The sequence below is a fragment of the Chenopodium album genome, chromosome 10 (assembly GCF_948465745.1).
Source record: "Chenopodium album chromosome 10, dcCheAlbu1.1, whole genome shotgun sequence".
Taxonomy (NCBI): Eukaryota; Viridiplantae; Streptophyta; class Magnoliopsida; order Caryophyllales; family Amaranthaceae; genus Chenopodium; species Chenopodium album.
Genome location: NC_137843.1, coordinates 60953144 through 61025232, shown reverse-complemented (window position 1 = coordinate 61025232; position 72089 = coordinate 60953144). Strand labels below are relative to the sequence as shown.

The 72089-nt window shown below is 34.9% G+C and overlaps 4 protein-coding genes across 5 annotated transcripts; 3 read left to right on the top strand and 1 right to left on the bottom strand.

Annotated features, from left to right (window-relative positions):
• Nucleotides 1-8717: 8717 nt before the first annotated feature.
• On the bottom strand, nucleotides 8718-15033 carry LOC145562815 (uncharacterized). 2 transcript variants are annotated; one of them, XM_081623217.1, is made up of 8 exons: nucleotides 14819-15033; nucleotides 13206-13604; nucleotides 12826-13060; nucleotides 11212-11258; nucleotides 11076-11120; nucleotides 10593-10717; nucleotides 10119-10227; nucleotides 8718-9089 (listed from the first exon to the last, which is right to left on the bottom strand). In XM_081623217.1, exons 2-8 carry the CDS (start codon nucleotides 13308-13310, stop codon nucleotides 9051-9053), a joined length of 705 nt encoding a protein of 234 aa, XP_081479343.1. In that variant the 5' UTR covers nucleotides 13311-13604; nucleotides 14819-15033; the 3' UTR covers nucleotides 8718-9050. The 2 variants fall into 2 exon arrangements, with proteins under 2 accessions (XP_081479343.1, XP_081479344.1); XM_081623218.1 differs by lacking the exon at nucleotides 14819-15033 and adding an exon at nucleotides 13903-14756.
• A 16020-nt stretch (nucleotides 15034-31053) lies between these two features.
• Nucleotides 31054-37178, top strand: LOC145562814 (oxygen-dependent coproporphyrinogen-III oxidase, chloroplastic-like). The gene is made up of 8 exons (XM_081623216.1): nucleotides 31054-31708; nucleotides 31814-31889; nucleotides 33148-33242; nucleotides 33848-33931; nucleotides 35808-35895; nucleotides 36266-36390; nucleotides 36476-36574; nucleotides 36850-37178. The coding sequence occupies exons 1-8, from the start codon at nucleotides 31178-31180 to the stop codon at nucleotides 36916-36918; spliced, it is 1167 nt and encodes a 388-aa protein (XP_081479342.1). The 5' UTR covers nucleotides 31054-31177; the 3' UTR covers nucleotides 36919-37178.
• Nucleotides 37179-48197: 11019 nt separating this feature from the next.
• Nucleotides 48198-53697, top strand: LOC145562813 (putative methyltransferase PMT15). The gene is made up of 6 exons (XM_081623215.1): nucleotides 48198-49004; nucleotides 51514-51724; nucleotides 51887-52184; nucleotides 52549-52941; nucleotides 53033-53110; nucleotides 53347-53697. Exons 1-6 carry the CDS (start codon nucleotides 48303-48305, stop codon nucleotides 53570-53572), a joined length of 1908 nt encoding a protein of 635 aa, XP_081479341.1. The 5' UTR covers nucleotides 48198-48302; the 3' UTR covers nucleotides 53573-53697.
• Nucleotides 53698-57006: 3309 nt separating this feature from the next.
• Nucleotides 57007-61602, top strand: LOC145564450 (putative methyltransferase PMT16). Its single transcript, XM_081624752.1, has 7 exons — nucleotides 57007-57750; nucleotides 58259-58469; nucleotides 58571-58868; nucleotides 59287-59466; nucleotides 60805-61017; nucleotides 61116-61193; nucleotides 61359-61602. Exons 1-7 carry the CDS (start codon nucleotides 57085-57087, stop codon nucleotides 61600-61602), a joined length of 1890 nt encoding a protein of 629 aa, XP_081480878.1. The 5' UTR covers nucleotides 57007-57084.
• The last annotated feature ends 10487 nt before the right edge of the window (nucleotides 61603-72089 follow it).

Genomic DNA, 72089 nt, shown 5'->3' with positions numbered 1-72089 from the left:
CTATTTATTTCTTCATTAACGATTTTATACGATAATTAATACAGCAATTGTTTGACAGACTGACTCATTTATGACATTCACATTATCTATACAATCTTTTTCATTCATTGTCACTAATATTGTGCACATACATAAATAATTACTCTCTCCGTCTCCAAAACTTCGACCCTTTTGGGTTGATTTCGCAGTTATTAAAAAACTTAAATAAAAAGAAATAAAAACATATTGGAAAGATAGGGTTTGTAAAAAAGTAGAGAGATAAAGTATTAAAAATACATGAAAAAACAAAATTTTATATGGAGAATCTAATTTTGCACAAATATTATTGTAAATTGGTGGGTATTTTAATGCAAATGGGTCGATCGTTTTGAGAATAAAATTAGGCCAAAAGGGTCGATATTTTGGGGATGGAGATAGTAGCAATTATCCTAGCCTAACCCACATTTGTTTAAATTTCTATCATAGTACTCAAGATGGTCAACATACAAGGCAACATGTTGATTTTATACTATTTGTGTTTTTTTTTTTACATTTTCATACTTGATTTCATACCATAATTATTATAGCAATTTTTTCACTAATTGACTTATTTATGACACTTACGTTGCCCATACAAATTCTTATGAGTTGAAAGAGAGAGAAAGTGGGTAGAGAGAGAATGAGGAAATCAATTTTTTCTCTTTGTTGATAGTGCTCTAAAATAACATCACAATATTTAAGATAGTCAACAAGTCTAAATGTGTATTATATGCAATGTTTGTCTATTTACTTGTCCTTTATTGATTCATAGGACAATTATTATAGCAACTTTTTGCCTGATTCACTCATTTGTAACACTTACATTATCCATACAGCCTATTTCATTTATTGTCACACGAGTATAGCGCACATACATAATTAAATGAGTAATAATTAGCTCATCTAAACTCATATTCGTTTAAATTTTATTACCGTATTCAAGAGGGTCAACAACGCAACACATTGATTTTATACCATTTATATTTATTTACTTTTTCACAGTTGATTTCATATGATAATTATCATAGCAACTTTTTGACTGAATGACTCATTCATGACACTTACATTATCTATACAACCTTTTTCATTTACTGTCACATGAGTATTGTGCACATACACAATTAATTTACAATTAGACCAACCCAACCCATTACTGTATAAAGTTCTATCAGTATTCAAGAGGGTTAACAAGGAAACATGTTGATTGTATACCAATTTTTTTTATTTACCTCTACATAATGTAAGAGATATGAATTGTAGATGTATTTTATTAAGAGTTACACCATATATATCCTAGGGGCATTAATAAGTTGCCGTAGATAGTCCTAAGAAGATATATACTTCTTTAATTTAAGCTATACAGTAGGAAACTAACTAAATTAGAGTTGACTAATTCAAAAATAAAGCTAGTGACTAGAAACAAGACTAAATACATTTATACATTATTAGGATAAATTGTTACACAATTTATTCCCTTACACACCCTCGCAAGATGGACGGTCTCGCGACTAGACCAATCTTGGAGTATAAAGTAGTAAAGCGCGCCTAAGCAAGTGGTTTAGAGAGGTGTAGACACCCATTTGTGTCTCCCCAAAACCAAGCCCAGTGATGAATACATTTTGCGTCGAATGATAATCGAACGAGGTGAAAGTGTGAAAGGTCAGGTGTTGCGGTTGGTTTTTATTAAAAATTCTTTCTTTCTGTTTTCGAAAACAACTCTATTTTATGAAAACAGTCAATCCAGTTTGGTTTGGCCATGACAAGGGTCCAATAATAGTGTAGTTGGATGGGGCTTGCAAAGAGCTTTCCAGCGATATATTATAAGCCCAATTCCGATGAATAATGAGGAAGTTATGGCCAAAGTACTAAATTGGGCCCAGTTTGATCTTTACATGCGGCCCAATGATCCAGGGGAGGGCCCAATGTTAATTATTATTCCTAAAGTTATTGGAATTAATTATGGTCTTCTAGAATTCTCTAGAAGGTTCTCTTAAGTCCTAATAAAATTAGAATTAACAATTATATTTTGATAAGTTTTATTTGGAATGAAATATTATTTTATGGAAAATACAATTTCAGTTTTCATACGGACTTTACAAATCAATTTTGATTAATAAGTGGACTCTGTGTTTGAAAGCGCGTAGAAATCCAGGATGTCGCCAAACAACAGGCCTGTCGCCACGCGACAAGACTTGTCGCCAAGCGACAGACCCTGTCGCCAAGAGACAAGGTCGGTTTTGCGGCGACAGAGTTGAGTTTTATTCCTTATCAAATTCTACCTATTTTCGGACTGTTTTCTTATAAACAGGGTCCTGAACCTCCGTTTTTAATCATCAAAAAAAATCAACAATCTACAATCATCAATAATCATCAACAATCAATTTTCTTCTCTATGCTCTCATCTCTCTAGCTTTTTCACAAACAAAATTCCGCATACACGAGATCTAGAAACACCTAGCCAAGTTCGAAGCTGCCTTCGCCCTAGACGTGAAAGGTTATAATTTCTGAGGGTTTGGTCCCTAATCTTTATTTCAATTATTTAATTTGATTGTTTGATTTTATATTTTCCTTGAAGTTACTAACGCGTGTATTTTGTTATTAGAAAGAGATACGAGGCATCAAAGTATGCAATCTTATTGCTCTATTCTTGTAGAAAACATGTTTAAATTTGTTTAATTCCTAGCATCATGTTAAGATGTTATTATTGCTTTCTAGTATCATGTTTAGGATGCTTCCTATTTTCTTTCCTAATATCATGTTAGGGCTAAAGCTTTGATCTTTATTGCTTAGTGACATGCTAGGGTTTGTTATTAATCTTGTTAGTATCATGCCTAGGATCTTGCTATTATATTTAAGCTTTATTATTAACATGATTATTATTGTTATGATTATTATGATGATTATTATGTTTCTTGATGCCTATTATTGTTATTGCTTGATCACGCCCTCTCTTGCATGTTTAAAGGGAATTTGTACTTGTAATCACGCTTAATAAGATAATTAATAATCTTGTTTAGGGTTAATATGATTATAATTCAAGTGATCGCCAATAATAGATTTATTTGTGCATTAAATTCAACCAACATAGATAAACAGGTTTAAGGTTAATCTGTTGATTGCATGTTAGTCAGAAAGCGCACATGAATACGAGAAGAATGAAGTAGAGGCCTATTTTTAGGGCAGGTTCAATCTCTTTTAGGTTGGATTTGTACCATCATCCCCGAACCCTATTTGGTTCAAGACCTTTTGGAGTTGACGATCTCCTGGATCGTTAAGGGGTGTAATCTTCACCTTGTGAACGGTTTACACGTTCCTAAAACTTGTTGGCGACTCTTTTGCTCTAGCTTCCTTCCCTTTGGACGCCACCATGTTTAAGTGTATGATCACAGTAGGGTTCAAGCTTGGGGTTAATGCTTGAAATATTCCCTACAAGAGGGTATCTGCCAGTTGGTCATCTCCAGGAATGTGTTGGACCCTTAGAGCCCCAAGCTGCACTTGTTCTCGTACAAAATGAAAAGCAAGAGCTAGGTGCTTCATCCGAGAATGAAAAACAGGATTTTGAGTAGTTTGTGACACTAAAATTGTCACAATAGATGCTTGGTATTGTACCCAACTTAACATTTAGCTCAGACAATAATGATTGCAGTCATAATACCTCAGCAGTGGTCGACGCAACGGCTTTAAATTCAGCTTCAGTGGAGGAGCGAGCTATACCTTGCTGCTTCTTTGAGCTCCATGATAATGGGTTTCGACCCAAGTAAACAATGTAGCCTGTAGTTGAGATAAAATTATCCCTATCACCTGCCCAATCTGCATCGATATAAGCATGTAGTCTCAAAGGTGAGTCATGGTGAAGTGTGAGGCCATGATCAATAGTCCCATTTAAGTAGCGAAGTAGGCGACGTAGTGCTGCCCAATGTAAGTCTGTTGGCCTATGCATAAACTGAGATAAACGATTGACGGCAAAAGCAACATCCATACGCGTCAGAGATAGATATTGCAAACCACCAACAAGAGCTCGGTACTCAGTGGGATTTGGAAGTGGTGATCCAGCATCCAAAGTAAGAGGTGGATGAGCCACCATGGGTGTTGAGACCGGTTTAGCATTAGACATATTTGCACGAGCCAATAAATCACCGACATATTTCTTTAGACTAAGAAACAAACCACGATCATGAGAAAGTGCTTCAACATCAAGAAAGTAAGACAAGGGACCCAAGTCTTTTAATGAGAATCTTGTAGCAAGTGAATTCATAAATTGTTGTAGAGCATTAGGAGAGGGCCCAGTAACAATAATATCATCAACATAGACTAGGAGATAGAAAGTGATACCATGGTGATGATAAATAAGTAAGTTCGTAATTCATTGTACCATGCGCGTGGTGCTTGCTTGAGGCCGTAGATGGCTTTACGAAGCTTACAAACATGAGTTGGATGATCCTTGTCAAGAAATCCAGGAGGTTGAGGCATGTAGACATCTTCTTTGAGAGAACCTTGAAGGAAGGCGTTGTTTATATCCAATTGTCTAACTGACCAACCACGAGTTACCGCAAGAGAGAGCATCAATCGAACCGTTGTTGGCTTAATTATGGGACTAAAAGTTTCAGAATAATCAATGCCAGGACGTTGATGAAATCCCTTGGCTACCAAACAAGCCTTATAACGCTCAACATCAACATTTGATTTATATTTAATGCGGTAAACCCATTTCAACCAACCAGATTTTGTGTAGAGTGTTGTGGCACAAGATCCCAAGTACGATTGCGAGTAAGAGCATTATACTCATCAGTCATGGCAGCGCGCCATTGTGGGTCTTTCAATGCTTGAGTGATAGTAGTAGGTTCAGTTGGGGTTGAAGTAATGGTGGTAGAGTGGGCATATTTTTTGTTAGGCTTGATGATGTTATTTTGAAATCTAGTCACCATAGTCCGCGAGGGATGACTAGGGGGTGGAGGAGGTGGAGGTGAAGGTGGAGGTAGAGGTGGGGAGGGTGCTGCTGAAGACGATAACAATGATGATTGTTGAGGTTGCACTGTAGATGGTATCACAGAGGGTACGATAGGCAAATTAATCACACTCCACTCATCCACAGAAGATGGTTTTCAAGGTGAGTAGTCCCTGCACAAATCAGGAAAGGGAAAAACATCTTCTACAAATGTCACATGTCTTGATGTATAAATGCGATTAGTAGGCGGATGCAAACAATAATACGCACTTTGACTCGAAGAATAACCAACAAAGACACACGACAAGGACTTTGAATCCAACTTATGAGAGCTATAAGGTTTTAACCATGGATAACAAAGACACCCAAAGTTCCTAAGCTTATTATAATTTGGAGGGGATCCAAAAAGCTTGAAGTAAGGGGAGTTTTTGTCAAGAGTTGGTGTTGGAAGCCTATTGATGAGGTATGTGGCAGTAGCAAGAGCATGGGGCCACAATGTTAGAGGCAAATTGGCATGAGTCAACAAAGATAAACCAGTCTCGACAATATGTTTGTGACGACGCTCCGCATATCCATTATGTTCCGGAGTATGAGGAGGGGAAGTGAGATGGGAAATACCATTTAGAGACAAATATGGTGTTAATTTCTCAAACTCACCACCATTATCAGAAAAGATACCATTTAGAGACAAATATGGTGTTAATTTTTCAAACTCACCACCATTGTCAGAAAAGAGTTTAATAATTTTTCGATTAAAATTTTTTTCCACTAGTGCTCTAAATCTTAAGAAAACATCAAAGGTGTCAGATTTCTTTTCCAATGGATAGAACCATATGTTCTTTGAAAAATGATCCACAAAAATAATATAGTACTTAAATTTGTCATGAGATAAAATTGGAGAGGTCCAAACATATGAGAAAATAAGCTTTAATAGAGCACTAGAGGACAGGGAAGATAGATGAAATGGCAACTTGTGACTTTTATTCATATTGCATGAATTACAATGAGACATCGAAAAATCAGAAATTGATAAATTGAAACTATTATTCAAAGTCCTAATGACTTTAAGAGATGGGTGACCAAGACGATGATGCCAATCATGCTTTGGTAGTTTAATGGACGTGAAGACTTGTGGTGGACTCGGACTCCGTTCATAAACACCAGCAAGTTGGACCTTGGAGTAGGGTTGTACCCTTCGAAAGCTCCTTGACACGAAAAAAAGAAGGTAAGAACTCAATATTGGTATTATTTTCCCTACAAAATTGCGATATGGAAAGAATATTTCGAGAGATAGATGGAACATGCAAGACATTAGAAAAGTGAAATTTTGTAGAAGAAGACGAGAGTGAGAAATAACCAATGTTTTGGATGGGGAAAGTGGAACCATCACCAATCACAAGTTCTTCGGTACTGTCATATAGAGCATGAAGAGACAAATTTGCAAGATCATTAGTCACATGATGAGATGCACCACTGTCAAGTAGCCAAGTATTAGAGGACGGTGCGCTTGCAGTTGCAACATGGGCTTGAGGGGCTTGCGGTTGTTGGTAGTAGCCTTTCTTACTAGCACGAGCAGAGGTAGCAGTGGGAACATTAATAGTAGGGAACTGACTCTTGAAAACAGGACAACCACTAAGAAAGTGTCCTTGCTCACGGCACCATTGGCACTTGCCAAGGTATGGACGTTGTTGGCGAGGAGCTTGAGAGGAGTTGGAGGAAGAAGCATTCCAAGATTGAGCAGGCTGGTTCCCATGAAAATTTCGAGCTTTGGCACGGTGTTGAACAGCATTCACCGTGGCAGGGAACAAAGATGGGGCAACTTTGACGGATGCCATGAGTTCCTTGGTAATTAACTTCTCATGAAGTTCTTTAAAGGAAATTGGAGTATCACGTGCATTCACTGCATCAATAACAGATTTATATTGCTCATAATCAAGGCCAAGCAATACCTTATCAATGATATCCTCATGGTCCATCGTCTTCCCCATTGAAGCAAGGCGATCAGTACATTGTTTTATGGACTGCATATATTCTGTAATAGATTGAGTAGAATGAGTTATCTGACTCAAATTGTTCTTGATTTTCTTGAGGTGACCTCGTGAGGGATTAGCATAGGTTGAAGCAAGAACATTCCATGCCTCTTGAGCGGTACCGGTTTGAGAGACAAGAGGGACTAGGTCTTGGGATAAGGTGCCAACAATAGCACCAAAGACCAAACGATCTTGGCGAAACCAGGTTAGGGCTTCGGGATTAGCCACAGATACACCATCGGTAGTAATAGAAGTGGGAGGAGATGGATGGCTGCTATCAATAAATTTCCATAAATCATAGCCTAGAAGGGTTGCTTGTAATTGTGTTTTCCAAGTAACATAGTTCACAGAGGTTAATTTGATGGAGTTGTGGACTTGAATGAGGGTAAAGGGTTTGGTAGGATCAACTTGGTTGGGAATAAGAGCATCGTTCACCATTGTTGCGGAAAAGAGGAAATGATTCCCTTACACATAATTGATTTCATATGTTAATTATTGTAGCAACTTTTTTATTGGCTCACTCATTCCATCATGACACTTACATTGGTCTATAAAGCTTTTTTCATTTAATGTCACATGAGTATCAGCACATGTACAATTAATTTACAATTATCCCAGCTCAACTGCTCAATCCATAGTTGTTTAAAATATTGTCACATTACTAAAGAAGGTCAACAACACAACACATTCATTTTATACTCTCTTCGTCCCCTATTGATAGTCTCTTATGGGCATTTTTCACGGGAATTAATAAACACAAATAAGAATAATAAAAGTACATTGAAAAAGTAAATTGACATTGGATATGCAAAAAAGTAGAGAGAGAAAGTAATAAAAATACATGGAAAATTAAAATTCACATGGGAAATTATTAGAGGGAATTTTGGTAAAAAAAATTAATATTAATGGTTGTTGGAAAAAGCAAATGGGGTGAACATTTTGAGACTAAAATTTGCCCATAAAAAACTATCATTTAGGAACGGAAGGAGTATTATTTTTTTAAAAAAATTTACCTCTTCATAATTGATTTCATACCATAATTGTGTTTTCTAAACAACCTTTTTCATTCATTGTCACGCGAGTATTGCCAACATACAGAACTAATTCACAATTAGCCCAATTTATTTAACTGTGAAGTTCTATTACAATACTCTAGAGGGTCAACAAGGAACACATTGACTTTATACCGCATTAGGTACCATAATTATGTTAGCAACTTTTTATCTAGCTCGCTCATTCATGTTGTACACTTGCATTGTCCATACAACCTTTTTCATCGATTGATATACAACTCGTATTATCCACATACACAATACTACCCTCATTTTAATAAACAAATACTACGCAATTGAAGAAAATTCAATGTAATATTATAGTAGTAACAACTAAATTAAACAACTTTGTCAACAAAAAACACACACACACAAAAAAAAAAAAAAAAAAAAAAAAAAAAAAAAAAAAAAAAACTAAATTAAACAAATTCTCGTATAGTCGTAATTAATATATATTATCTATATTATATAATTTACAGTGCCTCACAATAAAATAGTGTAAGGCAGTGTCATACAAAACTCAGTCTCAAGGAGCTTCAACTATGAGTTAATGGGTTGGAGGAGAAAGCACCACCACATAACTTAAAGCTCAGAAAAACGTCGGTACCTTACAAGTTACAACCTTCATATATACTAAATACTACATATAACTCGATTTTTCATACAAATGGATGCAACCACATCAATCTTAAATTGCAGAAGAGAAATATTTATACATTCCACCTTAATGAAAGAAACAAACAAACAATAGAAGTAACCAAATTTTACACAACTAGGTGCTTCTTATACTTTTTTTTTTTTTTTTTTTTTTTTTTTTTTTTTTTTTTTTTTTTTTTGTGGTGTTTAGAGAGCCACAAGGACGGGGGTGAGAATCGATCCCAGGATCTCCTGAAACCGGGAAGAAAGCCCTAAACACTTGAGCTATCCCTCACTCTCTTCTTATACTATAGAACTTGCAGCAATATGGTGGTTGGATGTACTGCACAATGCATGGCTAGGTCAATCTCATGACAACTTAACTTCCTTTTTGCAGAGCGGGCAAATCTGAATGAAAAACAAAACGTTTGCATCAAGTCATCAACACAAAAGCATGCTCGACTAAAAAAGATAGGAATCAAACTATTTACAAACACATGCATTCTAAATTTGCAAGCAAGCATTCTAAATTTGCAAGCAAGCATTCCAAATTTGCAAGTTATCAACTAGGAGCTCCCACGTTATACTAAAGGTAAGCAACTTAATTATCATAATGACATCCCTTACACCATCAAGTATAATCCCAAAATTGCAAGCAAACATTCCAAGTTAAGATCAATTAAAAACACTAAGGGAATGTTATAAAGTTAAGCAACTTAATTAGCAATATAAACACTCTGTATCCCATTAGGCCACTACGCCTTTTGTATTTTGGGGGTAAGGGATGGAGAAAGAGCTGGCCGGCTAGGTTGCTGGATGGGGACACAAACGATCAGAATTAGCCTGTTTGACCAATATAATCCAGCCTACTACGCCTCTATTACCAAGGAAGATATAAAAAATTGTACAATTTGCTGACAGTAGCTTGTGTAATGCTAACAGCCAGGAAATCTCAGAATCTGATCCACAGAGTTGGCAAACAATGTCAGTCTGTCAGATAACACAAGTGGAACAACCCTCAAACGGATGTCATTAGTCCTTTTCCAATCTCAACAGTACTTGAGCTAAGCTTTCAAAGTGACAAGGGACAAACTGAAATAAGCAGAAACACATGCAATTGCAAGGCAAAAATTTTTCAATGTTGATCGGTGATGACGCTAAAGTAGCTGGCAAAGATGTACCTACTATACCTTCACTACTTGGATATCAGAGATGAGACCCCCAAAAAAATTTTCAAATTGTTCAGAAATGAAAGAGGAATATTAGATTAGGGCTGATTCTATTTGTGAACCAACATTAAGCGTTTGCACAACCTTTCACCACATACAAGTCACCAAGAGTCCAAGACCATGATTAAATGAGAAGCAACAGTCAAGTAAAATTAACACATCGAATAATATAGAGGAAAATAAAATACTACGTAGATAAGTAGCTTACCCTTTTCTTCACTAGCCAAGGCTCTATACAATCTTTATGATATTGATGTAAACATGGCAGACTGATAATAGAATCCCTGTTTTTATATGCTGTAAAACAGATCACGCAGCTGAAAAATGCATTGCACCATCAGTAAAGTTGATCAGTATGACAAAAACAACACTCTAAGACAACCCAAGAAGGTATCAATCATATAATCATATTCTAACTTTGGAAATTCAAAAGTAAAAAAAGCAGGCAAAATTTTCATTGGTATGAAATGTTAATTTACAAAGACAAGAATGGACTTATAGATTTCACAAACAGAAGCTCAAAATTAAGGGGACATTATTTTGGTATTGTTTTAAGTTCATCCATTGTTGGAAATATAGCTTCGCTTGGATGACCACAAAAAAACCTCCAAACAAGTGTCTACCAGTTCCTCATATCTTTTTCAGGAGGGGAGGGGGTAGACATAGGAGGAAGTGAACTTACTCTCCAATATCGATCTTCTTTGAGAAAATCCCAGATCTGTGTGTGTGACGTGGCAAACTGGATATCTCACTCTTAGATAATCCTTGGTTCTCACTACCAATCGCTTCCCCCAAGGACTGCAGCTCCTGAAATAGGGAAAAAAAAAATCTATAAAATTACAATAAATGATACTACGTATATAAATAAACATTTGAAGACTTAAATGTGAGTATCTGAACTCTTTACACTTTTACAGTCAGAGTTGCATGATCCCTTTCTTAGGTGACCAATGAAGCTCCAAAATGTAATACAGCAATAACCAAACCCTATTAAATGGGCATAAAACCTACTTTGAAGAATAGGTTAATGAAACAAATGGCAGCTTGTGCAGATTTTGCAACAAACCTACAAGCGGCCTCAATGCCTCATATAAACATTTCCAACCAAAAAGAGAGAAAATTTGAGTTAATTAACATGAAAAAGTAGATAAAATGCCCAACTTACCTCATAAGTCATTTCATCTGGATCAACGGAATCCTGAATTGTCTCCTGCAAGCATGAAAGTGACAGGATTGCCTTTTCAGACAAAAAGTAATACGAAGTAGATTAATATTTGTGTGAAAGATCCTAATCGAATTACCGAGACAGATGTGCCAGCAGCAGCAGCAGCAGGAGGTTCAGAGTTCCCTATATATACGATAAAAAGAATTAGTGTTTATACAATACCATGATTCCACATAATGTATATTAACTTTCTAATATTCAGTTAGACATCAGACTTTTTTTTAAGTATGGTCGGGGAACAGGAATACAGCCGTGAGCCATAGAAGACTAGAAGTTATGCTGGTGACGGAAACAGAGGCAATTTTATGAAAAATAGAAGGTAAAGAAAAGATAAATGACACAGTGACTAGTCAAGAAACTAGAACATATCCGTCATATTGACCATATCCACAAACATGTATAGGGCCTCTACTGTTCATTTCTTCCTAATACTAAGAGCCATAATGGGCTTGGAAATACCTCTAAGAAGTCGACATAAAGAACTAATGAATATGACACAAAATAAAGCAAAGAACCAGAAGGAAGAAGCTTTCATAGACGAAATTACATTTGAGCAAAAGCACATTTTAAGCTTAAATTGTCTTAGAACTAAGACCATGACATAATGAATGAAAACAAAACATATATGATAAGACTCTAGCAAAGAATCAAGCTCACATGAGCCACATCAGATGTTAAAATATTATACATGCTAAGAGGAGTAAGAATTGTTGTCTGTAAGACTAAAACCGATCCTGGATTAACAAATTCCTCGGTATATTTTGTAAGAAAAAAAAAAAGTGTAAGAGTCGTTAAGAGACACTGGCAGCAAAGTCCATACGAGTAGATGGAGAATGAGACCTAACTGGATGCCACAAGAAATACAGAGGTTTACTGTTTCCGTGCAGAAAAGTTATAGTCACGTGTATCCGGTCACAACCTCACATGCTTTTGCAAGTTTAAGGAACAAATATTTGTGTATGAGCATAAAAAACATAAATAACGTCACAAAGTCAATTACCAATGCAGCGAATGAGAATCAATAAATAATTTAAATGGTACTCTAGAGATAAGGAAAACGGAGATTTGAAACAATAAATCTCAGAAAGGAGTAGAACAACAGCTCAGAGGTCGTGAGAGAATGAGAGACACAGGCATACATAAGTAACATAACAGCTTCTAAGATGGACGAAAGACCTAATAAGTTATAATCCCACAATAAAATAATTCCCATTTCAGGAATCTAAGTGCCAATCCACCAACCTGGCGCAGCATGTGAGCATAGGATGAGTATTAACATATTTCCTTGTCCAATTCTAGAAACAACCAGGCTAGAATTAGTACTCAACAATATTTCGGCAAGAATGATCACAGAAAAATACACATCAAGCTAATTTAACAATGAAAAAGTATTAACTTCTTCCGATTTCAGGAATGTTAGGCCAACCTGCTACAGCCCGTGAATACAGAATGAGTATTAACAGAAGAAAGATGCATTTCCTACATCAACCTTAAAAAAAGAACTTTATACCCCCCACAGCACTTCAGAAACAATTAGTCAGTAGGAAAAAATAAAAAAGGTAAAGTTTGATCAACAATCAAAGAAATGTGGACAGTAAAATTCAGGCTTTACTAAACTACTAAAGTAAGGAAAGAAATTGAGTTCCAAAAACTTCAGCATTCATTATAGGATTAGTCTTGTACTACTTACTAGAAGCACTACGCAGTGATTCTGAAATGGCATCACGATCAATTTCTTCTTCTAAATCTAACTCTTGCAAAGATCTAGCCACAGCTTCATCCAATGCCAAATCATAGTCACAACTTCCTGAAAATGATGATTCTCCCCATGAATGCTCATGGCTACTGCTTGGTTCATTGTCAGAAGATCTAGCTATTTGGTCTATAGTTAGACAGCTAATCTTTAGGGACTGGTAAAGACTTTCCTGAGATGTAAATTAAAAAATTAAAAAAAGTCAACACCAAGGGTCAGCTATGTTCTAATTTCAAACACAGCACATCAAACTTAAATATATAAAATTTTGTAGAAACATGGAAAGAACAATCCTTGGAAAGTTCTAAGAGATATACCTGATGCTGAAGAGCCTCTTCAATAGTAAGACCAGGAAACAGTTCTTCCAGATTTTCTTTAAGCTCAGGTAGGACATGATGTTCCTCCCACGGCTGGCTACCCATAGCTGTTTGATAATTTCTCTATTGAAATCACCTCAGTCCTCTAATCTGAATCAGGAGTTCAGGACAAGAACCTTTAACAGAGGCAGAGCCGCAGAAGAATGTGTATCAGCACCTCAAATCAAAAGGTGCCTTAACAAATTCTCTTTTGATCAACTATTTGAATCACCACTTTAACACAGTTCTCTAAACCAGATGTGCCTTTAAAGCTGAAGCCAATTCCTTTTGATCAGCTTTTAAACACCTCAATTCTCTAAACTAGACCAGTACGAATACCATCAACAACAGCAAATATAGCTACAAGAAAGAAGAGATAATCAGGACCTGTGGTCATTATTGTTAACTCTTCTATTGAGAATATTATAGCAGCGTTCAAAAGTTCGCAAAAAAGGACGGTATTTACAGAATATGCACCAATACAAGTAATGAAATGCAGAAAACTGTAGTACTAGAATCAATTAAGATCATCGATACGATGAACTTACTAATCTCAATCTTAAATGAAAAGGGTGTTACCATTCCTGACACCAAAAAGGATAAACGAATGCATATTACATAGATTAGCAAATACTTCATATGAAAGATAAGTAAAGACCTTAATGATGGATCCCCGTAAACCCGTTAAAAGACTCTCCCTTCTTCAATATTAGCCAGAACCTCAAAAAACATATGATGACAAAAATCAGGAAGATTAATGAAAAAGTGAAAAAGAAGAGGAAAGAACCTAATTAGAAGTTCAGTGTATTTATAGCCCTTTTGGTCATTATTAATTAGAATTTCTTCTCTAACTAAGCCACATCGACCAAGAATTCCGACCAATTTTCCAAATTACTACATGCCTCACCTCACATTGACAAAGACAGCATAAAGAATTTACATTGCAGATATTTCCATGCCTAAGAACACGGGAACGCGGATAGAAAGTGCAATATAAATATTTTTAATTATCTTGAAAACAACCTAGACAAAATCTTGATCATACAATATCTCCAAAATTCAAGAACAGGCTTCTTAGCATCAAACAAATGGAAATTCCAAGGAAAATCTATGTAAATATTACTAGAATATATGTCAGTCAACTAAGAAACAAACAACAAATTACTATTACAACCTTAAAACAGTACTATGTACTAGTTAATCAAACAATAGGTCAGCTCTCAAGTACAATTTTCTCCCACAAGTATCGTCTTTTCTTAGAAACTTATAATTGCATAAAATTAGTAATTTAGGCATGTATTCCTCTGACTTTGTCAATTTTTTTTGATAAAATTAATAATATCAACAGAAAATGACAATTAACCAACAACATTAACCTACTTACGCAACAAAATTACAACATAATCAACTCAAAAACATCAAAGAAAGCAAACAAATTGCTAAAAAAAACCCATTAAATTTCCTATAATATAAACAATGTGAAGTAATTACAAGAATAAAAATGGAATCTTGCAGATCCTAACTAGTAATTAAACTGTGCAAATATATAATTTGAGAGAGATGATGAAATATACCTGATGATTTTTTAGTGAGATTTGCAAGAAAAAATAAAATTGGGAAGATGGGGTTGTTGATATCTAGACCACAAAATCAGTAGATTACAACAAATAATTGAGATATTCCAAATAATGGGGTTTTCTGATGATTTGGGTTTTTCCAATTTTTAACAGTGTCTCTCTCTCACTTTCTCAGAGTAAGAGATGAACTGAAAGTCAAAATATTAGGAATTATATTTTGGCTAGATAAAGAGAAAGCTGTTTGGTAAAAATTAGAAATTTCGACGCAGGACAAAGCTTAGCTATAGGGGTTCCACAGTAGTTCTTGCAAGACTTTGCGTGGGGCCGAACACCGGTATAGTATATTACCACTATATCTATGGTACAATCGGATGTATGTATTAATTTGGATCTCGTATATAACATTTTCGTCAAATTTATTACAGTATATAAGGTCTTGTTTGGTTGGCTAAAAATTTTGTGGGAAGTCATTCCCATGAATTTCATTTTCACCCTCTTGTTTGATTGACACAAAAAAATGAAAATGGAGGCAATCAAAATTTATGGGAATTTTGACTTTCCACAAAATATGGGAATTCACTTACCTTACCTCCCCTTGGTAAGTTGAAATTGCCATGGAAATTTACTTCCTCTATTTTTAACCAAACAAATTTGTTGAATCCCCATGATTTTGATAATGGAACTTATTTCCCCCAAACTGAAATTTCATAGGAATTTACACTTCCCTAATGAACCAAACGACCCCTAAGTACATTAAAGTGCTCACTTTGTTCCTTAAAATTTTCCTATTCCTTTAAAAATTTAGAAGATTATCTTAACTTGTTCATATGTTAACTTCGTCACTATAATTTTAAAGTTTTATAAATACTCCGTAGGTTTTAGATAAGCATTTTAAATTTTATTGAGTACCTGTAATTAAGAATTTAGACAAAGATCCGATATAAGATTATCCTTTACATAATCTGGGTTTTTCAAAACGGTAACTTTTTGGATCAAATCTTGGGTTTTCAAGCAATTTATTCACGATCAAGGTGTGTCAAGGTCTCAAAGACTATGCCAATCCTCTTAATTGAATATTTGTGCTCTATGTGTTTTTTTTTGGTTGAAAATTTTTTGTGCTTTATGTGCTTGTAATAACTTTTGGTTCATCATTTATACTTCATATATATCTTTAACTATCTAATAGATCAATTAAGACATAACTACTTCACTCAAGTATATTTGTAACCACTTTTGGTTCATCATTTATATTTCAATTCATATATCTTTAATTATCTAATACTCTAATAGATCATTAAAGAGACATAGTCATTCCACTCAAGTGTATAGTAGGTCTAAGATATTGTGATTATACATGCACTATAGCATGATTTTAAAAATATTTCAGATAAAATCGAAGACAAATAGCTAGAAGAGCTAAAATCTTGAGTTGAGCTAAGCTCAAGAACTCAAACTCGGCTCATCTTGTTATCACCCCTGACCTAATGTATTTGTTTAACTCTTGGACCTTCTTTGTGCAAGGCCATCACTTGATTACCATGTAATGGTACTTAAGATATAGTAGGCATATAATATGCATACATAAATCTATTTCTAACCTGTAAATTTATAACTTGCAAATAGATTGATAATCATCCAATTATCATTATTTCCCTGAATTGCAAACTTCAGGTACAAACCAAAAGCCAATCCATTGTTTTACAATATTATTAAAGAAAAAATGGACTAAAACAAATATAACTTTGGACATTTTTTTTATTAAGAAGTTCTTTTTCATTTTGGAATAATAGTCCCAAGTTCTTAGGAATTAATTTTCCTCAAATGCACCCCATAAAAATATGGAGCTTTTTAAAGCATTTTCGGAAGATTTCCCATACAACTTTAGAATCATTTTCCAAAATAATTCAAACTTCATAATATTTTGAGAAAACTAGTTCAAAAATCATATTTTTTTTAATCCATTTTCATAGCAAATAAACCAAGTTCTACATTATTTAAGAAATAAAAACTTATTAACAAATAGATTGTTTTTGCTTTATTCTTTATTTGAAAACGCCTAGATGAAAGGACCAACGAACACCTCTTCAATACTCTCCCAGCAATGGATCATTGTCAGCATCAACCGGATCGGTATGTAAGTAGGCAGCAATTGCATCCATATAGGATCCTACATAACATAGACAAAAACATAGTCATATATCAAGCAATATAGAGAGTGAGAAATAGATAACTCGAGTGATTAGAGTCTCCCTCCTGATTTCAACTAGTTGAGTTGGAAAAAGTGATTATTTTGAATAGAGATAACATGATAACAATATAATTCCCCTCTATTTTTCTAGTTGATAATACGTAATTACTTATTCCAATATTCAACAAATTCTCTCCATATTATTAATTAACAATACTAGATGAATTAACTTGGTAAGAAGCCTATAGAAATGAGCCAATCAAGTGAAAAAAACTTTAGTTTTATATATTATGAAGTAGTTTTATGTGCGTACCATGGAATATTCATCACCATAAACATCTGATAACCAATTTTGTTGGTGATTCGAGGTTCCATTATGGAAGCCATAGCCCTCCATTTCCTACAAATATTACAAGTACAATATATGTATTTGAGTCCAAAAGGCACAGGAAAATAAGCATATAAACATGTAAGTATCTGATTATCTAAGGCATGGTACGTATATGTAATAAACTTATGAATTTATGTTGTGGCATGTGTTTATTACGGAGTACTAATTATTTCGAACGTATATTTTAAGATATTAGTATCATGATTTGCATTTATTGGCTTTATTCATGGATAATAGAAAGATATCAGGAAATTTACATTACCAAAAAAAAAAAAGATTATGTGAACATTATACTACTTTTACACATCAATGTAAATAATATTTTCTTCAATTCATTCTTTTTAGTTGACATATTTTGACTTTTGACATTATTCACAAACTCTAGTTTGATTACCTTTTATGATATATAATAATAATGATAAAACAAAGTCGTTTATTAGAATCGCCTCAATGTATAATTTCATAGTATTAATATTTAACCGTTGATCTTTTTTATTTTACAAAGATATTAACGTCTTTTGTATTGATAAAAGTGATAATTAAAATGTGTGAGCTTAAAAAACAGAAATTCAATACTACGAAGTAACAAAAGATGGATAGATTGATCGAACATAATTGATTGATTACAAAGAAAACATACCTGAGCTTGTTGATCATTTGACGCAGAAGATCCATTACTCTCTTGATTTCCAACAGCCAATTGCTCAGTAAATGTAACAACATTTTGATTACCAGCTGATGTGTTGCTCAAATTGTCCGAGTTATCAGAAACAACTTGAGGCTGTTGCGCAACAGACTTGGTCATGTTGCTGGTAGCAGCAGCAACATTAGGCTGAGGTTGTTGCTCCACAGACAATGTATCAGCAACAGAACCACTAGTAGGCTGAGGTTGCCCATCAACGGAGTTGGGCACGTTGACATCAGAAGGTGCTTGCTCAGAATCGTCAGAAATGTCAACAACGACATCAGTTGCAGGATCAGGTTGCTCAGCAAAGTCAGACAACTTAGCCAAAGGTAGCGGACCATTGTTAGCCTCATCAGAAGAAGATTGTACGGCATGGTTCCACACAGCTCCCAAAGGAGTAGTGGCACCCTTAGACAAATTAATCATAGCAGCAATTTGAGAGAAAGGTTGTTGTGACAAGTTGAAGAATTCACCCATAGGACTCACAAAGGAATTTGGTAGGGTGAAATTTGGCCTACTTCCAAAGTTGGACAGCCTAGTCGTCGTAGGATCAGTAGAAGAAGACGCGACATGGCTAGGCATGGAAGCAGGCACAGGAGTAGTATGAGGAATAAAGTTGGTGCCAAGATGTTGATTCATGTAAGTTGGCATATAATTCACCTGAGAAATAGCAACACCATAAGGTTGTCCCACATTATTACTAGGCATATTACCAATAGAAGGTTGTTGCATCATGTAGTTGCCATTAGTAAAGTTTTGTATGCCTCCCGGAAAGTTAGGAACATTTCCGTTATTATCCATAGCCATACCATTACTTAGGCCGCCGCCATGTAACCCAGCATATCCGAATGGCCATTGTGTCATCACAGTTTGAGGTTGTGTACCCGTACCATTATTATTGATATAACCACCAACATTTGGCACGGTACTCTCTAGCACGCGCCATGTTACATTATTGTTACGCATACGATTACCAATAATATCATGGTAATAATTTGCACCATTAGTAGCACCAATAGTAATATTAGCACCAATGCTCGGAATTGGTGAGACAAGAGGTGAAATGGGCTGATAAGGGGTGTACAAGCTACCAACACCGCTAGTTGCACCAATAGCACCATTGCTTGGAATTGGTGTAACAAGAGGTGAAATGGGCCGATATGGGGTATACAAGCTATCAACACCACTAGTTGCACCAATAGTACCACTGCTCGAAATTGGTGTGACAAGGGGTGAAATGGGCCGATATGGTGTACAAGCTACCAGCACCACTAGTTGCACCTATAGTATCATTGCTCAGAGTTGGTGTGACACGAGATGCAATGGGCCGATATGGGGTGTACAAGCTACCAACACCACTAGTTGCACCAATAGTATCATTGCTCAAAGTTGGTGTGACACGAGATGCAATGGGCCGATATGGGGTGTACAAGCTACCAACACCACTAGTTGCACCAATAATATCATTGCTCTTAGTTGGTGTGACACGAGATGCAATGGGTCGATATGGGGTGTACAAGCTACCAACACCACTAGTTGCACCAATAGTATCATTGCTCAGAGTTGGTGTGACACGAGATGCAATGGGCCGATATAGGGTGTGCAAGCTAACAACACCACTAGTTGCACCAATAGTACTAGTAGTACCATTGCTCGGAATTGGTGTGACAGGTGCAAGGGGCCAATAAGGGGTGTACAAGCTACCAACACCACTAGTTGCACCAATAGTACTAGTAGTACCATTGCTCGGAATTGGTGTGACAGGTGCAAGGAGCCGATCAGGGGTGTACAAGCTACCAACACCACTAGTTGCACCAATAGTACCATTGCTCGAAATTGGTGTGACACGAGATGCAATGGGCCGATAGGGGGTGTACAAGCTACCAAGCCCCTGAGTTGATGGTGGTGCCAAAGACGGCGATAAACCAATACCATAACCAGAGGTGTTTGTACCATTACCAAGCATTGGCATTGCATTATTCAGCCCGAATTGAGTAAAAGTTCTCCTTCTCTTGAATGTAGTCCTACTTTTGTCTTCTTCAATCTCTTTCATAAACATTGCAGTTGCATAGTTAAGCAAGTAGCTGTTGTGAACAAGGTCTGGAAATTCTTCCCAAGTTAAGCTTGACATCATTTGCACCCAATCAAAAGGAACACCATATTCTTCGATTTTCATACAGGCGTCATAAATTCGCTTCATATAGATCCGATATTTCTGCAATAATATTGATCAAAATAATCTATGTTAGAACTCGTAACTATAACCGGTTTTTATATAGGAATTTTATTTGAGGACGAAAAGAGTACGTATACTCCATATATATTGTGACTTTGTGAATAATTAAGTAACAAAAATTTAACGTACGTGAACGTATGTTTTTTCATAGCCTCACTACCTCAAAAGATCATTTTATTAATTTACTCTTATAACTAAGTTATTTAAGGATGATTCTCACGTATATGATCTAGCATGACTTTTCTCTCAATATTTTTATGTTACAATGAATATATAAATAAAACAATAAAGTGTGAGAAATACTTGAATGAAAAGTGCAAGTTTCTTATAGAAAATATGTAAGAAAATTAGTTTAGCATACAAAGTTGATTATGTACCTGTAGATGGCTAGATATATGTTGTCGGGTCAATCCAGTAACATTCATGTGCTCCATAATCTTTCTCGGGACAGCCCCTGCATTATTAAAAGTAAATGCAAGCAAACAAATTGAGTATGTACTCTATAATCTTAAACACGCACGTGCGCATCTGTACGTGCGCGTGTGCGCGTCTGAAATGATTATTAAGATATCAAATTTATGTTACGTTAGTTATAAAGTGTGATGATCTATTTAATAACTTACTATCATAACCAATAGCTTTCATAGCGTCCAAGAATCTATTGTGCAACGCGGGTGTCCAAACCAACTTTGGCTTCGGCCTCTTGCATCGATATTAGAGGGATCTTCATTTCCGTTATTTCCATTCAACTTATTCAACTCAATTTCAACAGATTGGCCTTTTGTAGGCTTCTTTCCCTTAAAATTGTTCTTAGCTTTCAGTCTTGTAAGAATATACCGCCAAAGATTTTGAACTTGATCCACTGCTGGTGGCTTACTCATCACCATTGCTCCTTCTTGCAAAACAGTTTCTACTGCAAGTTGTTGCTTGTCACTAACTTCTGACATCACTGCAATTACACAATTGTCGTGACAATTAATTAGTATAGGTTAATTACTCTACAATGATCGAGAGTAATTAAAATATTTCAATATATCAAATGAGTAAGTCAACCAAAAGTCTTAACGATGGTTATGACTCCCACGAGACCATGATTGATTTTTAAATCGGTCACAATGTATGTATTAGAAAAATAATATTGTTATTTTACACGACGTAGATATATAGCAAGCACGTTAACTTACAAACAACAGGGATTGAAAAATCGTCTTCAATTTTTTGTTGTAGCACAACACCATTCATCAAGGGCATATAAATATCTGCTAGCACAAAGTCAAATGAGACCACTTTCATCTGAAGAATGTTTAACGCCTCAAAAGGGTCTCTTGCAGGAGTCACTGAGTCATATAAAAGAGAAAAAAAAAAAAAACTATTAGCAAATTTGAGATAGTATATAATTATAATTAAGTTATTTATTTGACGAAATTATAATCAAGCTATTAATTTCATGTCATTAACATTTAAACATGGGATACATTTTTTTTACTCCGTACTAAGTACTAACTACAAAAATTCATTACTATGTGTCTTGTGTCTATGTACAATTGTACATGCTAGACCTCGTTTAATTTAACAAAATTCATTGACCTCTTTTACTAATTACACAAATTCATTATAAATTTAATCAATAAGTTTTAATTTTATTAAGGAGTAATAAATATGCACACTACAAATAATTGAGTAAGTAAATATGATAGAATTAATCTATAAAAATAATTTTCTCAAGTAATTTATGTACTCGTATTAATCTATATCTATACTTTAGTATTTAAAAACACAAACCACAAATTTTTCATATGACACATGGCATCACAATTCACAAGTCACTCATCAACCCCATATGCCACATGTCAACTCCCTTAATTATGTATGTTTAAGTCTTTATGCATTCTACAATTTGCAAATTCAAGTAAGAAAATGAAGTGTTTCATTTCCACCATCATAAAATAATGTTCAATTTTTTTTTTTTTTTTTTGAAATCAAATAATGTTCAATTAATTAGTACACATTACATAAACATATGAATTATTATAAAAATTGTCTTTTCATCTCCTAGACTTTAAATATAATTTAAACTAATATGTCATTTCATATCCCACATTCTTCATGTATATATATCTAACTCAATTCTTTCATGTTCTTTCACAGTTCTACCCTCACTCTTTTTTTTTTTTTTTCTTTTAAGTTTTTGAAAAGAAACAATTACTTTGTATAAAAGCATACCTACATATGAATATAATTATCCCAGGTAATAACCCGTGCATTGAACGGGCCAAAAGGCTAGTTACATTTAGTATCAATTCTTGATAAACTAATAAATTACTAAAATTAATGAATTCTTTCTCTCTTCAAATGATTGTACTTCGTCACTCGATGAGACTATATTTTATGGATAAAACTAATTTTTACTCTATAAAACTATTTTTTAGTGACTAACCTAGATTTGATCTTTGATTTTCAGTAATGAAAGGATTTTTTTTTTAATATTGATTTTTTTTTTTTAATATTGATTATAAATGAAATGATTTTGATATGACAAACTCAGTTGTAACTATACTTAAGCTCGTAAAATAAACAATTATATACAATCTAAACTTTTTTAAATGATCTGGCAATCTCAATGAAATTCCTTTTTTATTCTTTAAAAAAAAATGAAATTCTTTTTTTATTAGCTGGCATTTGATTTTTATTTATTTCCTATAACTGTAATTAGATTTTTTTTTTTTTCTTTTAAGAAATCATACAGATAAAAAAAAATAAAAATAAAATAAAAATTAAAAAAAAAAAACAATATGAGCAATATACACTTTTTAAAACTTGCTCATTAGAACTGAATGAGCAAAACTTGTAAGAGTCAATACACATACATTTGATAGGTATTACTCGGTATCATTTACTTGTATGTTTAAAATGAGTAAAAAATTATATTTGTTGGAAGTAAAATTCCTTAAGTATGGTCATTTTGTATTACAATTGTATTTGTATCTATTTACGTAAAATTTTTCTGTAAAAATTGATTAATTTGAATAATTCATTCAAAATCTTTATTTTTACTTAGGGCCTGTTCACATTTACTTAATTTCAGTTCAGTTCAGCTCTAATCAGTTCAGTTCAGTTCAGTTCAGTTCCAATCAGTTCAGTTCAGTTCAGTTCAGTTCAGCTCTTAATTTCCCTCTCACATAAAATATTCATTTCAGCTCAATTCAGTTCAGTTCAGTTCAGTTCAGTTCCAATCAGTTCAGTTCAGTTCAGTTCAGCTCCAATCAGTTCAGTTCAGCTCAGTTTAGTAAATGTGAACAGGCCCTTATTCCGATCTTTCGCTCTTCAAAGAAAGAAAGAAAGAAAAAAAAAAAAAAAAAAAAAAAAAAAAAAAAAAAAAAAAGGGATTAGAGGAAGTATGTGATGGTTGGATTTTTTAATTTTTTTTTTTTATTATTTATCTTCCTTATTTTACTTTATTTAACTTCTTTTATGGTAAATGAAATTCTCACTTTTATACCTCCTTATTATACCACATGGTCTACAATATAGTGTATGATAGATACCAATTAACGAAATGGACCAACTTTTCACTAATTTCCTTTTAAAAAAAATGTCATTAATAACATTACCTTTAGCCATTTTAATTCTTTTAAATAGGTCATCCTTTTTTAAATTCTTAATATTACATTTTTTTGGGCCAGGGGTATCAATTTTAAATAGTTTAAATAAAACTTGCATTGGAACCTTTTGGACAGGTTAATTAAGTCATGTGTCACTCTGTGATTGGGTGAAAAATTTATTTTTTTAATAAAAATTATAACCTTTTAAACCGTTGAAGGGGGGTTTCAAGCATAAGGAGTGGTTTTGGGCGTGGTGGGAAGGGGGGTTTCGTGGGTGACAATGACTTTTTTCATGGGAGGGGCGAATGGTTTTGAACAGGGATAAGGTGGGTTGGGGTGTTGCAGTGGTGGGACGGGGGCGGTGGAGCGATGGTGGGTGTAGGCAGGTGGGGTAGTGGTGATATTGGAAGGGGAGGAGAGAGAAAATATAATTTATTCAAAAAAGGGGTAGAGACAGAAAATTTAATTAAAATAATTTTTTTAATGAATCATAGAGCGACACTCGGCATGGTTTAGACTTGTTTATAATTGATAACCCCAAAGATTGTAATATTAAGAATTAATTAAACCGTTCTTTTTACACAAGTCAACCGTTTAATTATTCATGACAATTTTTTATTATTCTTTTTCTTGCTACAATAATAAGGGAGATTAAAAAAAGAACAGAGGGAATTATGTGGTACTCTAAACACTCAATTACAAAGGCGGAAAAAGTTAGCCAAGCTCGACCCGAAATGACCGAGCTTGGGAGATTTTTGGGTCCAACATTCGGACTCAAGTCGAGCTAGTCCGATCATTTAAATTTTTTGAGATTTGAGCAATCGAAACATTTTTTTTAAGTTAAAATTCATTGACTTGAAAATACTATATTTTTTACTCGATTTGAGAGTTTGGGCACAATTTTTTGGCTCAAACTTTGGCCCGCCTCGAAGCTTTGGCCTATGTGCCATATTTTTTAGCCTAGGCCTAGCCAAGTTTACTCGAAAATTTCTTATGGAAAAATTGTAAAGAGAAATAATTAACAAAATTAATTTGTTAATTTTTTTTTTTTTGACGAGAATTTGTTAAATTTGTATATATAATTTATGTATCTATATTTTTAATTAATAGATGTAGTTTAAATCTTAAATATTGGTGGACTAAATAAGGTCTGTCAAAATAATGAAAATTAACTACATGCATTAAATCAAATTGATAAAAAAGGAAGACTCAACTCGAAAAAACTCCTGCATCCCAAATTAACAAATCAAAATTGTAGATGTTCACAAATAAAAAATTTATATATATTATATATAAAAATTAAAAAAAAATCGATGAGCTTTAAGGATTAACATTAGAGCATTGAGAAAATAATTTACTCATGATATTGTAAACAACTAGATTATTTATGAACTTTTATACATACTAAAAATTAATGGAGAGGAAGAAAATTTTTATAATTTAATTCATTACCTTGATAGTTAAGCATGTTGAGCAACCTTGTGAAAAAATCCAAGCATGAAGAGTCATCATCTACAACCAAAACCTGGACTTTAGGAACACTCTTATCTATTGGTGAACAATTGAATGGATTTTCATAGTCGTAATTCATTTTGTTATGTTTAAAGGATTTAAAGCTAGATTGCTAAATTTTATTTATTTTTATATAAAAAGAAAAAACTTAGAGATTAGGAATGTCTTCTCTTAATAGAGAGTGAATGTAAAGACACTTAAAGAAAAGAAGACATGTATAACATTGTTTTTAAGGGGGTATTTATAACAAATGAAAAGGGTATATGTTGACTAACCCCAAGATATTATGACCAAAGTCCTTTAATTGACCTGTATTATTTACTTATTGTGAAATGATAAATATCTAAGCAAGGATAAGGACTCTAAACTAATGCAAAGGTTCCAGGTCCTATTCTCATCACCTTACTTAAGTCCTATTCTCATCACCTTACTTAAATTATTGATACTAGAATTGAAATTATTTTTATTAAACTTAAATTATTTTTTTGTTGAATTTAAATTATTTTTACGTATTAAAACCTTTTTTTAGTGAATCATTGTTGTATTTATATTATCTGACATGGTATCACAGCTTAGGTGAGATCTTGGGATCATATATAAAAATTCTCACCCTGCCGGTGGGTTAAAAATTAAACCCACCGGCGGGATATACACAAATTTTTTATGCTTCCGCAAACACACACATATAGATTTTTTTTTTTCCTTTTCTCAAAGTTTTTTTTTAGAATCTTTATGTAACCTTGCGCCTCCCACGGACGATAGCAACCGCGAAAACCGCCTCCATCATTGGTGGCAATCGCATACACTACCGCCTCCCACTACTGGCAGTAACCACATCTGCCAACCTTCTCCATGTGCCACACTCTATTTCCACCTCCTCATGACCAACAATGATTCTTACATTGCCCCATTGGTTTTTCTACACATAATCACATAGATTTTGTTTTGGTGGTCGTATATCAGAATAAGGTCAACTACTTTTGCACATCTCTTTTGCTATCAAGTTGGCTCCTCTTATTGTTGCAGCACTTGGAATCTTTGTGGAGTATTGATTCTTGCTACCTGGGTTTCTCTTTTGAGATTAATTTCAAGCGGTGAAATTTAATCTTTTCTTGCGCTATTTTATTTGTTTTTATTCAACTGTGATTTCACGTAGTAGTGTAGTGTCTTCTCCCCGATGATGGTTTGATCCCTTAGCCTTTTCTTCTCTGGATCTGCAACTTAGCCCAAGTCTGTGTGCGGCTCTTCTCCTTCTCCTTCGGCCTAGCAGTGTTTATCTCCACTCTATGTAGGTCGTGGCTGTTGCTTCTCATCGTCATCACCGGCACATGTCTACTACTTCTCTTTTGATCATGGGTTACCATACTATCCTTACCGCTCGATGCGTGATTCAGATCCAGTCTGAGCATCCGATTTTCTCCCGCTCTGACTGCGGGGGTGTGATAGAGAATATCCATAGAATATTCTCATCTTAGGTTTAGGATATATTTTGTATAAGATTATCTTTGATATCTGTACATATCTTATAGTTACCTAATATGATTAGGTTTCTCATTGTAACCCTATAAATATTGATCAATGGAAATCACTCTAATTGAGGAGTTTTCCCGAAATCTAACACTTATTGAATAATTCTGATTAAAACTGATTTTACTAAGCTTAACTTTCTTTTTTTTTTCTTTTTTTTTTGGAGTAAACTTAACTTTTTTTTTTTTTTTTTTTATTGAACTTAACTTTTTTTTACTATAATTATTGTTTAAAGAACATGGCTGTTATTTATTTTTTTTTTTTAAAAAAGGCTGTTATTTATTAATAATAATGCTTAAAAAAAATGATAGGAAAACAAATGTGTATCTATACTTTCTTATAATATCAAATTTGGTTTGATAATATAGATTTGATTTTAAATACTCAAATTTGGTTTAATAATATAAGGAATTGTCTTTGTACCTAATGCTTTGGTGTTTTTTCCATATAGGCAAAAATCATTAAGTAATTTTAATTTGAATACATGGTCCTATTATTCATATGTTATGCAAGCTTTCACAATTTTTTTTCATGATTTTAACAAATTTAATGATCTCCTTCAATTGTTAAAAACACTTCATATAGTTGTTCTTTTTCTGCAGGAAATCATCCTTCATAAGAACTTGTTGTAACAAATTAATAATTTGCTAATTAGCTTAGCTAGATCTTGGATTACATAGGTTTAAGGTGATGGACTTAAAAGTCATATTATGAATTCATTTTTAATTTTTCTAAACACATGTAGTTAAGCTTACACTAGTTTATTCGATAACTTTTCATATATTATTACAAAGAAGTGTGAAGTATTGTGAATTTTTATTAAACAATATATGCTAATCTTGTGTTACATATAGCATGTGGGATATAATCATCTCATTTTCAATTGACTTTGAAAGACAATGAATTTTTAACAATCTTTCAGACTTTGTGTACAATATCTATACTAATTTCCAGCGACAAATGGTAAGAAAATCATATCTACACTTGAATTTGGCGCTCAAACTTACCGCATTATTTGAAATTTACCGCGTCATTTTAGCGGGTTTACACAAATGTTGTATAACTAAATTTGTAAAATTCTTGAGACATGATGTCCAAGATTTGAGATTGAAATTTGTCTACATTAGTGTTTGGTACACCCATAATATACTTAATTAGACAAAATCAAAATACCATATTTAAAAAATGCATTACATGAAATTGCTATGTAATTAGTTATACAAATAATTGCTACCTATGAACTTAGATATTGTTGGTTGGTTACAACTTTGGCCTTCCTTTGTTTTTATTTATGGTGCGTGCAAGGTCTGTCCATATTTTCACTATTGATTTCATCATTTAATTTAATTATATGAATTTATAAGAAGCATAACACCTTAGATAATTTTGTACAACACATGTAGCTTGATTTATATTTATTTGATCACTATCAAAAAACACATTTTAATTTAGAAAAATTAACATAAAGAAAATGGATCGAACAACATAGGTTTTTGACAATGATCTTATTTACATATTTACAAGGTTTTCATTTGTGTTGTACTGTAATATTTTTTGATACTATATGTATGTACCATCGTACCCAAAACAAATGAGAACATATTTTCAACCGACTTAATTAATGATATACATATATAGAGTTAAGTATAAAACAAGGGACTCAATTTTTGTAAAATGTGGGGAAAGGGGACTCTATTTATTTTATAGAGAGAAAAGGGACTGGGCTATAATGGGTTTGGGTTTTCGGTGGGTTCTAATTAAATAAGGAAAAGAATTGAGTCCCCTTGGTTAAAGAATTGAGTCCCCTTGGTTAAACAACTGAGTCACTTTGGTCAACTAAAAAAAAGGAGTATGTTTTTTTTGTTTTTTTTTTTTTTTTTTTTCTGGTAAATATTTTAATTTAAGACCAATAAAAAAAAAAGAGTTCCATCCTCTTTTTGGAACAAAAATAAAGCATAAAATTACAATACTTTGAATGTTTATTTTCTTCATCATCTTCATTACATCCTTGACCTTCTAACTCCACATTTCTCTTTAATTAAAATCATGACCATCTTATAAACTAACTCTGACTCACGTGGACTGTCAACCAACCTACCACCTAACATAATCACACCCATCCACTTGTTTATAGTTTGGGCATATTAGAAATCTCATAAAAGGATGCTTGACTTTCTTAGAAACTCTCCTTAATGACCTTCTGTTACAATATACACTAGGCTTATCGATAATTTTTTTTTTTCTATTTTTTTTAAAAAAAAAATTAGGGCCCTACAAGCCTTCACTAAAATTACGATGTGTGCTTCTACTACAAATGCAAGACAAATAAGCTACAAACCAGAGAGATGAAGAACATTAAAAAATTATTGAAAGAATTTTTTTTTTTTTTTTTTTTGGATAACAAACATTAAAAAAATTTCAAGAACAAAGCTTTTGTATTGTTGTTGTACTTTCTTAATTTCAAACAACCATATTTTCAAAACAATCAGCAGAAATTATTAATGAAGGGATTGAATTTGTCTGGTAATATAATCAAGGCAATAATGAGGGGACTTAATTCTTCTTGGGTTAAAGGTGAGTTAAGTAACCTGAAAATACCCCCTAACACCAGAAATTTAACCCTAGTCCCCTTTTCCTCTATAAAATAAATAGAGTCCCCTTTTCCCACATTTTGCAAGAATTGAGTCCCCTATATTATACTTAACTCTACATATATATTGAGAGAGAAGAATTAGTTTTATTTCAATAAATTAACACAAACAAACAAGGGTTGGTAAATGTATGCTCAATGCACGTGTGACAATGACCAACTACAAGTAAAAACGCTGGTAAATGTGGTAATTAAACTTTACTAGTTCCACACTTTCATCCACATATTAACAAGGATTGAGAAATTAATTAGGGAAAAATCTTTCTTGATACTGCTTTTTTTTAACATTTAATAGTAATGATAATTAGGTAATTACTTTTAATTGAAAATAAAATATGAGTTGTCATTAACAAATGCTTAGGTAGATATGAAATTTTTTAGGAAATAAATCACCCTATTTGATACTCTATAATGTTTTTAAAGTGTCGTTATGAATTTGAGGCTCTCTAATAATGCTGTCATTAGACTGTCTCTAATTAATGCTGCACCACGTGGTATTTTAATATACCCTTAGACTGTCTCTAATTAATGTTGTGCCACGTGGTATTATAATATACCCCTTTACTTTTTGACTAATAAGTTAGTCAACTTTTGTTTTCAAAAGTTCTTGTTTAATCCACTGTACACCATAAGAAAAAACATAGTCATATGGATTCTTCTTTAATTTGTCTCATACTTTAAGAATATTTAAATTTCAAATTTTTAATTATTATCATGTGATTCAGATATTAACACTTATAAATGTTTATTGACAACTATGTTCATAGATCATGGGAAGGATTTGGTCAATTTTCCTAGACGATTGAATGAAAATTTAAATTTCCATTTGTTTGGCCAATAAAAATTATGTTACTTATGAATCCAAAAATTGGTCTCATTTAATATATCCTATTAAATTATAACTACTGTGTGGTCCAGGATATACACAAAGTTGTTACTCTAGACACTTGTAATAAGATAGCTAGGGCAGTTTCATTCCCTTAATTTTAATAAACTATCCATAAAACCTCTAAATATATGGGCTTGCCTTGTAAATCGTACGATATTGAGTAATTATGCTCTTTATCCTTACAAGCCAAGAAACAAACGCAATGCAAACCGATTGTCTTTACAAGCTAAGAAAAAGTTTTACTCCATAATCTAGTACTAACTGAAATTACAAACCGTCTGACAAAAGTAATAATAAATTCTACGGAGTACTATAATTAATAAAAATAATTATTTAAATTCAACAAACATCACATGAAAAGGACAAGCCCTAAAATTACACATTCCGATACTCATTATAGTCCAGTACAAGTAAAATTTTACAGTCGAGTGTAAAATGGACGCCATAACTCGAGTCAAGAAAGACACAGACTACGACTTGACTTTGTAATAACAAAACATGGGCTTAATTTGGGCGCCCACAACATCTCATCATCTTAAAAAAATTTAAACACATTGCTTTTGGACCGTTTAAATTAATCTACAACATCTCTTTCTTCCTTACTTTCTCTCTCATCTTCTCCCCAATCTCCGCTTCGCCGGAAACCACCGTCGCAACGGCGGCGCTTCACCGAACAATGTCAACATCACTAATCTCAACGCCATTTTCTCTCCCAACAAAAACCCACCTCCAATCTCAACAATCTCAAGCATTTAGTACTCTAAAATCTGCAATTTCTCTCTCTAATTTCACTCCTAAACCACTTTCTCTCTCCTCCCGAAAACTCCCACCTCTTTCTGCCATGGCAATCGAGAAAGAAACCCCAGAAAATGAAGCCCCACCCACATTTCTCAAGGACCCATCTACGTCTTCTGACAGTGTACGAGGAAGATTCGAGAAGATGATAAGGGATGCTCAAGACAAGGTTTGTGAGGCGATTGAGGCTGCAGATGGTGGCGGGAAGTTTAAGGAAGATGTTTGGTCGAGACCAGGTGGTGGTGGTGGGATTAGCAGGGTTTTACAAGACGGTGTCGTTTGGGAGAAAGCTGGTGTTAATGTTTCGGTTGTTTATGGTGTTATGCCGCCTGATGCTTATCGTGCTGCTAAAGCTGATGGTGGGTCTCATAAACCTGGTCCTATCCCTTTCTTTGCTGCTGGAATTAGCTCGGTAAATTCTGATTTTGTTGATTTTTGATTGAAATTTTGAGGTTGAGATTTTGATTTTGTGGGTGATGTTTCTAATTTTGGATGGTTGTTTGTTTGATTTTGAAAGGTTATGCATCCGAAGAATCCGTTTGCTCCAACTTTGCATTTCAATTATAGGTACTTTGAGACTGATGCTCCCAAAGGTATCCAATTATGTTATTGAATTTTGTTGGTATTGATTGAATCATAGCAATTTCAATTTTGATTGACTAGTTATGATTATTGATATAGTTTGTTATCAATGTAGAATGGTTACGGGAACGCAATTCGCTACCTATAGTTCTTAAGCAAGTCTGATAGTGTTCTACTTTACCAATTTAGTTCGTTTAGGATGGTGGTTTGTGGCCATTGTGGGGGCATTAGTGAATTAGGTGACACTGTTATAAACGGAGTACTGTATAATGACATTGGAATGTCTTGTGGCATGATGGCATCACATTGGGGATTTGAGGTTATAAATATAACAAGATTTGAACTTGTGAATGTGTTTCTGAGCTATGTTTAGATTAGTTAAGGTAGTGAAGAACAAGGGAGAGTAGCATAAGGTGATACATATGACTTTAAGGCATTTGATATGACTAGATTAATCATATTTCTTCAATTTTTGAATTTGGTGGGAAAATAAAGCATTTCATGGTATTAGGTGTGTTATGGCAAATGTTCTTCTAAAATTTTTGGTATGGACTTTTTTTGCGAATTTTCAGATTACTTTATAGTTTAACAACTCTATATTACTCGGTATAGCAATTTGGTGGCCTACATTCACATTTCAAAGATGATGCATTTCATTGTGAATTAATAAAACTATTCTTAATGTTAGTAGTTATTTGTATTCTTTCTAAGTCCATTGCAGTGTCGTATATGGATACATTATCGTTTCAATTGTTGTTCCATAATACCAATTTTGCTTTACCTAGCAAAAGTTATAGTGGTGTTGGTGATATTCTGCTCCATGGCTTTCAAGTTTCAATTAACCTTTATTTGCTTTTGTGAAGTGTAACATGACCATGACCCATTCTGAAATATCACTACTTAAAGCCAGAAATTGCTTCATTGCTAATTGTCTATGAAATCTATCTTTTGCTGTGATCACTGTTTTGTGATAAGAGGTAGAATGATGGCTGGGTTCCTGACTTTAATGATCTTCATGGGTTAGCTGGGTGCTGGGAGGCCCATTAAAATTTTCAAATAGTTCTCTTGCTAAAGTAATAAATTGTAGCTTCGAGAGCAGTTTCTGTTGTGAAATTGTGCAAAAGAATTCTTTCTAATTCAAAGGAAAGAGCAGAGAATATGATCTTAGAAGCTTGATGCAAAGCTTTGTTATGCTTTATGGCTTGTAATTTTCAGTTTTAGACATCGTCTGGGTAGTGCTCTCAAACAAATGTTGTTTTAAATGTACAGATGTTCCTGGAGCACCTCGACAATGGTGGTTTGGCGGTGGTACTGACTTTACTCCTGCCTACATTTTTGAGGAAGATGTTAAGCACTTCCATCAGGTATTTGCTCCAATTAAGGGTTAGAAATCTTTGTCAATTTATGATGTGAAGCTGGTGTTTATATAGTTATTATGTTGATTCACTTAATTTTAGGTGAAGAGAACATCGCCTTAGTAGTCTAGAAAATTCACATCAAGTCTTTTTTTTTTTTTTTTAAATTTTTTCATATATATATATATATATATATATATATATATATATATATATATATATATATATATATATATATATATATATATATATATATATGAAGAATCTGTATTTTGAACCTGGTGGTCATAATGTATAATATCTCTGTCCCCTGCATTTTTATCACCATTTACACCTTGCTGACTTTTTTTTTTCGAAAAAAACTATTGAACACTTTCGGTTTTCTAATTTGTGGCTGGCCATATGTGCTTAACAGAATGAAGGTATATGATTGCTACTTGGGTTGACAAGAAATGTTGCTGGCTATATTCATTAGCTGTGTTTATGACAAACAAAGTACATAGTACTGTTTGCTAAACATACTTACATGTTTTTTGATGTTATTGCTGCACTGATATGGTGTGAAGTCTTCACCTTAACTATCATATTATGTTGACATTTGGCTTACTTTTTAGGTCCAAAAAGATGCTTGTGATAAATTTGATCCTAGCTTCTATCCACGTTTCAAGAAATGGTGTGATGATTACTTTTACATCAAGGTTTGTTTCTTATAAGATGGTCATATTTTATTGTCCGCAGATGCTTAATCTTCCATGTGCTGATGTGCATGCGTGTTTTGTACTTTCTTCAAGAGTGGGTGGAGAATTTCATTTTAAGAAACCTTGTTTAGTTGAATTGGGAGAATTTTTTGCTTTGTCTTGCCAGTTTACTGATGTGCCATACTCTACCCATGTCTGCTCTATTGTATGGAGTATCAGGAGACTTGTAATATCTTCTAGGTTCAGTTGGGTCTTAGTGATGAACAACATGAAAGAATTTCTTTGCTTTGTCTGGGCATATTTGCTGACGTGCCAAGCTCTACCCATGTCTGCTCTAATATTGGAGTATAAGAATACTTAGACGGTCTACCAGATTCAATTGAGAAACTTTTGATAGCTTGATGTGTCTATAATCTGTATCTTATGTATCCTAATATATATGTAAACGGTTCCCCATCCTATTGCTCTAATTTATAAGTCAATTTACAATATCAGTACAACAGTAAAGGCCATTTTATCATATCAAGGTAAAGAATTGAGGGGCCGTTTGGTTCGCACGGGGGAATCGGAATGGAATGAACAAAGGGAAAGACAAGGAATGAAATGAAAATCCCCCAATTTTGGGGTGTTGTTTGTTTTGAATAACAAAGGAATGGAATGAATGAAAGGCCACCAGTCCAACCACCTTCACACCACCTTCACACCTACCAACACCACCGAAAAACCAGCCCAGACTACCACCGCCCCTCCCCCGACCACCGCCGACCCTCCCCCGAGCCTCGCCGCCCTCCCCTCCCCCCAAAACACCACCCCTAGCCCCGCAAAACCCTAGATCTGACTGCTCATCTCCAGTTAAGGAGCTCATGCCGCAAAACACCACACTCATGCCGGAACCTCGCAAGTTAAGGAGCTCTGATTGCGCTTTTTGGAGGACATTTTCAGGGAGGACGGCGGGGCTAAGTTGAAGACGCGGTCGAGGGAGATCGGGGCTAGGGGTGGTGTTTTCGAGGGAGGGGAGGGCGGCGAGGCTCCAGGGAGGGTCGGCGGTGGTGAGGGCTGGTTTTCCGGTGGTGTTGGTAGGTGTGAAGGTGGTGATGTGGTGGTGTGAAAGTGGGTAGGGAATGGGAATGGAAATACCTAGGGAGGGTGGGGAATGAAGTTGAAAGGATTTGGGGTAATGGGGAGGGTAAAGGGAATGAATAAAAGTGCTAAACAAACATCAACAAAGGGAATCGGGCCAGTTGATTCTCATTCCCTTTCCTGATTACCCCCAACCAAACGACCCCTTAGAAGTTACCAAATTGCTAATTTGCAAAGGTGGCTAAAATGCCTTATGTTTTAAGATGGAGATAGTAAATTGCTACTGCCCTTAATGAACCTGAAAATAAAAGGAGGTGAATACTCAAATGGCTTCTCAGTTATCACTTTTTCCACTCCTCCACATGCTAACTTACCTGAGAGCTGTAGTTAAGCAGGTCGATTCACTAACCGCGGTTATTAAAAGTCTACGGATCAGAAGATCTTCATCTCCTACTTGTTCTGCAATTCTTCAGTTAAATATATTTTTAATTTTTTAGTGTGCTTGTTTACTGGAAATCATGTTGCTGATGCTTGTGATAAAGAACTAGAGCTCTACCATTATAGAAAATAAAATGTTAGCTCTTTCACGCTTGCTTCTTTTTCTAACTGATTATCGTATATTTGTATATCATACATCTGTTTTTTTATCAGTATATTGTTGGAGTTTGTTTTTATCTTTCTATCTACTGATCTGAATGTGCATTCTGAAATATAGTTCATGTACTTGATATGTGATTTAGTCAACGTTGTTACAGTTATTTATGGTAAGAATTTATTCATTAGCATTTTTCAACAGCACCGAGGTGAACGGAGAGGGCTTGGTGGAATCTTTTTTGACGATCTAAATGACTATGATCAAGAGATGCTTCTTTCTTTTGCCACTGGTACGTATAAGCAGTGAATCCTCTTGTAATCTTTATACTTCCTCCGTTCTTTTTTTATTGCACCATAGGAGTTTAGCCCAAGATTTTTGGTAGTGGAAAAAAGGATGGGAGAGGAAGGTAAAAATACAAGATTGTCCATGTGATGGTATACATAAACTAAAAAATCAAGTGTGAAAAAGTAAGGGTATATTTGATATTTGTAGTATGAACACAAATATTTCTTTTCCTAAAATAGAAATGGTGCAATATTTGTGCTATTTCCTTAAAAGGTAAGTGGTGCAATATTTAAAAAACAGAGGAAGTATAACACTTTATTCTTGCATTCCAGGTAAGATTTTAACTTTTGTGATGTTTTTACTCAACTTTGCAGAATGTGCAAACTCTGTGATACCTGCATATCTACCCATCATCGAGAAAAGGAAAGATACACCTTTCACCGATAAAAACAAAGAATGGCAGCAGTTACGACGGGGACGTTACGTAGAGTTCAATTTGGTATGATAATAGCTTTGAAGGCTAGAAATTTACTCCTAATTTCTTTGCAATGGGCTCACTATTGTATTATTTGATGGGTTTATAGGTCTATGATAGAGGAACAACATTCGGTCTGAAAACTGGTGGTCGTATAGAGAGCATTCTGGTCTCTCTTCCTCTGACTGCTCGATGGGAATATGACCATGTAAGCCTTTTCATAGCCCCCTGTGATCCTTGTACTATGAAGCCTTGTGGGTTATCCCCCTCTTTCAGTCCCAGCTCAAAGTTAACATTGCTTTAGGGCACAGTAATGAGTTTGGAGAAAGAATTATGAGAGGTAGAATGCTACGTGGAATGTTAACTTTGGGCTGTGACGAAGGGAGTAAAAAAGCAATTTGAGAACTGATATGTTGCAATATTATTATTATATGCATAAAATCACTTATATTTTCGATTTCTTGCCACACTTGGTGTTTACAGAAGCCAGAAGAAGGCAGTGAAGAGTGGAAATTGTTGGATGCTTGCATCAATCCTAAAGAGTGGTTATGATCGTGACAATACCTTTGTAGAATCAGCCTGACAACTTTCTCCAACCCCTGCCTTTTAGTGCGACTGCTTGAAGTTGTAGCGATGAGTTCCTTTTTGTTCATAGATTGTATTTTGTAGATTAATTCTGAGAATCATCCGCGCGATTGTAGATGTAATAACCTACTATGAATGTAATCAGGTTAAAATTGTAAGAACTTTGCTCTCTTGCAGTGTTGTTGTTTTATTAATTGTGCCTACTATAAAGGACTAGTTTTGTCAAACTACTCAATAAAGTTTGGTCCAGCTTGATTCAGGCTTCAATGCAAGTTATCCTCTTAAACGGGCTTGGATGATGGCCCAACTTTGGATAATTAAATTAATTAGGGGCAAACTAGCTACAAATACGTTTATGTACTAGTGTACTACTAATAGGCTTGAAGTTGGCTTGTATAAATTTGTTCAAATGTTTAGTTGTCCTAAACTCTGCAAACGAAAATACTCTTTCCTTGAAAAATTTCGCATTGTATTTTGCTGTATTCGGGTCTCTAATGGACACTTGAGAGTATAAAAAGGTTGGTTGGTTTTTCTTTTTCTTTTTTTTTTTTTTTTTTTGGTTGGTAAGGAGAAGGGCCCTTATCGGGTCGGAACTTCTCATAGGTCCTCCCGACCCGGATTAGCGGGCTAGACATTTTGGAAGTGGGGGGAAAGGGTAAGGGAATCCCCACCCCTAAAGTGTCTCAAGTGGGGTTTGATCCCACAACCTCTTGGTTGTGAGATACAAACTTGACCACTAGACCAAGTTATGCTTGGTTTTTCAGTTTAGTTCAGTTCAGTTCAGTTTTTAATTTTCTTCTCTCATAAAATTTGCAGTTCAACTCAGCTCAGTTCAGTAAATCTAAACAGGCCCTTTGTATATTAAAACTGAAATGAATTTAACAAGATTACAATATCAACATAAAAAACTTTGTGCGACCACGGAATGTAGTAGACTAGTAGTAACATTGGTGCATCATTGATCATTGTTGTTGTTTATACTCGTATTTGACTTAAGTTGAATTCATAAAGGTTTTTAACAACATGACGAACATCCATGCCGTTCTTCAGCATAAAATCGTAATTATCATTGTTTATTATGCAAGAGATAATAAGTCAAAGTCAAGGAGGTCCAAAGTGGAGTGGTTACATAATTACTTTACATAAGTTTGGAAATTAAACTTTCTGATAATAGGAATGGGCCCATAAACTATTGTCATTCCTGATAATCAGCAGCGACTTGATTTCAGCCCATTTGTTAACATTATCATCTTAGCCAACTTTATATGCCAAGATTGCCAACCATATAAGTTCGTTGTTTTTTTGCCCTTGTTTTTTTACCGTTCACAAATCCATGCACCATGTTTATCATCCTATACCTTACTAAAGTAGTAAAGTTGACAAGAAAATATAATTATAAAGGTCATGGTTTCATTTTAGTACCTACGAAAATATGCAAATTGCAGACATCAGAAAAGAAAATTGTAAATTGCAGTTCAAAAGTTGTTATAAATTGTAAATTACAACCCAATTTAATTTTTTCATCGGTTTGCATGTCGTAAAATGTTCGGTTATCATTTAGCGGCCATTTTAGCCCTTTGAACTCAAAATTGGCAAAAAATTAACGTAAGTGCCTCGTTTTTACAAGGAAAAATTAGTTGCCCACAAGTCGATACATTTTTGTTACGCTAAACGAGACACTTACGTTATTTTTTTGCCAATTTCGAACGCAATTCGGATCTCTAAGGGCTAAAATGACCCCTAAATGAATATTTTTTTGACACGCAAACCGATGAAAAAATAGAATTATGCTGCAATTTACAATTTATAACAACTTTTGGATTGCAATTTCCATTTTTTTTAAACTGACTGCAATTTGCAAAATACAAGTTTTAAATGACTGCAATTTGCAAATTTTCCTATTACGTAGTTTGTGCTTTAAATATTCTAGCTACTACTAACAAAGATACTCCTAAGTCCTAATTACTACTCGTGGTCCAAAACTCTATGAATTCCTCCTTTTTCTTTAAAGATCTTGTGTTGTATAATGTGCGCGCGGCCACTAATATCAATATAAAAATATATAAATATTATGTTAGAAATTTAATACTCCTACTAATCGGATTAAGCAAGACCATAATGAGCATGCATGAAAAACTTCGTGGAATGAAGTAGTATGATTGGTGCACCATTATACTCTATATATTTCTATATATCGAACTATATATATTTATTCAAACAATATTGTATTTTAATTTCTCCGTAATAAATTAGGTTCATAATCATTTTAATTGATGCTATAAATTTCAATTCAACACTATGTTTTGTGATGTATGGTTATTACTTACAAGTTGATCGATCAAGTCAATTTTACATGGCTTTGGAGGAACATGCGGGAACCACTTCTTTTGTTTCATGCACGTTTACATTCCATGTTGGATTGTCATGTCAAGTTCAATTTAGCCACTTGTTTCTTTTTGTAGCTTATTAGTATGGAGTACTCTGTATAAGGGTGTTTTGCTGTTCTTTGCATGTAGTTTCTTGTAATTCTTAATCACTGTAATAACATATTCCCATTTGACATCATAATTGTTTTTTTTTTTTAACGCAAAAGGGCAATATCATATATTATAGAAAAGCAAATCTGATGATGATAATCATCAGATCAAAAGCAGGATGAGTTGAGAGGTGTGTAAACCACTCATAGATACCAAAGTTTATCCTAATACAAAAGATAAATATAAAAACGATAAAAGCATAAGGTACAGCAGCAGCATAAGTAATAGAAGCAGCAGTAAGTTTGATAAAAAAGGCAGAGAGGAGAAATTGCGAGCTGCACTGCATAACTAGGAAGACTGCATCCCAGGAATTTCCATAGCATATGTTTGCTGAACTTCAGGAGGAGGGTAAGAGAAAGGCACCTTCTCTCCAATCTTGAACTTGGCTCTTCCCAACATAGCTAGTCTGTCAGCAACATAATTAACTTCCCTACTAGCATGAAATACAACAACATCCCAATCTCTAGACAAAAGAGAGGCAACATCACGAATTATATTTCCCAGATCACCATCCTCGAAAGACTTGGGGTCTTTAAGAATTTTGGTTAGGCCATCAGCATCTGTCTCAAGCTCCAAGTGTTTAATGTTTCTTTCCCAAGCTGTAAGGAGACCTTCCCTTATAGCCAACAACTCAGCAGAAGCAGCAGAAACTGCATTGAACTTCATGGCAAAACCTGCAACCCAAATGCCCTTTTCGCACCTAATAACACCCCCACCTCCAGCATTGTCAATACTAATCCAAGTGCCATCTGTATTCAGCTTATGGTAACCCTTGTGAGGAGGAGCCCAAAGTCTAGAGTTCCGAGAACTGGATGAAGAAGGAGTATCCATAGGAGTAGCCTGTTTTAATCTCAAACAAAACACATAATCAACATAAAACTTGCTAAATGTAGTTTGAATAAAATTTATTTTTTGTTCGAAAATGGCTATGTTCCTTGTATTCCAAAGATGCCAAATGGCGACAGAAAAACAACTTTCCAGGAAGAAGTGTTAGTTAGATTAAAATCGATCCATTCTGTAAAATTAGAATTATAAAAACGATTTAAATCAATTTGAGAGGAAGTAAAGTGTTTAAAAACTAAGGACCAAAAGGCACCAGAATTACGGCAATCCCTAAATATATGAATGGTATCTTCAAGAGGGGCTTCACATCTCATAGAAATGGGATCAAAACAAGTAATTTTCTTCTTCAGAGTACAACCAGTAGGAAGAATATCCCTAACAACATTCTAGAGAAGCATTTTATATTTAAAAGGGGTTTTAATTTTCAAAAGGCTTTTCCACGCAAAAGAAGAAAGAAAAGTGGAATTGAGATTTGAAGGAGGAAGAGTAGAGTTGTAGGCAGTCTTTATGGTAAAAGAACCAGATTTGTGGAGGGTCCAATTTAATCTATCAGGAACAACAACTAATTTTGGTAAAGGATGAGCAAGAATTAAAACATATATAGAAGAAGGAATAAGATGAGCAATATTATCTAAATACCAAGCATTGTTCCGTATTATGTGAGACACACGCCAATGACCTTTGGAATTAGGGATGTTAAGATTAGGAATGAGATAGAGGGGGCAATCCCCAACCCAATAATGAAACCAAAGGGATGTATCATGACCATCTCCAATATTAATTTTAATTCCTTGTTTAAGAATGTCTCTTCCACGCAAAATGTCCTTCCAAATCACAGAATCAGAAACTTTAGGGCTATAATCTATAAAATTAGAGTACTTTAAATATTTATTCTTAAAAATATCAATCCAAAGCCTATTTTTTTGAGTTAAAATTTTCCATCCGAGTTTAGCCATGAAAGATAAATTCCACCTTTTCAAATCTCTAATACCCAAACCCCCTTTAGCCATAGGATCACACACCACCTTCCAATTAGTACGAGGAATGTATTTCGATCTATTAACCCTATTCCAAAGAAATTGTTTACATTTTTTTTGAAGGTCATTTATGACACTAGAAGGTAAAATGTTGGTCTGCATAGCATAAACAGGATAAGAATTAAGGACAGATTTAATAAGCGTACATCTCCCGGCCATATTCAAAAGTTTAGCTTGCCATCCTTTAATTTTAGAACAAGTTTTATCAAGAAGGGGAAAATAGTCTAATTGATTTAAACGTTTGTGAGAAATAATAATACCAAGATACCTGCCAAAATTAGTAGTATTAGTAATATTACAAACATCACAAATAGATCTCCTAACATTATGATTCATTTTCTTAGGAAAAATGGCCGAAGATTTTTGAATATTAATAGCAAGGCCAGAAATAATTTTAAAATGCTCAAGCACATTCATCATAGTAACAATATTAGTAGTGGTCGCTTTTCCAAAAAGAAACACATCATCCGCATAAAAAAGATGAGAAATAGTGATATTTTTAGCAATTTTCATAGGTTTCCAAGAGCCATCGTTAACCTTGTCTTGTATCATACAAGAGAGACGATCAAGGCAAAGAACAAAAATGTAAGGGGAAAGGGGGTCACCTTGTCTAATACCCCTAGTCGGAGAAAAAGAATCAGTGATTTCACCATTCCAAAGGAGGGAGATTCTAGGAGTACAAATACAACTAAGAATAAGATTAACTATATTTAGGGGGAGATTAATACTTAGGAGAGTATCCTTGATAAAGCTCCATTCTAGGCTATCAAAAGCCTTGGTTAAGTCAATCTTAAGGGCCATGAGATTAGCTTTGTTAGAGGCCTTATTAAAATGGTGAGCAACCTCCTTTATAATAATAATATTTTCCTCGATAGACCTATTTGGAATGAAACTAGATTGAAAAGGGCTAATAAGCTCATCCATAATAGGCTTTAAACGATTAGAGATGCATTTAGTAATAAGTTTATAAATAGAATTACAAAGACCTATGGGTCTAAAGTCCTTCATAGAACAAGGGGAGTCACACTTAGGGATAAGGGATATGTAAGAGTCATTAATAGCAGAAGGAATAGAGCCATTAGTAAAGCATTCAGAGATAAAATTGGATATAGAAAAACTAAGAGAAGACCAATGTTTTTGTAAGAATAAGGGCTGGATTCCATCAGGACCCGGGGATTTAATGGGGTCCATTTGGAAAAGAATGGACTTAATCTCAGAAGAAGAAGGGGGTAAAACAAAACCAGGATCATCAAAAGCAGCATTAGATTTAGGAAAATGATAGACTTGCAAAAGATTTAAATCAATATCAGTAGATTTAAAAACCTTTAAAAAATAGTCTCTAGCCATATCTTTTAAAAGCTGCAAATCATTAACCCAAATACCATCATCATTTTGTAAAGATAAAATTTTTCCTCTTGACTTTTTAATGTTAGCAATCAAATGAAAATATTTAGAGTTACAGTCAGCATTTTTTCTCCAATCCAAACCTGCTTTTTGAGCAAAAATGACACGTTCAATATGATAAATATGATTGAGATCAAACAGCAACTCCTTTTCCAGATTTACAAGAAAGGTTGAGTATTTTTTAGCAAGAGCAATCTGAATACCATTAATTCTAGCCAAAAGCCTCTTCTTTTTATTAGTGATGTTACCAAAAATATCATGATTCCAAGCTTTAATATTAGTCAGAAATTCATCTCTTCCTTTAATAAAATCAAAATTGTGCACATCCCAATTTTTAACAAAAAATGAAGAGAAATGATCATGTTCAAGCCAAGCAGCCTTACACCTAAAAGGGTAAGGACCACCCCTATGATTATCAAAAACAGAAATTAAAATAGGGCTATGATCAGAATAAGTGCGAGCAAGGTGAGATACCTGAGTGTTTGGATAGGTATTTAGCCAACTCGGATTCCCGATTGCCCTGTCAAGGCGCTCCTGAATAAGCTCCAGACCCTCCCTTGCATTATGCCAAGTAAAAGGGTTGCCCGAAAACCCAAGATCGACCATGCAAGCAGCCTCGGCTAATCTATTAAGATCAGCACACTAAGTACTCCTAAATTTGAGTCCCCCTGACTTCTCCGAAGGCTTAGTAACTTCATTAAGATCCCCCATAAACAGCCATGGGGTGTTATCAGGCGGAAGAGAAGCCTGTAAATCGTTCCAAAGCTTATGCCTCTGAGCCGGAGAAGAAGGCGCATGAACGGCAGTCAACAGGACATCTTTTCCATCAGGGCTAAACTTAAATAAAGCGTGAAAGTAGTTCCTAGTTTCCCCTTCAATATAGTTAATTAATTCGACATTTTTATTGTACATCATCCAAATCCCACCTCTTAGACCATTCGGACTAATAAACTCAAAATCATCATAGCCTAACATCTTAGCAACCTTTTCAGCCCTTAAGCCATCACTCTTAGTTTCGAGAATGATAAAAATACTAGGTTTGTGTGAAGTTATTACCTCCCAAGCGTGAGGAATGAACTCGTTCCTCGTTGCTCCACGAACGTTCCAAAGCACAATCTTCATATTAAGGTCAGGAAAATCAGGAACAGGGTCTCCTTTACAGAACAAGATGTCAAACTTGTCCCATTCCTTCCATTGCATTGCACGATCCATCAGAATCACATCGTGCATTTTCAACGGATTCACTATCGAGTCCACCTCCCTGATGGTGTTCTTCGTTTCCCAGAAATTGATGTCTATCTGTAATCCCACAATTCCTTTTCGAATCGTGAAAATTTTCATAAGGTGTTCTTGACTTTCGAGATCTTGTTCGCTGTTTCCCAAAGAAAGATCGATGATCTGGGGGTTGTTTGGAGGGGGAACAAGGTCGTGATTCTGATAAGACGGCCATGGTACCTGCTGCTGGTACCATGGTCTGAGAGGTTGGGTTGTTGGCGGGGTCGGAGGTGATGAGCGAGGTGGAGGAAGGTGCGACTTCAAAAGAGCCGTGATTTGAAGCAGGGTATTGTACATTAGCTCGATTTTGGCCGGAGTCGGAGGGGTGTCGATCGATGACCATAGGAGAGGAGTCGAAGATAGAGATAGAGGAGGGGTTTGTGCAATTCTGGTTATTTGAGCAGGAGATAGTGTTGGTCGGAAGGGAATTTGAGACGGAGGAGGCGGAATTTGGGGGTATGGAGAGAATGGCATTCTCATTGAAATTGGTTGAGCAGGGGTAATGGGTAGAGCCTGGAAATTCTGAGAATGAAGATGAGATAGTGTTTGTTGTGGAGGAGGGGTGAGAGTTTCCCGCCGGTTTATCCGTACAGTCCGGCGAGGAGGTCGAATCGGAGGTAATTTCGCTTTGTTTTTTTCCATTTGTGCTTAAATCTTTGTTTTGAAATTCCGGGGTTTGTTTATCTTTGTTGTTTTTGTTCTGAGAAATGAGAGAAGATATAGAGGGAGACGAAGGGTTTGCATGAGACGAAGGGTTTGCATGAGACACCATTGCTGAAGCCGAGTTAGTGTTTGCCAAATGGCAGTCAAGGTTAGAAATTTGAGCAATGGAAGATGAAGGGGAAGCGTGTGAGAGTAGAGAAGGAGAAGAAAGATTTAGGGGATTTTTTGTGTTATTTTCAAGGAGAGGCTCATCATTGTTTTGTATTAAATTAATAGGTAAATTATCATTGGAGGTTGGAGGTGGTGTGGGGTCCAAAATAGCAAAGGAATTGGGAGAGATAGATGAAACAAGTGAAATGCTGAGATTTCCAGAAATATTAGAACGATTTTGTGACTTGGAATTTGGGTTGGATTGGTGTGGAGTAGAAATATTGGGCCTCTCAGAAGTGGGCTTCAATGGGGTAGTTTTTGGAATTTGTTTTTGAGCTGATTTGTTTGGGTTACTTTGGTTAGAAGACACGGAAGTAATTTTCTTTGTTTGATTTTTTGCTTGGCTATTACTGTATTTTTTTTGTTGGTAACAATAGTCCAAGGGCCATATTCACTTGAGGAGTGGGAAACCTTGACCCTTGAATCATGCAAAGTGGGAGTGGTGGAATTTTCCATACTAGTGGAGGAAGAACATACTTCAAGGGAAGTGGGGTTTGAAGACTTTTCACCCATTAAAATATTATTGCTTGTAGAAATAGAATTTTTTCCTTTGTCGACTAAGACTTGTATGAGAGTGCATTTTTCTCTAGTGTGGCCTATTTTACCACAAGAAAAACAAAGACATTGAAGATTTTCATATTCTATAGCTTGCCAGCCATTACCGACCCAAACATTAGTGACCAAAGGAACAGATAAATCAATATCTAAACATACCCTAGCATATCTAGCACGAGTTAGACGATCAGTAGCATAATCAACGCGGAGAGGATTACCTGCTAGCTTAGCAATGTCGAAAAGGGCTTCCTTATCATAATATTCAACTGGCAATTCCGGAAATCGAATCCAAACCGTCATCCTATCAAAAGGATTCATCGAAGGTCTAAAATTGGGCTTCCATTTTGTTATCATTAAGTAATGATCTAAAATGAACCACGGTCCCCCTAACATGGCACGCTCATAATCATCTTGGACTGAAAACCTAAATAGATAAACATCCTTTCCTAGATCGATAACCTCAAGCGATCCTTTAGGTCTCCACATAGCACGAACTCGTTGAGTTATGAAAGAAGGTCGAACCGAAATGCCCAAACACTTACCCATTAGGGTTAACTTCCACGATTTTCTTAGCTTTTCCAAGGTATCCTTATGAAAAGATACTGCTTTGGATGAATCAGGAGGGGCAAGAGGCTCATCTTCCCACTCAGTCGAGGTCATAACAATTTTCTGAGCTTCAGAAAACCACTGTGAAGAAGTCTTGACAGCCTCTATGAAGGACTGTTTAACCGGAGCGTTTGAGACAGAGACGGAGTGGACTGGAGCATCATCTAACATCTGAACATCTAGAAGAGCATGTTCAACAAGGGGTTGCTCAATAGAGCCTCCTATTCCGTTGTTAGGAATAGGTAATATTGAAACAACATCATCTGCGGATGACATGTTGATATCAATATTGATCAGAGCATCATCATTCACGATTGAATCAGAGGACTTTGAAACACAAGTAACCATACTAGAAACACTCATAACTAAAGAAAAGAAGAGAAAGACAGAGAACAGGACAGGGCAACGAAGAAAACTCGAAGACTGAATACCTGTAAAAGAAAAACAATTTGAGAAAGAAAGCTAACAAGATCCCTAACAAAGGCTCCCAAGGCCTCCCTGCCTAAGCAAGGAGGGAAACCCTTGATGACCTTCGAGAGAGAAAATGAGAGCTAGAGAGAGAAAGCATTTTTTTTTCAATGTTACACTAACTTACTTCTATTATAATTGATGCAGGAAAGATTTGCGAAATCAATAGAAAATAAAGATACAGATTTATGTGATTCACTAACAATGAGGTATAGCTACGTCGACCATCTATGTATAGGTGAGATGATGAAATTTTTAAGTAACTATGTAAAGATTAGAATAGATCGAATTAAGAGTGGATATAATTTAACGTAAATTAATTAAGAAAGGAGAATGTAATTGTCAAATCAACTCTTAATCGTTTGGAATAAATGATGGTGTTTGTTTACTACTCCTTTCAACATTTGCCAACTCTTTGGTTCCTATGATCCACTATACTTTGCCAAGGCTAGCTAGTCCTACATATATATGTATGGTCCTATACTCCTGTGGTATCATGTGATGGGGTTGATATGTGATTTCAAGTCATGCATGCATGCAATTAATATGATGTACATATATACAATTGACAAATCACACATACTCCGGTAGGCAAAAGTACATTTTTTTTTTTGAAAGAATAACGTTTGGCATGAGCATGAGTATGTACTTACTACTTACTAACCCTTCTTCAAACACTAAATACGGCATAATTATACAATCACAACTATTTTAAACCATATATACGATATTGAGGTACTTATAAATGGTTTCATAAGTCTAAAAATTATTTGAGAGTGGAGAAATTGATATCATCACAATACTTGACGACTTGACCTTTATTTATTACTACGTACTCTCTACTTTACTTTTTGTTGTTTACAACTTCTATTATTGCTCATTTTTATCGCTCATGGTAGGTTACAATCCACAAAATGGTCAAAATCCACTTACTATTCTTTCTATCTAACTATTAATGTTTATAATTAATCTTAGAATCCATCATCAATCATCATGCAAGTTTCACTACTTATACTACGTATTTAAAACAAGGCTCTTTTCTTTTGATAAGCTCAGAAAGTCGGATTTCCTTCAACCTCCGACCAATCACCCAAGGTTTTCTTGAAAACTAAATTTGCTAATACTCTATTAATTTTATCTTCAATCTTATGCACTTTATATTTTTTGTTAATAAAATTCATTTGTCTCAAGAAGCAATATCTTTGCACTAAATTAAGATAAACGTTTTTCTGACCTCCTACTATTTCAAATTTTAAATATTCATTGAGTGGAGTAGGATTTTACTAGTTATACGTATATATATACAACTTTTATGTTTTATTTTCCCCTTAATTAAAGCTATCAACATCACATAATAAAACTAACCCACGAATTGAAAACACACAAAAAAAAATTTAGTATTCCTTAGTCTTTCACCATTTTCCCCATTTTCCATAAAACTACAAGATTTTTACTTTTTTTTTTTTTTTTTTGGAAACATACAAGATTTTTACTTAATTACTCCGTAATATACAACCCATTTCCCTTTAAACTAAACCATCCATCTCCCCCATATTAGAACATATTTACCCACATTTATTTGAAGGAATTTCCCATAAAATATAACCACATAAAATCAATAAATAATCTCAAATTTCCAACATCCCCTCTTCACTAGCTCACTCCCTTCACCAATAAATACTCTCACTAAGTCACTAGTAGTAGACAATTATCATAACAAAATCCAAAACACCCCTCAAAAAAAAAAAACATTATGGGAGGTTTAGACTCACCATATCACCCTACTTCAAAACCTTCTTCTTCTTCCTCTTCCTCCTTTTTGAACAAAATAATAAAAAACACCAATAAACACAACATACTCACTTTAATTTCCATTGTTTTCCTATGCTCCTTTTCCTACCTCCTAGCAATATGGCAGGGCCGTGGTCGCGGCCCTGTCACCGCTATAACTTGTACCACCACTTTCAACAACCTACCCGGGTCAGGCTCATTAGACTTCGTGGCCCACCACACGGCGGAACACGAACTATCCACTTCAAGCCCGACCCAAGCACGGGTGTATCCGCCGTGCAACATCACGTACAGCGAATACACCCCGTGTGAGGATAAAAGAAGGTCAAGGAAATTCGCAAAAGATAGACTGATATATAGAGAAAGACACTGTCCCAAAAAATGGGAGGTCCTAAAATGTCGGGTACCCGCCCCAAACGGGTATAAAAGCCCGTTTAACTGGCCCGTTTGTAGGGATTACGTATGGTACGATAACGTACCACATAAACATTTAACGGTCGAGAAAGCGGTTCAAAATTGGATCCGGTTCGAAGGTGACCGGTTTAGATTCCCTGGAGGAGGGACTACGTTTCCTAATGGTGCAGACGCATATATTGATGATATTGGAAAGTTGATTAATCTTAATGATGGGTCTATTAGGACTGCCATTGATACTGGTTGTGGGGTAAGTTATTTTAATTTATTTTTGTTTTTTTTTAATAACTAATAAATTATTATTTTTGTAATGAGAAAATGTATTAATGAAATTTGTTGGAATGCTAGTGTATTTTTGTGGGTGATTAAATTGGGTTTTTGGAATTTTGTAGTTATTTGTTTTTCTAAGGTAATGTTTAATGTTATGATTGGATAATAGTGGGCTACGTAAATTAGATAAGGTGGAATAGAGAAGGATGTGCATGTGGAATCTTTTGTCTTATGGTCCTCATTTAGTCATTTGTGTGCTTGGAAGAATAGTCTAAAATTGGGGAATTTTCTACTGATTTTTTTTTCCTCAAGGAGTAATAATTGTGTGATGTGAAGTCTGGGTAATTTTTGTTATTACGGGTTTGTTCACTTCACATAAGTTTTAATGAAATAATAAATAAAGTTTTTATAGATGAAGTTTCTATAATAAATCAAATGGATAATTATTGAATATTGATTGAGAATAATTTTCGATAAATACTTAGGAACATGGTCAAAGTTACATATTGAGTTTATTCATGTACTATAAGGAGTACCATTTACTTCACATATTGTATGAGATTAATATGGAGTGATTATTATTTCACTTGTACGAGATCGATTGTTTTAATAGAATTTGAAAAGCAAAATGGGCAACTAATCAATTGAAAAACACAAATTTGATTGTATTATATAACTATGCTAACAAATATCATTTGAATATTTGATCAATATCATATGTGCAGGACACTACTAGAAAAAATCCTAATACCGATGGCCAAAATCCATCGTTAAATATATAAAAAAACCATCGGTATCACGTTTACCGATGGCTGCCATCGGTATTTTGGCCATCGGATAACAATTCGTCGGAAAATCTGAAAATACCGATGGAAAAGCCATCGGTAAAAATAATACCGATGGTTTTACCGATAGCCAAACTCCATCGGTGATTTTTAAAATAACGATGGCTTAAACCATCGGTTTTTTTTACCGATGGCGGAAAACCATCGGTATATTAATATTGCCGATGGTTTTTAGCCATCGGTAATTATTTTTAAAAAATAAAAAAAAAATTAAAAACCCACCTACCCACCTTATTACTCCCTGCCCCTGCCCCTGCCCTAGCCCCCTACCCCCAGTCCCCCACCCCAATGGCGCAATCCCCTACTGGCTACTAGCCCCTATCCAAACGGCCAACCACCCCACACCACCTAAGTTCCAGCCACCGCAACCACCACCACCCTCATAAATTCAAGAAAAACAACCAATAATCCATGAAAATCAACCATAAAAACTAACGAAAATCAACAAAAATCAGCCAAAAAAACCAATGAAAATCAACCACAATAATTCATCGAAAATCAACCACAATAATTCATCGAAAATCAACCAAAAACCAAGGAAAATCAAACACAACTCCCTCGAAAATCTACCAAATAAATCAGAAAAACCAACCACAAAAATCAGACAATCAACCACAAAACCCATGAAATTAACCACAAAACCCACGAACATCAACAACAAAACCCACGAAAAACAAAAAAAACCAACGAATATTCAACCACAAATAACATACCTTTAGATTTTCTTTTCACTTCTCAAGGTTTAAATGGTCTAATTCGACCATCAAAACTCCAGATCTGGAGTTTTTATGGTCGAATTTGACCAAAAAAACCACATTGCCGCCGAAAAACCCACAAATAGCCCATGAACACCGTCGAACAAAGCCACAAACACCATGAGAAAGAACAAAACTTAGAGGGAGGGTAGAGAAGTGAGATGAGTGATGAGGAAAAGAAAAAAAGAAACAAGGGAATGGAAGAGTGAGAGGAGAACGAAAAGAGCAAAAGGGGGAAGGAGGAGAGAGAGAGGAGAGAGAAAGAGATGAGAGAGGCGTGAGAAAAAGAAGATGATAAGAAGATAGAAAAATAGAAAAGGGTTTTACTTCATTTTTTTTTAATTTTTTTTTTAAAAATTACCGATGGCTTGTAACCATCGGTAAAATACCGATAGCTAAAAGCCATCGGTATTTATTTTATACCGATGGTTTTTAGCCATCGGTAAAAATTTTAAATTTTGTTTTAAAATATAATATTTTACCGATGGAAGAAAGCCATCGGAAAAAATATACCGATAGCCAGGCCATCGGTAATTCTCAAAATACCGATGGCTAAGTAAAACCATCGGTAAATTATTTTTTTACCGATGGATTTTTCTAGCCATCGGTAAATCCCATCGGTAAATGAGCGTTTTCTTGTAGTGGGATCTTAGCTATAATAATTTTTTTTTTTTTTTGAACAAATCTTAGGTATATTATCATACCTGATATTTCGTACCATATAGTCATATGCTATAGCATTCTTAATAATGTATCATACCCAATATATTATACCATATTTTTTTTGACGGAATGTATTATACCATATTACCATTATAGTTACTTCAATTATTTAGAGATCAATAGACGATTTGATGTAAAAAAGTTAATTAAATTTGTTTACTAATAGGTAGCAAGTTGGGGAGCGTACTTGTTGTCAAGGAACATACTGGCAATGTCCTTTGCACCAAAGGACACTCATGAAGCTCAAGTACAATTCGCCCTAGAACGCGGTGTTCCTGCTTTGCTTGGTGTTATTGCTTCTAAGAGACTCCCTTATCCTTCTAGGGCTTTTGACATGGCTCATTGCTCTCGTTGCCTTATTCCTTGGGATCAATATGGTACGAGTACTAGCTAATTCCTCCACTCGAATATGCTCATATTCTACTATTGCATACAAAATAATCCTACTACTACTAGTATCATTCAAAATAACCCATTACACACATATATATATTAATTCTGTTATGCTATTTGTCCTGTTTTGTATTATTTTGAAACAGATGGGGTATATTTGATAGAAGTTGATAGGGTACTTCGACCAGGAGGGTACTGGCTCCTATCGGGCCCACCTATCCGATGGAAGAAGTATTGGAAGGGGTGGGAGAGGACCAGGGAAGACTTGAATGCAGAACAAACTAGGATTGAAAGTTTAGCCAAAAGTCTATGTTGGAACAAAGTGATAGAGAAGGGTGATATTGCTATTTGGCAGAAGCCAATTAATCACATAGATTGCAAACATAACAAGAAAGTTAATTCTATGCCACATTTTTGCCCTGCTTCGGATCCTGATCAGGCTTGGTTGGTCTTTCTTCCCCTCCTACGTTATATTTGTCACATATTTAGATAAATTTCTTGAGTTTTAGACCATCTTATACTAGAAATTGTCTATCATATATACTTGTTACACTTTTCTTTATCATGCGGACTTTACCTTATATGTTCGCATTGCAATACATGGGAGTTAATTTTCCTAAATTTAACAATCAATTAGTACTCATTTGTATTTCACTAACCAATGATACATGAATCAATAGATGAATAACATATTTAGTGTTACCATGAATAAAAACAATCTTAAAGGCTTAAACTTTTGAAGTTGTGCACAATTCTTCTGAAACAATTTATGTTGTATAATAATAATAATAATCAAACAAAATTCTAGGTACACAAACTTAGAGACATGTCACACCCCTTTACCAGAAGTTTCGAAGGATGAAGAAGTTGCAGGAGGAAAATTAGAAAAATGGCCTAAAAGATTAACTGCAGTACCACCAAGAATTAGCAGCGGTACCATAAAAGGAATTACTCCGAAAATATTCCAAGAAGACATGGAATTATGGAATAGGAGAGTGTCTTACTACAAAACTGTGAACAACCAGCTAGGACAACACGGAAGGTACCGAAACCTTCTTGACATGAACGCGAATTTGGGTGGATTTGCTGCGGCTTTGGTGCATGATCCTGTTTGGGTGATGAATATTGTGCCTGTAGAAGCAAAGGTTAATACTCTTGGAGTCATCTATGAAAGGGGATTGATTGGTACTTACCAAAGTTGGTAAGTAACAAAAATAAAAATGCATTATATATCTTTTTTAAGTTTTTCTTTGATGAAAGTAAAGTATAACTTGTGCAATATTTTCTTGTAGGTGTGAAGCAATGTCTACTTATCCAAGAACTTATGATCTCCTCCATGCAAATTTTGTTTTTACACTCTATAATGATAGGTATGTATATCTTCTTGAAATTCTGTTTTTACAATTCTATAGAGTTGATCACTTTTGGCCCAACTTGATCCAAAAAGCCCAATTATGTACAAGTTTGGTCTTTGCTTTTAAGGCTTGAGCCCAAAGTTGGCAGCTTTTTAGCTCAACTTATAGCTTGACCTGTGATCAACTCTATATATATGTCTCGTACAATGGTTATATTTATATATCACAATAATTTGGTCGATGTAATGCAGATGTGAGATGGAGGATATACTGTTAGAGATGGACAGGATATTGAGGCCAGAAGGAAGTGTAATATTTCGAGATGATGTTGATAATTTGGTAAAGATACAGAAGACAACAGATGCATTACAATGGGATAGTCAAATAGTAGACCATGAAGATGGTCCTCTTCAAAGGGAGAAAATTTTGTTTGCGGTAAAAACTTATTGGACTGCCCCTTCTAACACTAATGAGTAGGATTCCAATTCTGCTTCTTAGTATTTTTTTTTTTTTGTTTTTTACTCCAAGTTAAAATTCATTCTGTATTAAAAATGGGAGTTATAGCTCAAGTGAAATGAAAAAAAGAGAGAAATTTAGCTCAAGTTCTTTATGCGAGTTTTACCTGGTAACATTACATTGTCATCATGATGTTGCCTTGAAAGTAATGTACCAAAATTCAAGTTAGTTTTCTAGATTAATCAAAGGGGCAAACATGAATTACATGATACAGCACATTCGTGAGCATGTTGAGTTATGAACCGGACTTGGACCGTGCATTCATTGGAAAAGTCCAAATATTATTCCGTATTGCCTAAAAATCTAAAATGATAAATAGTTTATCCTATTTACCAGGTTGAGGATTTGAGCAGAAGAAACAAATTCACAGCATTCTTCTTGTCAGTTTTTTCTATAGTTTTGCCCTAGTAAAGTTGAGAAAGTCCTAATACATCACCGTTAGACACAAATAAAATTACGTAACAGCCTTTTGTACTACTGAAAGTCCTATTAGTACTACTGAGATGAGATGTTTTTTTTACAGTACTAGTCAAAGTGTCTTTTGTAATACTAAAATCATATATAGTACTACGGGAAATGTTTAGTAGTATTATCACTACTACAAAAAACCCCTAATAAGTCGGACTTTTAGAGTCACTTGTACATAAGATACGACTTATAAACCTATCGAGTCGCCTCATACTTATTCGGCGACTTGTTAAGTTGGGGTAAAAATCAACAAAGCACCTAACGAGTCGCCTAATATATATGAGGCGACTTGATAGGCTAACAAGTCGCCCCATATATACACGCGACTCTATAACCTGACTTATTTGGTGGTTAAAATTAGATTTTCAAAATCACCTTTACATAAGGTGCAACTCGAAAACCTGTCGAGTCGCCTAATATGTATAAGGTGACTTAATAGGTTAATGAGTCGCACCTTATATGTAGGTGACTTTGAAAATCTAATTTAAGCCACCGAATAAGTCAGGTTATAGAGTCACATGCATATATGATGCGACTTGTAAACCTATCAAGTCACCTCATGTATATTAGGTGACTCGTTAGGTGCTTTGTTAATTTTGACTCCAACTTAACAAGTCGCCTAAATAGTATGAGGCGACTCAATATGTTTACAAGTCGCACCTTATATACAGGCGACACTAAAAGTCCGACTTGTTAGGTGCTTTACTATATGACCATTACCTAATAAGTCGCCTAATACGTAAGACGCGACTTGATAGGTTGATTCTTACAATATATTTAAAATAGTTACAAAATATATATATATATATATATATATATATATATATATATATATATATATATATATATATATATATATATATATATATATATGTATATAGATAGAGAGAGAGAGAGAGAGTAAATTTGGCACAAATAGCAAGAACTTTAACCTTCCAGGCAAAGAACCAGAAATCAAGCATGCTTAGTAGCATAAACATTGACATTATATGAGCTAACAAAAGTAGTTGGAAAAAATATTGATTTTTTTTACGTATCGCCTCTTTCAACACAAGCGACACCATAGATTAACCTATTGAGTCGCCTCTGTCAAAACAAGTGACACAATGGCTTAACCTATAGAGTTGCATAACTAATAGGTGACTTATATAAAAGCTATCGAGTCGCCTCTAAGGCGACTCATAAAGTTGGAAGCTATTGTGTCGGTGGCTGTAGAGTCGCCTTTGAGGCGACTCGTTAGGTCATTTACAGGCAACTCGATAGGGGTTTTTTGTAGTAGTGTATATTGCCTCTCAGGAGTACTCTTAAAATATCATTATTTACAAAATTGACATTATTATGTAATTGCTTGTGCCTAGGGCTGCAAACGATCCGGGGCGAGCCGAGTTTTAGTCTGTTCGATCTAAGCTTGATAAAAACTATTCGTGTTCGTACTATCTCGAGCTTGAACGAGCTTTTAAAAATCTTGTTCGAGCTAGCTAGCCTCGTTAAGAATTTGGCGAGCTTTGTTCACGAACGTACTCGTTTGCAATTCGAGTTTAAGTTCGAGCTTGAACGGGTCTAAATCGGGCTTGATTAAATAAATGAGCCCTAATTTATTATTAAAAAATGGTTTCTTTCAAATTGTAACATATCCATTTAATTTTATATAAGATGTTTATATTCTTTCTATAGAAAAAGATAATGACGGAGTTTTCATACTTTTACATTATGAAATAATTAGTACTTTTTACAAATATGTATAAATAAAAGATATATAAATTTTTCGAATTTTAATTGGGCGTGAAAAAACTTATAAATTGACTTAACGAGTTGTTCATGAACATTACCGAGTCGAACATGATATTGTTCGAACTTTGTTCATTTATTTGATGAACTTAAGATTTTTGTTCAAACTTGTTTGTTAGCTTAATAAACGAGTTTTGACCAAGCTTTGACCGAACTTGTTCGAGAGTAGTTCACAAACATATTGGCTCATTTACACCCCTACTTGTGCCTAATTGTAAGGCCTTAGGAAATGCTCAAAAAAAAAAAAAAAAAAAATAAATAAATAAATAAATAAAAACATAACTTTGACTTATTGATATTATTAATGGGTGATGAGCTGATGACTGAGCAGGTTGACTATAATCGAAAGTCACGGAAGATATTGGCCTACTGCTATTATCTATATAGAGAGATTCATGGCCAACATTGGTGTGGTGGGCCCGCCGGGTAGGTTAGCAACTCATGTGGGCCAAATTGCAAAACTCTATTTATTCATTCGGCTTTTCATCTTGTTAGGCAGTTGCTCCATATTTTCACTAACACCCTTAAAAATAAGAACATCAGAAAGTGCGGTATAGCTCAAGTGCTTAAAGTTTTCCTCCTAATTACAAAATATTTTAGAATCGTTTCTCATCACCCGTCTTTGTGACTCTAACATCAACATTAATCAGAGTTGTAACATATTTTGTTAGTTTTGTCTTAATTTGTATAGCTTTCGATTATTAATTTATATTTACATAGGAGTATAATAATAGCTCAAAATTTTCAGCAATACTCCTCCTATTTGGATTTATTTGACACGAAGCTAGTTGAAAGTGTACCATCAAGTTGATAACGTTACTGACCAAATAAAATACGAGTAGTTATACTTTGAGACCATGATAACAAACAGACATACACAAACTACTAGACTAGCATAATGTTTTGGAAAGAAGGAATCTTGAAGTTTGTAGTTTAGTAAAATGTTACTGTAGTAGTCTTTTAGTGCTACAAGTTTTGCTATCCATCGATATTCTCAACTAGATTCAAATCAAATATAGCTACTACGTACATCTTTTATTTTCTCTCGAACTATCACTACTCTACTTTCTAGTCTTCACCAATAAATTCACCCTTAAACCAACCTTTTTCAAAAGTTAAACTACTTCACCACTCCAACATTATTTCCTCTGTTCTTGTCTTCTTGACCTACCCTTTTAAACACTCTCTCACAATTTAGGAAAGTGAAAAAAAAATTCATGAGGGGTTTAGACACAACTTACAAGATTTTTCCTTTTTGGAGGAAAATCAATCACATCTATGCACTAACCATCATTACAATCTTATGTTCCTCCTCCTATCTTCTAGGCAAGTGGCAACGCGGCAAGAGTGAACCATTCACTCCTGCCGCAATTGCCACCTGCACTACAAACAACCTCACTAGCCCAATCCAGGTCCCCGAATTGTTGGACTTTTCCGCCCACCACATGGCGGAGGATGATCCATCTATGTCCATAGGTTCGGGCTTACACCCCTCGTGTAACACTAACTACATCGAATACACCCCTTGTGAGGATCCACGACGATCATTAAAGTTAAACAGAACCCGGTTAATGCATTTGGAGCGACATTGCCCGGCAAAAACGGAGCTCCTAAAGTGTCGGGTGCCGGCGCCATTCGGGTATAAGAGGCCGTTTACGTGGCCCGTTAGTAGAGACTATGCTTGGTACAATAACGTACCACATAAGGAGTTAACGGTGAAGAAAGCGGGTCAGAATTGGATCCGATTTGAAGGAGACAGATTCAAGTTCCCTGGAGGTGGGACCATGTTTAGAAATGGTGCAAATGCATATATTGATGATATTGCTAAGTTGGTAAACCTTCAAGATGGCTCTATTAGAACTGCCATTGATACTGGTTGTGGGGTAAGAGCTTTTTTTTTTTATTATTTTTTTTTATTTTTTTTTATTTTTTTTTATTTTTATTTTTTCGATTCAGAACCTAATTATTTCAGTTGTTTAATTGTCTTTAGTGTTGTCTTTCACTTTAAATAAAGGAAGGTAAAGTAAGATGCTTGAGGCATTACCGCATTAGTTAGACAATTGTCATATTTTATTTGGTTCCTTTTATCTTACTTAATGGTTTTGGTAAATTTATATTATAATTGGGTAAAAACTTCTTACTTGTACGTACTTATTTATGTTGATCCGTAACATAAATTTGAACTGAACACAAGTGCGCTTACAAATAAGTGAAAATAAGGTAATATTTTTAGGGGGAAAAAAAAACTTATATAAGTATATATAATACGAAATATTTGAACCTTCAAGGAAGTATGGAACAAATTAAAATTTCTAACATTTTAAAAAAGAATTAAATAATGTGTGATTTGATTTTACTTTTGTTGTACCACGGTAATCTTACATTGAGTAGGTAGCTAGTTGGGGATCATACTTGCTATCAAGGAACATATTGACTATGTCATTTGCCCCAAGAGACACCCATGAAGCACAAGTTCAATTCGCCCTAGAACGCGGCGTCCCTGCTTTGATTGGTGCCATGGCTTCTAAGAGACTCCCTTATCCATCTAGAGCTTTTGATGTGGCTCATTGTTCACGTTGCCTTATTCCTTGGGACCAATATGGTACTTTTTTTTTATTCCATCATAAATTCGAGTATTATTGTAATATGTTATGCTACATTGTCTACATATATGTTGTTTTAATTGGTACGAAATCTTGGCAGATGGAGTGTACTTGATAGAGGTTGATAGAGTGCTCCGGCCAGGCGGGTATTGGATCCTATCCGGTCCACCAATCCGGTGGAAACGGAGTTGGAAATCATGGGAAAGGAGTAAGGAAGACTTGAATGCAGAGCAAACTAGATTAGAGAATTTGGCAAAAAATCTTTGCTGGAAGAAAGTCATAGAGAAGGATGATATTGCTATTTGGCAAAAACCAATTAACCACTTCAACTGTAAACAAACACCAACTGATAACCCAAACCCACCTTTATGCCCCACTCAGGATCCGGATTTGGCATGGTAAGTCCTTCCTTATCAATTCTTTCTTCATAACTTTGAGTACATAATTTCCATGCTTAAACCAATTAATTAATTGACATTCACGCCACTTGTTTACTACTATGTGGTTTATTACATAGTAAATGTGAACATAAGAACATTGATGTATAATTTTCAAACTAATTAAACATGGACAAAGATTGTGTCCAAAAAAATATATGAATTAGGTCATGCCATGCTACAAAAGTATGACACAAACATGTGGTTGGTACGTGCAAAAATTTAGTTATTCCAATTTTAAAAATATTTGTACAACTTTTTAAAGCATTAGCTAAATAGCTAGTATATTTAATACAGAGTGCTATTTTATTTTTTGAAATATAAAGTAGTATATTATTATGATTTTTGGATTTAACAACATTATCCAACAAATCTCTAGGTACACAGATTTGCAAACTTGTCTTACACCTTTACCAGAAGTATCAGTGAATCAAGAAGTTGCAGGAGGACAATTAGCAAAATGGCCAAAAAGATTGACAGCAATCCCACCAAGAATTAACAGTGGATCACTTAATGGAGTAACCCCTGAAATGTTCCAAAAAGACATAAAATTATGGAAGAGAAGTGATAGAGAATATCCATAGAATATTCTCATCTTAGGTTTAGGATATATTTTGTATAAGATTATCTTTGATATCTGTACATATCTTATAGTTACCTAATAGGTCAGATAATATAAACTCCTTAATCAGAGTGATTTCCATTGATCAATATTTATAGGGTTACAATGAGAAACCTAATCATATTAGGTAACTATAAGATATGTACAGATATCAAAGATAATCTTATACAAAATATATCCTAAACCTAAGATGAGAATATTCTATGGATATTCTCTATCACACCCCCGCAGTCGGAGAGGGAGAAAATCGGATGCTCAGACTGGATCTGAATCACGCATCAAGCGGTAAGGATAGTATGGTAACCCATGATCAAAAGAGAAGTAATAGACATGTGCCGGTGATGACGATGAGAAGCAACAGCCACGACCTACATAGAGTAGAGATAAGCACTGCTAGGCCGGAGGAGAAGGAGAAGAGCCGCACACAGACTTGGGCTAAGTTGCAGATCCAGAGAAGAAGAAGCTAAGGGATCAAACCATCATCGGGAAGAAGACACTACACTACTACGTGAAATCACAGTTGAATAAAAACAAATAAAATAGCGCAAGAAAAGATTAAATTTCACCGCTTGAAATTAATCTCAAAAGAGAAACCCAGGTAGCAAGAATCAATACTCCACAAAGATTCCAAGTGCTGCAACAATAAGAGGAGCCAACTTGATAGCAAAAGAGATGTGCAAAAGTAGTTGACCTTATTCTGATATACGACCACCAAAACAAAATCTATGTGATTATGTGTAGAAAAACCAATGGGGCAATGTAAGAATCATTGTTGGTCATGAGGAGGTGGAAATAGAGTGCGGCACATGGAGAAGGTTGGCAGATGTGGTTACTGCCAGTAGTGGGAGGCGGTAGTGTATGCGATTGCCACCAATGATGGAGGCGACTTTCGCGGTTGCTATTGTCGGTGGGAGGCGCAAGGTTACATAAAGATTTTAAAAAAAACTTTGAGAAAAGGAAAAAAAAAAATCTATATGTGTGTTTGCGGAAGCATAAAAAATTTGTGTATATCCCGCCGGTGGGTTTAATTTTCCAACCCACCGGCAGGGTGAGAATTTTTATATATGATCCCAAGATCTCACCTAAGCTGTGATACCATGTCAGATAATATAAACTCCTTAATCAGAGTGATTTCCATTGATCAATATTTATAGGGTTACAATGAGAAACCTAATCATATTAGGTAACTATAAGATATGTACAGATATCAAAGATAATCTTATACAAAATATATCCTAAACCTAAGATGAGAATATTCTATGGATATTCTCTATCAAGAAGAATGTTATATTATAAGAAAGTGAATTATCAGCTAGGGCAGCAGGGAAGGTACCGGAACCTACTAGACATGAACGCGTACTTGGGAGGTTTTGCCGTGGCTTTGGTTGATGATCCTGTTTGGGTGATGAATGTAGTTCCTGTGGAAGCTAAGGTTAATACTCTTGGAGTCATCTATGAAAGAGGGTTGATTGGAACTTATCAAAGCTGGTATGTGGAAATAACGTAGTATAATGTCACAAAGTAATTAGACTGCCCTAATTTTTGTGTTTTCTTATTGTAAGAGACTAATGTGATGTTTTGTGCAGGTGTGAAGCTATGTCTACTTACCCAAGAACTTATGACTTTATCCACGCTGATTCAATTTTCACACTCTATAAAGACAGGTACGTAAATGTTAAAAACCTTTCATTTGACAAAGCGTTACATTATTTGGTTACATACTTACATTCCCCAATAAATTTTAAAACTTTTCCCTTCTAAAATATTTGTCACGTATACTATTATCCTTGTAAATTTTTCTAAATCGTAAAAATCTCTATGTGGTGCAGGTGTGAGATGGAAAATATATTGCTGGAAATGGACAGGATTTTAAGGCCAGAAGGAAGTGTGATAATCCGAGATGACGTGGATGTATTAGTGAAGATTAAGAAGATAACAGATGCATTAGAATGGGATAGTCAAGTAGTAAACCATGAAGATGGCCCCCTTAAAAGGGAGAAGCTTCTTTTTGCAATTAAAACTTATTGGACTGCCCCTAACCCAACTCAACAACAGTCCAATACTCGCTCATAGCCCAATATGATATTTTTTTTTTCCACTGTGGAGCAATGTAGTTTAGTAACTAGGTTTAGGTCCCGTGCCACACACGGTAATTTTCAATAACTATTTTTAAAATTAACATTTTATTATATTTTTGACTTTTATATGTTATATTCATATCAATTAAATGTTGAAAATCAACAAAAATGGAAGGAAAAATTACACTAAGAATAATCAACATGTGTCGTTCTTGACAAGTATTATTGAAGTATTCAGAAAGTACTAATTGATTGAAATTCTAATAATAAATTATTCAACAAAATTAAAAAAAAAAAATATATCATTTAATGATTTAATATTCGTATTTCATTATTTAGGCTTGTATGTAGCTTCTATTACATAATTAAAAAAAAAATTTATATAATTTTGTTGTAACAAACATATATAGTACATAATATGTCTTTACTATAGAAATAGTCCATAACAAATTATGTTAAGAATATTATTTTTAATTTTTTGGCTTAAGTTTATATTTGTCAATATGTTTTATTTTGGAAAGATCCATCAAAATCTTCTATTATACTTTGTAGGAACTAATACTTTATATATATAAAAGATTTGTTTCTTAAAAAGTTTTTTTTTTTTCAAAAAAAAAAAAATGACACACCGGGAGATGATACGTGTTATTGCTGATGTGTCTTTTAGTATATATATATATATATATATATATATATATATATATATATATATGGGTTTATATGTGGTCAAACTCTTCTATGATATGAACCTGTGAATAAATTTCTAATTCTAACCCCTAAATAACTTTCAATATTTTTCACATATGGATCACATGAGATTAGTAAAACACAATGGGCGTAAATCATACGGAGTACTAGTAACTACATATTTTATAAAAATAATAAAAAAAATTAAATTAAAGTGTATATTGATTGGCTTTTTTTTTTTTTTTTTTTTTTCTTCTTTTTTGAAAGTGTATATTGATTGGCTTGACTTTACAAGATCGGGAGTAAATAATTAAAGTAGAGAATAAAGCGTTAAACCTAGAGCAATTAGGAAATAGAATTATAAATTCGTTGAATTGAGATCAGATAAGATCACAAGAAATACGGATAATTTTAGTTCAGCAAAAATAATTTTAGATCAGTAAAATTAATTTCAATTCAATAAAAATAATTTAAGTTCAGTAAAATTAATTTCAATTCTGTAAAATAATTTAAGTTCAATAAAAATAATTTCAATTCCTTAAAAGCAAAAATAAGATGAAGTGAACGGGGCCTAAGTGAATAGAGAGTAATTAGTGATTTTTCGTAGTGATTGTTTGATCGACAAAATTAATTGAGGGAGTTGGAAAATCATTGAAATTATTGTTGATTGATTTGTTATACTTATTGATTGGAAAATTTAGGAAAATATATAATTTATGAAGTTAATTGAGTGTAATAAAAGATGATGAATAATTATCCCACATAATTCAAAAATATTTTCAGACTGTAAATTAAACGTCGGTTCATAGTAGAGTAACATACAACTAAAATTCAAGAAAAAAAATTCACAATTCAAGAAACAAAATCGTAAATTATCTCGACACTGTATCAAGAAAATTATAATATTCCATACTCTATTTTCTTAAAGTATTATAGCATAAAATACATTATATTCTGCAACACTCAACACTAATAATTAACATTAGTAACCAGTTGAGAATAACATCACAGATTAGCAGAAGAACACCTGCTGATACACGCTGTGAAACTGAGGAATTTTCAGGAACTAAAACCACAATCTGTCCGAAAATCCCATTGATCAACCAATGCATACACAAGATCCAGAAAATAACAGCCGCAATGACAACGATCAACATAACTATCACAGCTGCAAGTCTCACATTACAGTTGCAGCTGACCTGCTGTTGTTTGATGCAGACATTCTGAACGCACCCTGCAGTCGATTTTACATGCCTCGAAAGTGCACAATATAGAAAAGTAACAATTAGTACTGTCATGAGGAACCATCCAAGGTAATCAATCGTATTAGAATAAAATTTGTAGTATAAACTTTGATTGTCAGAATTCAGAACCAAGTTAACAGGGTAAAGACAGAACAATAATTGATACATTGTCATGGTAGTGAAGGCCGCGGCGTCAAATTGGTTCAATAATAGTTTACACGATTGTTTGATAGTAGATGAGAACGAGACGGGTTTCGAGGTTTTATAAGAGGTGGTGACGAAGGTGTTGGTTGTGGCCGCGGCGAGGAAGGTGTTAAATATAGGATATATATTGTGCATATCTTTTGTAGTCAACGTATATATTTATAGTTGCCTTGTATTTAGCCTTATAGTTAGCCTAGCATTAAGCGTTCTGTTAAGGCCTTACATTGTATATATTGACATTGGATGAATGGCAATAGTCAAGGAAAATATTCCCCAATTCTTTCATGGTATCAGACGCATAGGGTTTTCTTCTCGCTTCCGCTTGCCCTTTGCTTCATACTCTGCTCACTGCTCTGTTCTCCATCTTCTTCCTCTCTGTTTCTTTTCCCTCTATTCTCTATGGCAGAAAACAAATCCAACTTTCACCCTGCTTTCACCGTCAACAATATCCTAACATGTATCCCTATTGTTCTTGAAATGGAGAACGTCTCTTACTCTACATGGGCAGAACTATTCAAAATTCACGCAAGAAAACATAAGGTCCTCGATCATATCATCCCTCCCTCTGATGGTAAGGGTAAAGTTCCTTCTACGGATGAAGAAAAGGAACTTTGGGCGACCTTGGATGCCACGGTTATATCGTGGATTTATTCGACTATTTCCCGCGACCTTTTGAACACCATTATTGAACCGGATGCTACGGCCATGGAAGCTTGGGATAGATTGCGTGATATATTCCAAGACAATCAACATTCCCGTGTCGTCGCTCTTGAACAGGAGTTCTCTTCTACTTCTATGGAGGATTTCCCGAATGCTTCAGCTTATTGCCAACGTCTTAAATCCCTTGCGGATCAATTAAAAAACGTTGGAGCTCCGGTTTCTGACAGCCGTATGGTCTTACAGATGGTTGGAGGTCTTACTCGTGCTTACCGCGGCGTGGGTACTATTATCCGTCAGAGCAATCCCCTACCTCCATTCTACAAGGCTCGATCTATGTTGGTCCTTGAAGAATCTGGGTTGGCCAAGGAGGCAGCCACGGAATCTGCTATGGTGGCGGCTTCAATTGATGATGGTGGTTCTGAAAAATCGGGTCACTCCAAGAAGAAGCACAATGGTGGTTCAAATTCGGGTGGACGGAAGAACAATGGTGCTAGGAAAAATACTGGTGGCGGTCGCGGCGGCAGCTCCGGCACAGGTGGTGGCAAGGGTGGCCAACCAGGTGGCAGCGGCGGACAGCAGCCACCCCCCCCCCCCCCCCCCCCCGCAGTGGCAGCAATATCCATGGGGGTGGTCTTGGCCCGTACCTCCGTGTCCATATCCCACTCAAGGGTGGGCTAGACCTCCCTCCTTTTCCAAGCAGGCTGGTGTATTGGGCCCAAGGCCACAACAACAACATGCCTATGTGCAGCAGGCTCCTTCTCAGTCCATGCCTTACTCTCCTACCGATATTGAAGCCGCAATGCACACAATGACTCTGCAGCAACCTGATCCGGCTTGGTACATGGACACCGGTGCTACGTCTCATATGACTTCCTCTTCCGGTAATCTCTCGTCTTATTTTAATTTGAGCAATCATCCAAATAATAATATTGTTGTTGGTAATGGTCACACTATTCCGATTCTTGGCTATGGTCAATCTAATTTTTCTTCCTCTTGTCAACCCCTTTCCTTGAAAAATGTTCTACATGCTCCCAAATTGATCAAAAATCTGATTTCTGTTCGAAAATTTACTACTGATAATTCTGTGTCGGTTGAGTTTGATCCTTTTGGGTTTTCTGTGAAGGATTATCAGACGGGGAAGCCAATAATGAGATGTAATAGCCGAGGGGACCTTTATCCTATTTCATCTTCTCACAACAATCAAGCTCTTTCTTCCACTTTTGCTGCCGTCACTCCTAAGTTTTGGCATGATCGATTGGGTCATCCGGGGAAGTCTATTTTAGATATGCTTAGGAATAATAAAAGCATTGATTGTACTAAACATTCTAGTTCTAGTATTTGTGGTTCATGTGTGCTTGGAAAACACATAAAGTTGCCTTTTGTTTCCTCTTCTTCGAGTACTTTGTTACCCTTTGATATTTTACATAGTGATCTTTGGTCCTCTCCTGTTTTGAGTTCTGTTGGGCATAAATATTATATTTTGTTTTTGGATGATTATACCAACTATTTGTGGACTTTTCCGTTAGCCCGGAAATCGGACGTATATGACACATTCTTGACCTTTAAAAATCATATTTCCACTCAATTCGAACGTAATGTCAAAAATATTCAAAGTGACAATGGTAGGGAATTTGATAATGGTCCTTTTTGGGAATTTTGTAAAAATAATGGCTTGTCATTCCGTCTTTCTTGTCCTCATACCTCATCTCAAAATGGGAAAGCCGAAAGAAAAATTCGCACTATAAACAATATCTCTCGTACTCTTCTTGCTCATGCCTCTCTCCCCCCTTCTTTTTGGCATCATGCTCTTCAAATGGCAACATACCTTCTTAATGTCATTCCAAGTAAGTTGTTGGGAAACAAGTCTCCTTTAGAGGTTCTTTACAAACGGGTTCCTTCTTATTCTCATCTTCGGGTTTTTGGTTGTTTATGTTACCCCCTATTCCCATCCACAACCATTAATAAGTTGCAACCTCGGTCAACACCTTGTGTTTTCTTAGGGTATCCAACCAACCATCGTGGTTACAAATGTTATAATTTGTCATCTAATAAAATTATTATTTGTCGCCATGTTGTGTTTGATGAGAATGTGTTTCCATTTGCTCAATTGCATTCCCCACAGCCCCACACTTACGATTTTCTAGATGATGGTTTATCACCTTACTTGATTCACCATATGCAGCAGCCCAGTCCTTCTTCTCATGCCCAAACTGAGCAGCCCACTCCTCCAAGTCCACAAAATGTCTCCTACTCACCTCCGGCCCAGCAGACCCCACGGCCCAGCAGCATAGCCTCTCCGAATGGGCCTAATTCTGGGCCGTCTTCTCCTCTCCACTCACCTCCTACCCCTGCCCAACCTTCTCAAACACAAAACCCACCAACTTTCCCACCTCCACAACATATTCAAGACCAACAGCCAAGAATCGTGACCCGTAGCCAGCATGGGATTTTTAAACCCAATAAAAAATATTCCATGCACACGTCGGTTGAGAGGTCTCCTTTGCCTCGAAATCCGATTGAGGCTTTACGTGATCCTAATTGGAAATTGGCCATGGATGATGAATATGATGCTCTTATTAAAAATAAGACGTGGGAGTTGGTGCCCCGTCCTCCTGATGTGAATGTAATTCGGTCTATGTGGATTTTTACTCACAAAGTCAAATCTAACGGTGTGTTTGAGAGGCATAAAGCCCGACTTGTAGGTGATGGTAAAACTCAACAGGTGGGCATCGATTGTGGGGAGACTTTTAGTCCAGTGGTGAAGCCGGCTACAATCCGGACTGTTCTCAGCTTATCTCTCTCAAAGGCATGGCCAATACATCAGTTGGATGTCAAAAATGCCTTTCTTCATGGTGAGTTACAGGAAACTGTCTATATGCATCAACCCTTGGGTTACAGGGATCGTGACCATCCTGATTATGTTTGCCGTTTGGAAAAGTCCTTGTATGGGCTTAAGCAGGCCCCCCGAGCATGGTATAAGCGATTTTCAGATTATGTTTTGTCTCTTGGGTTTACTAACAGCACAATGGACAATTCATTGTTCATTTATCGTAAGGGGTCTCATATGGCATACATTCTGTTATATGTTGATGATATAATTCTCACTGCTTCTTCTGATGCTCTCCGTTGCTCTATTATGCAACATCTTAGCTCTGAGTTTGCTATGAAGGATCTCGGCCCTCTGAATTATTTTTTGGGTATTGCTGTGACCCGGAATAAAAATGGTATGTTCTTATCTCAACGGAAATATGCCGAGGAGATAATTGAACGAGCAGGGATGTCTTCTTGTAAACCTTCTGCTACTCCGGTTGATACAAAGCCCAAGGTTAGTGCTACTTCTAGTACTACATTTGATGATCCCACTCTTTATCGGAGTCTTGCAGGGGCTCTCCAGTACCTTACTTTTACTAGGCCGGATATCTCGTATGCTGTTCAGCAGGTGTGTTTGCATATGCATGATCCCAGGGTAGACCATATGTCTGCTCTAAAACGGATTATTCGGTACATTAAAGGTACATTGGATTATGGTCTACATTTATACCCATCTTCTTTCTCTACTCTGGTGTCATACACGGATGCAGATTGGGGTGGGTGCCCTGACACTCGACGGTCTACTTCGGGTTATTGTGTATTTTTGGGTGATAATTTGGTGTCATGGTCGTCGAAGCGACAGCCCACATTGTCAAAATCTAGCTCCGAAGCAGAGTATCGTGGGGTGGCTAATGTTGTATCCGAATCCTGTTGGCTTCGAAATCTTTTATTAGAGCTACATTGTCCGATTAAAAAGGCTACTCTTGTTTATTGCGACAATGTGAGTGCTATTTATTTATCAGGAAATCCGGTACAACATCAACGGACGAAACATATTGAGATGGATATTCATTTTGTCAGGGAGAAAGTTGCTCGGGGAGAAGTTCGTGTGCTTCATGTGCCTTCTAGAAATCAAATTGCAGATATTTTTACTAAGGGACTTCCACGAGTTTTGTTTGATGATTTTAGGGACAGTCTCAACGTCCGTTGCTCTCCCGCTTCGACTGTGGGGGTGTGTTAAATATAGGATATATATTGTGCATATCTTTTGTAGTCAACGTATATATTTATAGTTGCCTTGTATTTAGCCTTATAGTTAGCCTAGCATTAAGCGTTCTGTTAAGGCCTTACATTGTATATATTGACATTGGATGAATGGCAATAGTCAAGGAAAATATTCCCCAATTCTTTCAGGTGAGGGCGGAACAGAGGGAGAAATACGCAAGCGAGGCTATTGAGAATAGCCATTGATGTGGGAGGTTATTGTAATGTAGGATGAAAGAGAGGAATGTTGTGAAAAAATATGAGTAAAGTAACATTATTAATGAAAGTGGTAAAATTAAAGTAACGATGATTAACATGGAAGTTAAAGGAGAGATTTTGAGGGGTGAGATTATATTTTTGACTGTTTCTTTCATACTCAATTCTGGTTTGATGGTAATATCCGCCATTGTTGAGAGATTTGAATTAAAGACACCAACAATTCGAGGTAATTAAGCTGGAAAATTTTGTGATTTAAGAGGAGAAGTACAGACACATGGGTGGGATTTTAAAGAGAAACTCGTATGTTATTAGGGCCTTCCGAAAAATTCCAAAAAGTGTGTCACATAATATATACAAGCTAGATTAACTCCATTACGATGCACGGATATAATAAAAGAATTTATAGTTGTGTAAACTTCAAATACATATCAATCAAAATACGTAAAATCTTTGTATTATATACGATATTATTAACATAAAAACTATAAAAATTGAAATAATATAAACAAAAGAAAATTCATGTCTGCAATAAAATTTTGCAAACTTTGTAATTAGATGGAGTAATCATATATATAAAAGGTTGATATTTGTTTTCCTTAAGATTTTTGAAAGAAAAAGTATTGAAAACTAAAAAGTTTAATGTACTGTATTAAACTACTTTGCAATCAATAGTTAGATTTTTTTAAAAAAAATAAATAAATAAATAAAAATAAAAAAAATAAAAACCTAAAACGAAAAAAAAAGTTTAGGCGGGAAAAAAATGAATGAGAAGCTGACACGTGTACAATTTGAAAAAAATAATTGTGTCAGCGGTTGTTACTTTACTAATATTTATAGATTACTTTGTACTACCTAGTAAATTCTGACAAGATTTTAAATTCTGCCTTGCTTGGGCAAAACTTTATTTTAGGCTTTTAGGATTAATGTTAAATAGTCATATAATAATAGTAATACAGTATTTTTCTTTGTATTATTGATATGATGGAATATATGAACGATTAGATTTACAAGTCTGTTAGGCTAATCAGCAAAAAGATAGATACAAAAGAGAATTTATACACATGAACTTTAGACATTAAAAATCCCATTGGATATGCAAGCTGCAAAAGCCTAAGTTTAGTACAGAATCTTGCTTAGGTTTAATTTCTGACTAAGGATCTGTTCACATTTACTGAATTGAGCTGAACTGAACTGATTGGAGCGGAGCTGAACTGAACTAATTGGAGCTGAAATGAACTGAACTGAACTGAGCTGAAATGAATATTTTATGAGAGAGGGAAATTAAAAGCTGAACTGAACTGAACTGATTGGAGCTGAAATGAACTGAACTGATTGGAGCTGAACTGAATTGAAATTAAGTAAATGTGAACAGGCCCTAAAGAGTAATTACAAATTCATCTTATGTTATATTTTATCAAAATATAACATAAGATAAAATTGTATTCTTAATTTTATCTTATACGGAGTATAAGCAATTATTTGCAGGCTGATCGAACTACATACTAATTGGTTTATTTGCTTGACCATACAATAAACCAATAAACCAACTGCAAATAAACAAAGTGTATAAGCTGGCGTTGCGATAGATTTAATGTATATATAGAATATATTCTATATATACATTAAACCTATCGCAACGCCAGCCTATACACTTTGTTTGGATAACAAATAAAGAAGGAAAGGAAGGGGAGGAAAATAGGAGGAAGGAAAGGGGAAAGAATGGGAGGGGGGGAGGTGAATCCCAATTTCTCTCCAATTTTAAAGGGATTGTGTTTATTAAAGGGAGAGGGAAAATGGATCTCACCCTCTCCTTTCCCTTCCTTTCCTCAATCCTTTACCCAAACAAGAAAGTTTGGCCCCTTCCCTTTCTCTTCCTTCCATTTTTTTCTATCCAAACAAAGTGATAGAGAGTCCTATACACTAATACACACAAGTATGTAAGCTTATCACTTTTTAGAGATATTAATCACAATTAAGTCTAATATATTTTAGATTAAGCCCACTGGTTGGGTCATAATTTGATAACTAGTACACGTACCATTTAGAGTTGGATTAGTCAATAGTCATTTAGTTACCCAATACTACAGAGTACTTAAATTACATTGTCACCAGTCACCACCTTTAATAGTTTTGAACATAGGAAGTACTCCGTAATTATTAAGTACCTAAAAAAACATACATGTGTTTCTTGTCTAACTACTTCAGGTTTGAATATTATTTACCATTATACTCCATCTATATTTCTTATTCTTAAAGTCCTTCATTATGTTGTATTCTTGTAGTAAATGTCCTATTTTTGTTAAACAAAATGATGTATAGTGCACTCATGCACTCAAAAATGTGGTAAATAAAATTTTGCTACAATTTCTAAAAAAAAAAATTGCAAGTGGCCTTCCATTTGTTGTGGCTTCACGATTTTTTTGGACCTACAATGGCTACAAACTATCACCTAGAGCTCATTTTGCATTGGATTCACACATTTACACTGATAAAAGAATCAATTAACCTAATGCAATTTTGATGACCTATTAATTAGATAAATCATGCAAAACAACTCATCCTAAGTACGTAATAACCTCCAATTTCCATAATATATAAATCAAACTTTTGGACCTTCAATTCATATCAAACATCAAACACAAATTCATCAAATTAAACAAAAAAAAATTAGAAGAAATGGCATCTGTTAGCATGAAGTCCTCAACATCATCTTTCCGAAAGATGGCTTTGGTTCTACTAGTACTTGCACTAGTGGTGCAACTCAAGGGCTCAATGGCTCAGTCTACACCTCCTAGCACATGCGCCTCCCAGCTCGGTGGTCTGAATACGTGTGCACCCTTCGTGGTCCCCGGACAAGCCAACGCGAACCCGAGTGCCGAATGCTGTGGGGCCCTCCAAAGTGTGAACCATGATTGCCTTTGTAACACCCTTAGGGTTGCTAGTCAGCTGCCTGCTTCTTGCAATCTCCCCGCTCTAAATTGCAGTACGTTCTTTATTTTCACCTTTTATAATTTCAATTACATGATTCTTTCAAAAAGTTTAGTGATTATTTTTGTAAAAATAACTAATTTGATATGATAAATTTTAATGCAGGTAACTGAGCTAGAGATTTGTTGATCAAGAAATAAAACATCAAGCTTTGCTATTTTCCCTTTTAATTTATAATTTTATTATCTACTAAAATGTGCCAACGTACAAGAAAAATTGGGCAGTTGGTCACGGAAATGTGTTTGAGGGAGAGAAAAGAGGCACAAAATTATAAAGTGTACTGTGCCTTTACTAAATAAGTATACTACAAATATATGTATGTAATTCCTCATTTATGGGAATTAAAACTTTATATTATAACTTCTTGATTTTGTTTTTCCATTTGGTTTACTTCATTGTGGATATG

Bases quoted from the DNA above. Each gene is read 5' to 3' on its own strand.
- LOC145562815 (XM_081623217.1), bottom strand. From the start codon at position 13,310: ATGGGTAGCCAGCCGTGGGAGGAACATCATGTCCTACCTGAGCTTAAA. The intron at 11,121-11,211 runs GTAATTCGATTA...TCATGCTTGCAG, and splicing joins CTGCTGGCACATCTGTCTCG to GAGACAATTCAGGATTCCGT. The intron at 10,718-11,075 runs GTAAGTTGGGCA...TCCCTATTTCAG, and splicing joins CAGATGAAATGACTTATGAG to GAGCTGCAGTCCTTGGGGGA.
- LOC145562814 (XM_081623216.1), top strand. From the start codon at position 31,178: ATGTCAACATCACTAATCTCAACGCCATTTTCTCTCCCAACAAAAACC. The intron at 35,896-36,265 runs GTACGTATAAGC...TCAACTTTGCAG, and splicing joins GCTTCTTTCTTTTGCCACTG to AATGTGCAAACTCTGTGATA. The intron at 36,575-36,849 runs GTAAGCCTTTTC...TGGTGTTTACAG, and splicing joins CTCGATGGGAATATGACCAT to AAGCCAGAAGAAGGCAGTGA.
- LOC145562813 (XM_081623215.1), top strand. From the start codon at position 48,303: ATGGGAGGTTTAGACTCACCATATCACCCTACTTCAAAACCTTCTTCT. The intron at 49,005-51,513 runs GTAAGTTATTTT...GTTTACTAATAG, and splicing joins CCATTGATACTGGTTGTGGG to GTAGCAAGTTGGGGAGCGTA. The intron at 52,942-53,032 runs GTAAGTAACAAA...ATTTTCTTGTAG, and splicing joins ATTGGTACTTACCAAAGTTG to GTGTGAAGCAATGTCTACTT.
- LOC145564450 (XM_081624752.1), top strand. From the start codon at position 57,085: ATGAGGGGTTTAGACACAACTTACAAGATTTTTCCTTTTTGGAGGAAA. The intron at 61,018-61,115 runs GTATGTGGAAAT...TGTTTTGTGCAG, and splicing joins ATTGGAACTTATCAAAGCTG to GTGTGAAGCTATGTCTACTT. The intron at 61,194-61,358 runs GTACGTAAATGT...TATGTGGTGCAG, and splicing joins TTCACACTCTATAAAGACAG to GTGTGAGATGGAAAATATAT.